The sequence below is a fragment of the Cyclopterus lumpus genome, chromosome 22 (genome assembly GCF_009769545.1).
Source record: "Cyclopterus lumpus isolate fCycLum1 chromosome 22, fCycLum1.pri, whole genome shotgun sequence".
Lineage (NCBI taxonomy): Eukaryota > Metazoa > Chordata > Actinopteri > Perciformes > Cyclopteridae > Cyclopterus > Cyclopterus lumpus.
Window position 1 is genome coordinate 10255882 of NC_046987.1, and position 72089 is coordinate 10327970.

The following is a 72089-nucleotide window of genomic DNA, read 5'->3' on the forward strand; positions in this document are numbered from 1 at the left end:
CACATCACATAAAGTCCTTCAGTAGTATGAGCATTCGCCTGCAACACATTCTCTCTCGCATGGAGACGAGTGGTTCGGCTCTGCCGGACTGGACTACAGTATTACTCACGCCCAGTGTATTGGACATGTAGCTAAACACAGGGAGAAGGGAGCACAATATCTCTCTCTCCCACCACAGATCACACCTCGTCCTGACACCCTGTTGGGTTGCTGTTAACCTTAGGAGGGTGCTGACACTTTGTTTCTTGCATAGCTATTCACATGTTTATGCTCAGGCATCCGGAGATCTCCTCACAGATGCCTGCCTGCCTCCTGGCCGGTGGGAAGGGTGTTACTCTGCACTGGCCACTGTGTCAACATGAGGTCACCAAGAAGTGTTCCACGTGTCTCCCGTACTCCTGGAGGGAGGCCGGGCAGACAACAACCTCCTGCTGGGTTAAAAATAAACCCAGTGTGAAGTGGCACCAATCCCTCTCTGCACCTGCCATTGACCTCTGTTTGGTTGAAGCTCTATAAATGCAGGCACCGCTATTTAAAGCCGAGAGGTGTCTAAAATGGTGAGAGCAGATGCTGGGCACCTTGCTCCCTGTGTGTGGGAGGACTCTGCCACAGACTTACGGGGGCCCAAAATAGAGTGGCTGACATATGGGCCTCTGATTGTTTGAACAAGGAATCGCCTGGACTTCTGCCACTCGGCATAAATCCTTTGATACTGCCACACCAAACACGCTGATCATCTTTCACCTAGCCTGAATCAGGTCATCTATTTGCATGCCAAGTGGCAATTTCCATGGGCTTAAACAATGACCAAATTTGGGGTTCAATGGGTTACATGAACAGCACCGACACACACCACTACAAGGAGAGGAGGGACACGAGTGTGCAACAGCGGTGCAGCGGTGTGTCCCACTGGTGGGACTGAGATACACAGGCATGGTCCTCTAGCAACAGCAGCATTGAAAAAGCACGTGAAAGATTGGAGTTTAAGCCTGGCTTCCCCACAGCTCCCTTTATTGCTGAGTTACTACAGAATAAGACGACTGACTAATTGTACCTGCCTATGCTGGTTTGGTTAAACATGAGACCAGCAGGTCTTCCACTCTGAGACAGATCCACAAAGAGCACACGGCTTACTGCTCTGGAGAGGTATATCCAAGGACATTTAAACTGATAAAGAGTTCACATTTAGGTAACAATTTTAGTTCATTTTTTTTCCAGAAGGAGAACAAGAGAAAATGGCCACCAAGTTCACCAGACTTTGAACTGTACACTCAGTCTTCCATTAATAAATATATACATGTCCTGGTCAAGTCCAGGAAAAAAACAATTGCGAGACTGTGAGTCTGTTAATGGTTGTTGACACCTCTGCTGTCTTCAGAACAAATTTAAGGAACTTTTTAGAAGAAACCTCTCGTGTCAAGAACTGGCAACTACTTATTCTGAAGATGCTGAGGGGCAGAAGGGTCCTTCTTCATATACAGCATGACCACTGACAATTAACACAAAAAAAATCATTACTGTACATAGTATTTCTTATATATTTTAAATTAATCTGCATTTTTATATTTATACTAATAACCAAGTTTTGAATTTGTTCTTTTTTATTTACTGTCCCAGGGTTCCAGGAGAAGGAGTGAGAGAGGTCAGTCTCTCTCCTGCCTAGCACAGTCAGTGGGGGTCTCCTCCTGAGTACCCTCAGCCTTGGTTGAAGTCACTTTCTGTATCGCTAATGCAGCCCTCTGCCGTTGCCGTGGCCAATCAGCCACCCTCCGATCAGACCTTGGCCTCCAGCATCTCCAGGAAGAGTTTGTGCATGGGCACCTTTCCCTGCACCTTGATGCTGTAAAAGTGCTGAACAGCCTTGGTGGCCGTCTGCCGCAGTAGAGGCAGGGTCATGAGCAGCTTGCCCGCCCGCCGAGGGTCCTCCTGGTGCTGGCTGCTCTCATAGTCCTGCAGGGCCTCGTGGAGAGCGTCCTGCAGCTTCTGGACCGCCTCCATGTCCTCTATGTGCATGGAGTCTGATTGGAGGAGAGCAACGATTGGAGTTAGAAGATTGATGGGCTTTTCAATTCATGTCAAAGAGGAAAAAGTTACTTTTAAGAAATGTAGTCTGCACTCTGAGACAGTGGTAATATAACAAGAGTGATAGGAAATGGGATTTAAAAAAAGAAATGTAAATCTCATGATTGATCTTTACTGCTGTCAGTAGCAGTAAGGTAGCAAACACATTATCAGTATAACTCACACCCTGACAAGATAAAGAATAGATCATAAAAAAGAAAATAACAACAGCTGCTTTATTTCATTTAATTATTTATTTAGTCTTTGGTGGACCGGGCGGGATATTCATACGGCCCTTGACCAGCGAGACTGAAAATCAATGTTATCCTCCAGTAACAATAGCATGAATAGCACCCAATCTCTTCTGAGGGAGTACACATTAAACACCTGACTGTTCCAAAGGACAGATTGTTAACGGACAAAAAAACAAGGAAAAGAAAGGGGCTCCATTAGAGAATTGGACGCCATAAACAAGCCTGAGATGAATACAACACTTCCTTTCAATTAATTTTCTCCCTTCTCCCTCCAAGGAGTTTCTGTCCATCAGAGTGGAGGAAAAACAAATACTAATGGGTTTATTTTACAGCTGGATGCTCATTAAAATATAGCGGTTAAAACCGTCTGTAAATGTTCTGTTTTATTTGTCTATATATACAGTATATATAATAAAAGTGTATCTCTCTAATGTTTAAACCAAAACTGTGACTCTCAGCTTTAGTCAGCCAGGATCTCTCCCCCTTCTGGCCAGTTTTAGAGCAGTTTAGAGTTTCAGTCTGGCTTCTCTCCGCTGTTCTTCGCTCCTGTAGCGCTCTACACTGCCACCGTTCTTTTCTAAATTATATGTACATCATGTTACAGCACTCCCCTCTCATTCTAGCCTTTTTCTGTCTCTCTCACTACCGCCTGGCTGCTCTCAGGGACAGTCTGGGGTCGCGCTGTCGCTCACTGGCTAACCGTTGTCTGGCACTTCGGTGGCGGCATGTCATTGGCTGCCTGACTCGTCTCACCTTGGCGGTGCATATTTTACCACACGGGACAATAAAAGGCAAAACAGATTTCAGACTTCGCCCCAAATTCATTGACTGGAACAACTGTATTCCCAAGACCTTGAGATATTTCTCACCCTGACGGTTTTCAAACCCACAGTGGTGAAATGAAGTAGGTCGTTTTGTAAAGTGAATGTGGGAGGGAGGTGAGAGGGGGAGGATGGAAGAACAAAAGGCAAAAAGAAAGAAAGAGTCTCCGACGAGAATGTGGTGTGACATAATTATCTCTTGTTCTTTTCACAGAAGCTGAACAAGCTGCACTTCTTTCAAATCGTAATTTCTCCTTGTTTTCATGCTCTCAAACACGTTTTAGCAATAAACCAGATTTGAACCTATTATAATTTAATGCTTTGCAGGGAGAGAGAAAAAAGAAGAAGGAGAAAATAAAAAGAGACATAGATGGGAAGGATAAGAGGGTAGGAGACAGCAGACATGCAGCTTGTAGTCCTTGGAGGAGGGGCAGACTTAAAAAAACAACTTTGAAGAAACAATTTCCTCGCAATCCATCAGTGAGCCCACGTCGATCCGATTGATAAACTGCTAATTACAAAATCAATCGCTATGAATTTTCACAGCTGTCCGACCAGGGGGGCTCCCGGGAGAGCGATCTCCCAGAGACCTTGTTCTAACATTCCGGACACCCTCCTCCCCCTCTCCTCTCCCCTCTCCCACACCCCACCTCCCTACCAAAGCTCTGTTGTCTGAAAGCAAAGGCCCACCATCAGCATTTTCATTTTTCAGCCCCGGACAAAACAAGGGAAAGCGGCCCAGTGACCCAGGCGTGCATTGATCAGAGTGGGACAGGTCCTGCCTCCTCAAAAGGAGCCTGTCAATAGCAGCGTGCCGTCTTCGCATTGAAACAAACGATAGCCATCACTCCCTGATACTCATTCCATTCGACTTAACACATTTTATTGACAGCCCCTGTGCTCCTAATGAAATGTTAAATGTATCTCCCGTGGCTGCTGTGCCCTGCAGCTACAGTTATGGGGATGGAGAAGGAGAGGGAGTGCTTGAGAAATACCACAACACGGGAGGTGTTCAATTAAAAAAGCTCACTCCTCCATCCCTCTTTCCCATACACTGCCCTTATCTTTTTTTCCATCTCTCCATCTCACGCTCCAAACTAAAGGTTACGCTGAAAAACTCCTGAAAAACTAAGAAATGTCATTTCTGAAACTGTGTCAGACAATACCTCACTGTTGTGGATATTACACTGTCTGCGTCTATTATTCAGAGGTCGAGTCAGGAAAAAGTGAAATAATCCAAGTGAGTAATACACTAGAACAATGTTATGTTTGAGTCTTGATTTCTTTCTTTAAATAATGGTACAACTTTAATGTATTCCCCTTTATATTTTGTGCATATTAATTCTTTAATTCAGTAGATATGAATGCTAAAGGATTCACTTATCATTATTCAAAAGGTACATTTATTTTAAATTTTGGATTATTGCGAAAATAATCGACTAAATATTTTTTATTTTTCACCTACTGCAATTATGCTTTACAGTATTGATTTGAGTGGGAACATTAAGATGTTTTTAAAACAAAAACTAATTTCATTTTGAAATGAAACAATATTAAGGGTCAATATTAAGCAAACACATGCCTGCTTTAGGAAAGGTTTATTCTCTGAAAGTAACTCTAAATTGTAAAAAGTATTAATAAAAAAAAAAAAAACGTATTTACATATTTTAAATGTATTACATATATGTTTATTGAGGTTATTCTAATTTTCTGATGCTCATTTAAAACTTGGGGTACCTTTCATTCAAATTCACATAAAAAAGGCTTCATTGATAAGTCATAACACGTGAATGTTATTTATGATGCGTCGGTGTGCTGAAGACTCCTCACCTGAGTTAGCGAGAGCGATGGCCTTGAGGGTGACAAACTCTTCCTTCTCCACTTTGAGCTTCTTATATTTGCGGACCAGCTGCAGGATGGAGACATAGAGGTCGAGCAGGCCCGTCAGCCGCGAGTGCTCTTCGTCCATTATGTAGTCCTCGGCGTACACCAGCTCGTCCTCGTACGGCAGCGAGCGGAACACAATGCTGAGGATGAGGATCTCCATCCAGGCGCTCTGCAGTAAACTCATCTGATCTCCAAGAGAGAGGGAGGAAAAGCCTGGAGGGACAGAGGGGGAAACCGTATGAGGACAGGAGCCTGAGTGTTTATTCATTTCTGCTTAAACATTGACATGCGTTCCTCTTCCATGATTCAGAGAGAAGTCTTCTTTCGTGAGAGTTTTAAAAAGTTACAAAAAATTGAAATTGAAATTGAAAGAACAGATGGCACTTTGACTTGAACTGTAAACGAAACTCGACTTGTCAAGCCCCGGCAGCCCGGAGAACATGCCGAGGCACATGTTAGCGAACGGTGTTTAATTTTAAATGCACAGGGGAAGGTCCTCTTTGAAGCCGGTGTCAGAGCACTTGAGTGGGCTTTACTGTAAGTGAGGACAGTAAATCGGTGCAAAGGTCTGGGATACACAAAGCCATGTGGTTACCCCTTGCATCCTGTCACACCTCTATTGGTGTGCGGGGGATTAGCACCGCAACATATTCTCATTGGAGGGGTTGAGGACATGACATGCACTGTGTCGTGGGGAGGAGGTGATGAGGGGACATATGTACACACATAGCAACACGCAGAGATACACCAACATGTGTCCACCAGGAAAACAAACACACACGCGGAGCATGGCACCCATAGGCCTACATATGCACATAAATCTATACACATGAAAGTACAGAGAGAGAGACAGAAAGAGAGAAAGAGCGCACAGGGGTCACCTGGTTCAAGCTCAGCCTGAAGACCTGCTTAAACCCAGGGCCTCATTCTCCAAGAGCAGCAGCTGAAAGAGCTGAAATTGGCTCGGGCGCATCAAACCACTGTCATTTCCCCTTCAACACCTCTACATACGCTCAGAATAGAACATTAAATAAAACAAACTGCTAGATCCACGAAAGATGAGCTGTGAGAAACTCAAACAAATTAAAAAGGGTAAAAGCAAAAAGAGAAAGGAAGAGAGAGTGAGGAACAGATAGCCATCTCATCCCTTTTCCCTTCGTACTACCCTTCAACTGTCAATAAACTGCATGAACCCCCGCCCACGCGTTCTCCTCCACCTCCCCTCCGTCTGCACAGTGTGCCTGCAGGCGGCATATTAGGCTCTTCAGCTCCACCCCCGATTAATATGATTGCTTTTACAAGTTCGCTGTTGCCACGCTAGCTGCCACTGCGTGATTAAGAGGCGATAGATTACAGTATTGACCAGGGCGCTCACCGCACCTATTCCCCACATTTTCTCTTACATATAAATGATCTTGTTGGGGTGCAGCCAACAGTCTGATGTTTATCTCCTCCTGCCAGGACACCGTGAACACACACACACACACACACACACACACATACACACACACACACACACACACACACGTGCAAGCCGAGAAGAACAAGAGACATGATGAGGAAGCGTGAGAGAAAGTAAAGAAGAATCAGGATGGAGAGAAAGAGAGAGAGAGAGACAGGCAGAGAGAAAAGAAGAGCCAGGGAGAGTAGTACCTGAGTGTTCAATTTCCCTTATCGTGGTGATGACCACTGCAGGGGTAGAGCTGGAGGATACATTAATTAACAGATTGTGATCAAAATGTGAGGGCCTTCACATTTTGAAGGGGAATCAATAGTCAGTAGAATAGAGTGCTAACAGAAAGGTGCTGGTGTCCGACTGGACTGGTCAGAGGTCTGAAGAGCCCAAATTAGACCCAACAAAGCAAACTGCCGAAAGCACTCAAAGCACTTTGCTATTATCAGTGGAGGCAATAAGCCATATTTTGTGAAGGCCTGTGCCATTACACATATCCAGACTGCATCTTAAAATCTTTTGTTGTGTTATTTCCTTGTCTGCATACGTGGCCATTAACTTGTACAGACTGTGGACTGGCCGGAGGGAAATTGTCATGCAAGCGTGGACGTGGTCTTGATTGCCGCATCAGGTTGGCATCACAATCACAGGCACGGCTTTGTCTAGCCTTTTAATGCCAAGGAGGACTGAAGCGGAACTAAAGCGCTGCTCCCAATGTGACAGCCCGTGTGAAGGCCTTGTTCAGGGTTTGTTGGAGAGGCTTTAGAGTTGTTCTGATACAGCCGACACCTCTCAACCATATGCACACATGCAGCCCAGCAGCCTACAATTACCTTTGACGCTAAAAGTCCTTGAATTTAATCCAGTGTTGTGAGATGGAGAGGTGGTGTTTTTCCTCTGCTCCATCCCCTCTCTTCAGGGCCTAAATTATCGCTCCAAATGGGATCTCGTGTCGTTGCCTCGCTTTTTTCCACTCAATTTAATCGAGTAATGAAGTGACTTCCCGACTCCGCAGGTCATGCGGCGCTCCGGCCGTCGCACTCTGAAGGTGGCCCGGTTAAGTGCCGTCAGAGTGGGTGATTTCCTCTAATGAAATATCAATATTTACATCTTCATTTCCAGCCCACTGCCTTGGCGGGGTTTGACCAAACATGACACAATATTGACCAAATCAGAGAGGCCTGTCTGCGCGCTTGAAGGGCCTTTTCCACTCCACTGCTGAGTGCACCTGCAGACTTTTGTCTTTGTGGCATGTATACAGATATAATAACAATGCCGCGCTTTTCTTTGTTCACTTTGATTCAAGCACCCTGCTCATATAGACATCATATGGCCTCAAAGGGATTTTCACTTTCAAATTGATCAAAGGTGACAATAATCCTGCATGGGCATGACTGAAATTCAGATCAATATACAAAAAGGAAAAGAAAACATATTTAGCTGACAGAGACACAACACAACAGAGCGGCACAGTGACCACTAACTGCATCAGAACGCCATCATCCATAGCTCAAAGGGTAAAAACAAGGCCACGAAAGACCAACAACAGAAGCCAAAACCGCCACCTCTTCCTTTATCTCCCCAAAAGCACTCGGCGGTGGGCAGGAGGGGGCAGCCCAAACCCGCAGACGGCTGCTTCAAACCCCTCGCAGAGATTAATCAGAGCACCGCTTCATCTGCCAGAGCACAGGAGGGTCCAAAATGAAATGCTGTAGATTTCTGTTGAGCTGGAGTTCATATTCTATTAATTTATTATTGTTTCCCTCTCCCCGAGGGCCATTAGCGCGGGTAATAAAAAGAGATGTAATTACGAGGCACGGTGGCCCCCTCCAGCTGCAGCCCCCTCGTAACTCACCCTCAATCAGACAACATAGCAGAGGGACGGAGAGGAAAGGGAGAAAAAAAAATGTCGAGAGAGAGAAATGAAGGATAAAAGAGAGGAGAAGATATGAGCCAGAGAGGAGGGAGATAAGGAAGGGAGAAAGAGAGCAGGGAAAAAGGGGACCGGAGGACGAGGGGAAGAGGAAGGGAGAGATAGAAAGAGGAAGGAGAGTCATTCTGGCCGGACAGCAGCTGATCTATCATGGCTAGCTATCAGAAGGACAAGCAGGCCCTGAAGACTTCTGCCCAGCGGCAATCTCACCTCAGCCAAGTCAAGTGCTCTCCGGGCTCCAGTTGGAGGAAAACTGCCCTTAACAGGACCCCAGAGGTTCAACACATTTTTTTTTTTTAAACCTCAAACTGAGCTGAATGATTATGCTGCCATAAGCTTATTCTATATCAAAGCTTTTTTATTATTATTTTATTTTAGGTTAAAGAAAAAAAAGAGGGCACAGTGTATGCACTTCTGATTTGTATAGATTCCTCTGATCTGGCAGAGTGACACGCTACGGTGTTAGATGTATAACCAATACAAGAATGAAGGGCAATTCTGAGCAGCTTCATGCTGCCGTGTGTGTGAGAGCAGGTTCACTAGTGTGGATCTGTGTGTGTGCAGCTAGCGACCATGATTCTCCTTGAATTTACATGACAGCGTCAGGAGGACCCAATCAATAGCAGCTTGGTAATAAATTGCTGCGCTTGACATAAATAATTTGACCTGCAGTCCAGCAGCATGTACAACACAAACAGCTCAGTTTGCTGCGAGCTTTCCCTGGACACTGATTTGATGACACCAAGGCTGTTTTTGTATTGGACAAAATCATGTCAGTACAAACTAAATTGAGTCGGTGAAAAAGAGGTTGATGACTGAAATTCATCTTTTTTTTTAGCTCCAGTGCCGACTTTTCCGGAGAGCGCTATCTGCCTCCTGTCAACGTGATAACCAGCCCATTATCCCATTGTAAGTAGCTGGGGAATGGGTGATTTGACCAGTAGCCTGTGAACGCTTTGAGGTTGAAGAACGTTAAATACAGTAATCCTCTTGTTTTAATCTGCACCCTGTGACCTCGTGACCCTAAAGGAGAAGTCTTTAGCCCTCCCAAGGGTCCCACTGCCCAATACTGACGTTACATATCTCTGTTAAGCCTCAAAGACCAGGACGAATCAGTCTTTAATCATTGCCATAATTACACATAATTTATCTCCGCTGCCATCATGCAACATTGCTTAATGAGGGATGGCGCTCTGCTGACGATCACTTAAAGGCACATCAGCATAAAAGATTTCCTACAAAGCATTTCATATATGTAAAGATGCTACCGTTTCAGATTTTACACAGATTCTACTTGGTGACAAAATGAACAGTGCACACACAAATTGTGATGCTGGATGTACCTGCTCATGTGTCACAGTAACTAAAGAAAGCCCTCCCCCACCCTGCCTGGCAGATGTCCCTTTCCTGGCCCTGCATACTCCTGACTGCCTGTCTGCCTCCAATACGCCCCCATCTCAATCTCCCTGCAGCTTTTCCGCCTTCCTCCCGCTCTCATGCCTGGGTTCAGGCCTCGGCATCCACCTGATTGCTCAATCTATCTTTATCTCCTGTGTTGAAGCCTACGTCAGAGGGTAAATTGAATATACTAAGAGCTGTCTGTTGGTGTCTATATTTAATAAAGTGCACTGATGAGGTGCTGATTTATTGCCGGGCAGTATTCACACTCTATTACAAGGAGATTACGCAGCTTGAGTGGGATCAGGCTGGCAACACAGTAAGTAGATTTCACAATTTAATGGCAAAGAGAAAACAGGAGCCCGGAGGGGGTTGGAGGAGGGTGGGCTGATGGGTGGGTGGGTGATTATGGTGGAGGGTTGAGCTGACACAAACACGACAACATACAAGAGGCGCGATCTCTTTTTAACATCGCTGCCTCCACGCTAACAACCAACCCGCCAGGCGGTTGTCTGTCAAATTCTGAGCTGATGAGCTGGAATCCAATAAAGCCCAGATGATGACTATTCCCAAAACACCAGTAATGAATAGAACAATACCAACAAGACTATTTCATTAGATTAATCTGGTCTGAATCTAATACCCCAAAATGCAATAACATGGGGAGGACGTCTATTTTTAAAATGTAGCTTTAAAAAAAAAAAAAAAAAATGAATTGAAGGCATAAACATGCTGTTTGAATATTTTACATTCTAGCGGAGGACATGCCAAAGCAAAAATATGTTTTATTGCAGCAGCAGCAGCAGCAGCAGAGTCAATGTTTGCTTGGCCCTTTAGCCTTCAGAGAATTCCCCGCTGAAAACACTCCGGCCTGGGAAGATGGGAGCGGGCTAACACCAACCAACGAGTACCTCTTGTATAAGCAGCATGCATGGCGGTTTTTACATATGAACACATGCCATTCCCACTGCGGGTGGGAAGCAATGTGGGGTGACATGAGGCCACAGGGGTCACACTGGTGTCCCACCACTCCTGTAAAAGTCAACAATGTCAAGGTGGTAAACAGGTTCTCGTGTACTGAAGCTGTCAGTATACATCCCTAAACCTCGGGGACAGAGAGAAATGATGCATTACGGGATGGAAGGGGGCCAGAGGGATGGACAGTGGACTGCTATGTGTGTCAAAGGTTGTTAGCACCTTAGGAGCAACAAGCCATCTGTCAGCATCCCCCTAACACGGCTCCTAATGACCCTACCCCCTCAGGCAACAGCCGTGAGAGACTGCTTCATGGTGCTATTTGGAGCAGTGACACTAGTGTCCAAAAGCTCCGCAGTGATTATCAATTAATTAAAGGCGGATTCAGAATGAGGGCAAGGCTGGCAAAGGCAAACCTGAGAAAAGGATCTTGACATGTGACACCAGCCTTCAATATCTACCCCGTACTAAGATAACAAGTGCACCTTATCTGATTGATTAATTGTGCTCTTATACATCTGAAATCCTAGAACAAAAACCTATAAAACCTGAAAAGCACTTCATGTATGCAAACTGACCTTTCATGGTATGCTAAATATAGCCGGGATGACAAAGCTGACATTGGACCCTGTAAGGCAAAGATATCATCTACACTAATGATAGAGCTTTGATATTCTCCGATCGCCCTCCAATTAAAACTCGATAGGGCCACTCTACTCCACATTATGCCACTTTTCATACGCGTTCTCAAATGTTAGCTGAGAATAGGGGAAATTAGAAATCAATTGGGAGAAATTAAGTGCCAATTTTCGCGACATTTAAATAGTTACATTTGGACTTTGGTCATTGGCCCATCTGTCAATGGCCTAATCAATGTGGTCTACTTCATAATGAACTGTTAATCTTTTTAATTCCATTGCCTAAGGCTGCAAAAATCTATCAGAATGCAATCAGCAGTTCCCCCCCCCCTTGTTCCTTTCTTGTCCCGGAGCGGGTGGAGGGAGAAATATGGTAGTAACGGAGCATGGTAGGCTGCCCTGGGGTACCGTTGTTGCATGAGTGTTAGTGCATGAAGTCTCGCTCAACCAGTGAACCGTCTCTGATCAGGTTCAGCCATGTACAACTCAATTATGCAGCCATTTCATGGCCAGAGGACACCCACTGTCCTAATACAAACGCCACCGAAGGGACAGGCACAGACCGAGCACTCAGCTGAAGTCTTTTTTTTCTGTCAAATCTTTCATCTAACAAGAGTGTGTGTTTTTAAGTTAAAAACAAAAGACCACATATAAAACAAAAGGGCAAGTTTGTCTGTGTGTTTTCATACAGAAGCAGATCAGAATAATCTACTTAAGGTATACCATCTCCCAGGTGCTGCACATTGTTTAGCACATCCATCCAGTTCCAGGTACTGGAACACAGTTGGAACAGTCAGGCTTACTGTATCGGGTTTTGGGTTAAATGATCATTATCGAAGGACTTGGAATGACAAGTCCTCTGAAACAATCTGCGCAGCAAATCCCATTAACATTATGCTTCTATCCACTGTACTATACGTGTTAGTATAATCTGATTAACAGAGCTTCAGCACTATGACACACAGTGTTCACATATTAACAAGATGATGCACTACTACAGGATACAAGTTAAAGCCTTTAACACTGACTATATATTAAATGATGTGCTAAGAGTGTGATTTATATTATATATTTACTTTATCGGCATCAGGTTGGTCAGTGGTCTCAGATGACCTGGGAAATATTCAATATTTTTTCAACAGTAAGAAATAAAAAAGACAGACTCCTCTCTCTCTGTTCGTACTATGTGTGTCTTACTTATTAGTAAGTGGTGCCGCCAAGCCTGCACAGTCTATACCCAGGAGGCAGCACAGGGATGTTCTCGTTTTTGGGCATGTCTGCGACACTGGTGTGATTTCTGGGTCACAACCATGAGAGTGTGTTATCAGGTCAGTTGTGATCCAGTCCTGATTAAGCTCCTTGTTAAACTCTCAGTGTGCTGACCATGCAGGCCCATGGGGAGTGATCCAAACAGTTTAGACGCATACGGGGCCGGGGCTGAGGCCATGGGCTGGGAGCATATCCATCTCTAATCTCCTTACTATCAGATCTGTACCTGATTAATACCCCTACTTCTGAGAAGTACTCTAATTCCTTTTCAGTACCAAATGCACCTGCCCGAGGTCAGTTGGAGTCCACTTCACTTCTCTGAAAATAAATGAACCTTCTTAATCTATTAATTGAAATTGAAATTAATCTTCGAATTCACCGGTGTGATCAAAAAAAGCATGCACATATGTGCATGTGTGAGAGAGGCAGACAGCATGCGTGCGTGTGTGTCAGAGCTGTAGTGGTCGCACATTTCCTGCATGCTGACAGCTCTGTGCCTGTCCAAGTTATGCTGATGAGAAGAAGAGGTTATGGAGGTGCCGCTGAGGGACACATTCATTTAGTTTGTTACCCCTCCGTGCCTACAGCAGTGTAATGTTATAGAGTTATGGGGGTCAAGCTCAAGATCAAGGAGAATCTGCCTCGGTTGCAAAAAAAGAGCGGCTAAACAATGTGTTCTCTGTCAAAATCAGAGAAAAACTCTTGAAGGAAGCAAAATCTCTGCTGACGTGAGGTGCTGTATCCTTAATTCAACAGCCTCTTATAACCTAACACCTCGTCTATCAGAATGTCTATGGGGCCAGGAAGAAACATGATTATGCCCATCAATAATTCAATGTATGTGTGCTTGTGCTTGAGTGCGTTTTGTGTGTGAACGTGTGTGTACGTGTGTCTGTGTGCGATATGATGTCTTGTTTGGTTGGCCAGGTCCCCAACTTTGTTCTAAATCTCCCTGGTGATTACAACATACATTGGCACTGGGTCTCTGTTCAATGCAGGGGTTTTAGAGGCACTCGATTGATTTTTTTTTTGCACAGCTTTGTCCATTTTGCACCGACTCCATCCTCCACACACCCGGAGGCTGTATGAGCTGCTGTCATTAAGTATCTACGTGTGTGAGTGCACATGTCTATTCATTCAGAGTGTATGTGGAAAGGAGAGAGAGGCAGAGACAAATAAAACTGGGCAAAAAATAAGGGCAAAAGGGACAAAAAGGAAGCAAAAATCATTTGCTTTATACCTGGGATGTGCTTGGCCCAGCCGATGATGACCACAAGCTCACGGTCAGCCAAGTCGCACAGCGTGGTCAGAGCCTTGATGTCACTCTCCGGCATGGTGGGGTCAGGCATGGCATAGATCTTCTCTGGCTCTGCCACCAACAGGTGAGACACTATCTTTGTGACTGAGGATGGAGGAGGAAGGAGGGGGGATGTCAAAGCAAAGCAGAGGTCAAAGGTATTTTCCCTGCAAAGCTTAGCCAGGCACAAAGATGCATCTTCCTGAAATTGTAACACACGGTAGAATGGTCTCAATATCACAGTTTCTTTCTCTGTCTCATTATGCAAACTAATGGATGGAGCTTGAATTTGTACGAGTGAAGGCACTGAAAGCTCTTATCCCTACAGAATGCATACAAGTGTGGAAAATGTATGTGTGAAAATGTGAGACACTAGTGTCCTCGAGCACTCTGTCGTTGTTTAATATCGGTCATCTGCTCAAGGACTTATCATAATTCAGCTCTGACCGGAACAATACCTGGCCTATTTTTCTGATTGAGAATCTCTCAACTGCCCAAACAGGGAAGAAGAGACAGGAGGAACATGAGGCTGGCCTAGAATTTTGCCTCAGCTCTACCAGCATGTTGGCCTTGCAGTGGAAGAGCAGAAGAGGAGGGAGACAATGGGCTAGTGACGGAGCAGTACTCACGAGGCTTTTTAGTGGGAGGGGGGAGTGTCAAGCCAAGGTACGGGTTGTTTTCCGTGTCCAACCTCCGCTTGTATTTCTGTCTGCCCCCTCGCACGCGGTCCAGACGCACCCCTGGGTTAGAAACGACAACAGGGACAAGATTAAGAGAGTGCATTTTTCCCCACAATGGGAAATCAAATACATGAAAATAGGATGTGTCAAAAAAAGGGCGATACATTAGAAAACATCCCAAATAAATCTAATATGTAGCATGATGATCAGAGACAACACCCAAACATTCTGGACTAGATCATGTGTAAAAGCAGTGTTGTAAAAGGACTGCATCGTGACATAAGTGTGTGTGTGTGTGTGCGTGTGTGAGTGTGTGAATGTGTCAGAGGCACGGCTGCCTTCCCATATGTGGTCCATGCCTGGCTGGTCTACTGTGACACAGCTGAGCCCAGAGCAGGTCTAAACATATGAATATTTAACGCAGGGTCAATGATCTCACAGACTGGCCCTCTAATTATTTAGCTTTTGAGGTGAGGCAGATTGCATACTAATTAGCTGCCAGCCACATGCCTCTTTGCGCATGTGGGTGTGAGCTCAGGTGAGCGCTCTTCGGCATCGAGAAAAAGAAACTTGACCAGCCCACAAGTAAAGACACACACACCGTACAAAACATCCGTTGTCATACTGCAGATAGATAACTAGGTATTGCTTTCCCATAAAAGACCCTTATTTCACCCCTCTTTCACTGGAGTAGCACTGAGGCCTTATCACCCCCAGCCACACCTAGGGGCCAGGTTCCACACTGATACTGTAAATGTCAAGCCGGCCTCATCATAACATAAGTTATTTATTATCTCATTATTTGATAAGAATGTTTCCATTTGGATGTCTTTTCTATTCTATTCATTTTCAACATAGTTAAAATATTTAATCTGCACTGTTCTATTTATTTGATACCACCGGGCACATATTTGGTTATTTAATGTAAGTGTATGCAAATGTCTAAATATAATATAGTATAATATATCCTGCATCCCCATATATGGACCACTGTGTCACTGCTCCTTAGAGCCTAAATATCCTTGATATCTTAATCCTGTCAAGAGGGAGAATCCCTTCAATTTACATTGTATGCATAATACCCCCCCCCCCCCCCCCCCCCCTCCCAAAAAAAAACAAATTTAATATTAAAGGGTGGATGAGAAAAGGCTCAATAAAATGCTTGCGGTGGAGGAGGAGTTAATTTGTCAGTCGCCCGCGTCCTCTAAGCGAACAGCACCCGCAGCCAGAGCACTTCCTTGATGATTTCATCACTTTATAACAGGGAGGACGGTGTCAAACCTGGGCATTGTGTGGCCACTGCAAATGAGCCTAATACAATTTGTCCATCAGCAAGTGCTCTTGGAGGGGATGAGTTTGGATGTGTCCCATGCACGGTGATTGGAGGTCGGTCAGTGAAGGGGGTGGGGGGCAGGGGAAGGAAAATCAAATGATATAAGATAGAAGGTGGCCTTCATTTAACAAAGAGGAATTCAACGGTAGATTTATGCAAAATAGCTTCTTGATTTTCACCACTTATCTTACGTGGCCGTAGCGCCCTGTCCATCCCACTCAATGCATGGAGGGGGGAGGGGGTGCCCGGTAAACTGTATTATCATGTAACTGAAAAATAGAGATTTCTTCTACTTTTATAAATTATTTGATTCCCTGGAAACACAAATCTGATTAGGATTGTCTTTCAATTTTCTGACACTGACAACCCACTAACCTAATTACCCCCAATTCCCAATAGAGCATCATCCTTCTCAGCAAGCACCAAGGAATCATCTGATGGCAACTACCACCCACACACACACACACACACACAATTACAATTTCCTTTTTATGTTTAACTTCTAAAGAACAATTTTTAGTAGTCTTCAAACACCCTCGACTTGCCTACTCGAGTGAGTATATGCGCTTTAAAAAGTTTCAGATTCAGCTGAGGTGTTCCCGTTACTACTGTAGGGTTGGAAAATTCCTCTCATTGTCAAACGTGATGTCACCGCTTTATACGGCTCCTTCCGGCTCCCCCGTTGAGCTCGGTGTCTGCCAGTTGGCTTTGCTCGCCATGTTTCTCTGTGCCGGTTGAGTCATGTGGCTGCATCAGCCAGTGTAAAGCCGGGGATGAAGGTAGATGGGTGCCTCTTTTAATTAGAACAGTCCTGGCCATAATTAACAGATGCTGACAGGAATTAAAGCCTGGCTCTAACCTGTCTCATTTTACTGTCCAACAGGGCCAGATACAGGCAGAGGGGATGATTAAGAGCAGCTAGACGGATTCATTCACTCTTGCTGTCGGGCACTATGGCCGGGACTTTATTGGGGCCTTTGTGGGGTTCATATGTCCCTCTGGTGACACCCGAAGCTTCTGACTCTGACCAGTCTGTTGTGCTCCCTCCAAAGTAAACAGAAGGAGTGTAATAAATGTGTGAAGAGAGTTGAGTACTACCTCATCCAAAGTCATCTCACTGTTTTATGGCCCGCCACACAGAGCAGTGCGGGTAGCAGTGGGCGAGCTCGGGTATCACCTCTTCAAAGCCGGGTGCAGAGGGACAGGGCTGTTGGCCAAGGCGACGGATTAGCGCAGGCCTTTGGAGTGGGGGTTAGGGCCAGCTGACCTAGGGCTCTTCTTTCTCTCCAAAAACAATAATAATCCCCTTCCTAGTACGCTCCTACAAAAGGGCCTGTCTTCATTCACTTTGTGTGGTCGGCAGTGGTCGGGGCCCTTATTTTGAGTCTCTCACCTGTTCTGGGTGTCTCTCCCTGGGGAAAGTGTCAGGATGTCTGGGATGGTTGGCAATGCCAAGGGGGGCTTAACCGGACCCTATTTTAGCTGGGAAAATCAGAAGGCCACATGGCAAGGCATGGTGAACCTTGCCTTTCAAGGAAGCCGCCCGGCGAAACTGCCGTCAGCACTATTTGAAAGGGCCCCTGTTGCCAGCTTTGCATGCTTGTACGTGTGTTGCAGCATCTTTGATCACGAGTAGTGATGAGCGAGGGTAGCGGAAAAATTGTCACGTATTGCCCTCCTCCCCTTCTGCTGACCCCAGGGGCTGCCATACTGACACCCTCGTCACCAAGTCCATTTACAGGTTAGCTACAATTCCTCTAGTGAGCTGGCATCCCTGCTCACACTGCTAATTGAAAAGACTTAAACTAGACCTTAGATTGCTCTAAATTACAGTATTGTAAAATATATATATTAATATTAATTTATTTGGTGCGTTTTGGCTCAGGCTTCTTTATTGCCTACTTCACTGCTGCTATTACTGCATCTTGGAAGCAGACTGTATTTGTCTTCCTGGTTTAGACGGCCGGCAGTACAAGTGGACATTGACATGTCTAGTATGTCAGGCACTATACATGTGAGCGTAGTGTGGTTTGAGTGTATGTTGCGTATGTGGCTGTGACGGGGCTATTGTGGGATGCGGTTGTCCTTTGCATGCCAGTCTGCGGAACAATGAGAGGTGTATTGTATATCAGCACAGACACACTTTGCTCCTATGTTCAGCAAATGTTCATGATGGTCACGCTGTCCTCTTACAATGAGACGGGATACTTTTCTATACTGTTACACAGTGAGGACAATGGAACAACAAGCTATGGTCTTTGGTCAACACTACAGATGTGTAAATACAAATATATATGTGACTGTACAGCAATAAAACATTCTTCTGCACATGTGTGGAGGGATCTATGTGTTAGTGAGCGATGGAGAAAGGAAGTAAGTGCAGAGAGCAACTGCTACTGAATGATGTCAATGTAATCTCTCAATAGTATCTTGTCTCCTCTCTTGCTCTAAGCTCTGATCCGTTTCCATTGATCAGAGGAAAAACCTGTTGCCCCTGACATTTGATTCTCTATTGATCACTTCCTCCTTTATACAGTCAGGGGAAAGTACAGCGACTCAACACAGGGTTTAGGCTCTCCTGTAATCAGACTGCTGATCTTCCAGACCATTTTCCTTCACCTCGTACCAAACGTTAAGCTATAAATGTTGTGATTGCAGCTTTTCTGCCTGCCCAGTAGAACCTGTGATTGTTTGAATTTTACTCGTGGGTAAAATAAAAAAAAGGAAATATCGAACCATAACTTTCTCAGAATACATCTAATATTGTTCTTTTTTCAGAGACAGTCGTGGATTTAAACTTCTGCTTCATTGGGGTTCAGCACTGTACTTTGTTGGAGCTGTAAAGTTATAATTAGGTGATTTTCCATTGAGACACAATGTGACCTTTCTGTAGTAATGAAAGTAAGTGGCAACCTCAGTCACATGAGCGGTGGCCATCTCCGCACTCTGGGCCCGAGCATGGCATTGAGCTGACGGCTTCATAGAGCTTACAGTGGACAGAGACCATGTGTCTCTCTTTCCATTTCGTCTTGGTGACACTTTAAAGGGCCGGGCCTTAAGGCAGAGCTTACTCAAGTCTCTGATAATCATGACAAATGTGCACATTTGAATAATAATATTTGGATTGTGACATAAATTGGTTATTTTAGAGGGATCTATTGCAATACCTGCGCAAGACACAAATCAGCCTGTGATAATAGTTGTCATGAGGTGACGACAGACGCTTTGTAAAAAAGGGTCATTCATATTCTGACAATGTGCTGAATACACAGAAGTGTGCGGCATTAGGACCATGGGCCTAGCCAAAGTCTGCATATTTGAGTTTTACATTCTTTTTACTCTGACCTGACACTGTTCATTCATTTATAGCCACGGCTACATATCTTTGTAGTCTCTTATTCTCCAAGATGATATGTTGGCATACATTTTTCATCAGTAGTAATGCGATTACTCTGTCTTTCTGGCACTTAGGCTTTATCGGGCTGCATCCAGTCCAGCGGATTATGTTACTGTGTGGAGATCCATACGGGCTATGACTCTGGCTTCAGGTGGCAACCGGATATATTATGCATCTATAAATCCCGTTCTCTGGTGAATAATGATGGGATATATACTTCTCAGAGTTAGGCAGAGGACGTAAAAGTGGAAGATTGTACAGAATTTCCTTTATCAGAGTTTCTGTCTGGCAGTATTCATACCACTGTATAAACATGAGGGACAATTGTACTTGGCACAACACAAGTGCCACACTCAGCAGCACTCGAGGAAAACGCGTTTCCTTACAGAGTTCCTGAGCTACTCCCAGTGGAGGCTTGAATAAATATAACACTGCCACTTCACCCCCAAGTCACATATCTTTCATTATTCATTTGTCTGGCCCCTTTGGAGCAACCAACAAGTGAGAAGGAGACAGAGGGAGAAAGAGAGAGGCAGGTGAGCATGCATGTGCTTGTGCAATGGGGTAAAGGAGGACGGATAGGTGCCTCCCCTGGAAGAGTAGCCATGCCTTGGGGTCTCAGGGGGTTCAGTCAGGGCGAAGGGGGGGGGGGAACCCAACAGGACAAATCTATTGGAAGCATGTTTAATTGTCACTGAATTCCCTGCTGGCGTGACTTTAGAAAATCATCCACGGGAAGAGAGCTGAGATGTTCGGAAAACATTTAGTGGATCAATATGCGGGGGTGAGCTGAGACCGTGCCCAGTGTGTGCTCAGGGACCGAGCCTGAGCCTTTCCATGCGGAATACTGTTACATTTCTATTACTCAGACGGCAGGATCAACCTATTCAGCATATTTCTGTCCTCAGCTCTACTGCACATTATTTACTGCTCTATAGGTAAGGGAGGACAGGGGGCTGGGAACTGTTGTCTTGGCCAGCCAGTTGTATACATCTCTCACTTTGGGCTGCTCGATGAAAGATACTGTGAGACTCATTGCAGAAGCATTCTGGGACTTAACGAAACAACTATCACGAGAACAAGTGTGTGATGCTGTAATGTTCCACGAGCAGCTCCCTTATCAGATTAATGGTGCCTTCTATATTTGCATGAATGTCATGTGAACCAAAATATGTACAGTAAATGTATTTGTGTGTGTAAGAATAATAAAAATGCTCTTACTCTTCTTACCTTCTTTGAGCATCCCCACTTTGAGGCATTTCATGAAGCGACACGCCTGACATGATTTGCGCCTCCGCTTTGTGATCTCACACTCATTTGTGGCAGGACAGCTGTATTCTATGTTACCTGCGGAGGAGGAGAAGAAGAAGACCAGGTTATCACAAACAAAACCAGTTGTCTAGTCCAATACATTGGAATCTAAAATGTTAGTGAAAATACTAAGTGGAATGTCACAGGTACCTAAGGGAACCTAGTGGTACATTTGGTGCAGCTACTGATGTGTATTCTCTTGTCTATAATAAATCATATTTTGCCAAACAGGCATGGGCACTTGTTAACCATATGGATTCTTATAAAATACATTTCTGTAGTGTGCAGGTGGCTCAGGTCTCCAGCGAGTAGAGAACCTTCCAGCACCGAGGGCCTCAGTGGGAGGAGAAGCTGGGGTAAGATGTAGAAAGTGGGGGTGGAAGTAAAGCTACAACAGTCCTTCAGGATCCATCAGTAGACGCCACCCAGGTCCAACACTAAATTGGCCTCATTAATTCTGTGCGTGTCCCCTCCGGGCCCCAGGTGCAGGCCATGTCCCCCTGCGCTCAGAGGGGTCTGCCACTGCCTCAATAGCAGGCTGGAGAGCCAGACCCGCTGGCCCTGACCACTTTACATAATACTTTACCCGACCCAAACCTGTTGTTACCACTGTTGCCATTGTTGACTATTTACATAGTGTACAGGCAAGAGGCCTAATGCATTATTCAACTGCAGCGTCTGATTCCAGGACAAAGCAATGAAAAAGAGTTTCATTGCCACGCAATAAAAGAGCTGGTTGCGCTCTACTCTAGCATTAGCTGTAGAAAGAGCAGGATATGTGAGGCAATGCCTCCGCTCCTGTCTGATTCCATACATTTTACTGTATTCAGGGGATTTCAATAAAGGGTTTCAATGTAATGGTTGCTTCAGCCTAGGAATTTGAATTATCCTCATTTTGAACAGGCTTTCAGCTTTAAAGCTTTTGACATTGGGGTTTTCCCTCAACTTTTCTTGTAACCCAGAGTTTATGTCCTTGTCAGACTGTCAAATAAATTGTTGAGTGATGTAAAAATATATAATTTAATCATCATGAGTACCTCAATATTTTTCCCTTATCTATTAAAATACATGTAAGTAAACATAATGTCAGCAAATGTGCTTTCTGTTGAAACTACTAAAAAAGGCATTTTATATGTTGCAGTGTGTTAACAGAAATCCACACACAAGCACTTCAGGATTGCATCCCAACATCCTGTAGCTGTCGTGATACTCCATATTTTCTGTACAGAGAAACAGAAAGCTGTGTAATATTCCACTAGCGTTCCTCCACTAGCCCTCCAACATCCTTTGACAACTTATGCAATTATGTTAACATTATTGGGCAGATCAAGAGGAGGGTCCCAAGATGTTATAAATAATTAGAAATTCCTCCTTATATCTGGGTTAGAAATCAGTATGCTAATTCTCCTCATCTCTTTGGGATTGGGGTAAATAAAGGTGTGAGGGAAAGCGGCTGATGAGCTCTGATTGTCTTTCCTCTGTCTGTTTTCTCTGTTGTCATAGCAGAAGCAGACCATAATAATCCTATCCATTTCCCATATCCTGGGAGGAGGCAATCAGTGCCACTCTGTGCTGGATTCAATTCTTGGAGGTCTTTTTGGTTTGCGTTCACATTATACACTAACCAATCAGCAATTTGCTGGGACGTAAAACACTTAATACATGAAATAAACATGGATTATGCAAATCTGAAACATCTTTACTTAGCATTTATTCACTTTGTTGAATCTATGCTATGTGGCCGGTTTGATTGCACGGCCCAACCCGGCACAGTTGACCCTGTGTGTCCCCTGAGGAATCTTTGTTTACAGGGGTATTTTTCTCTCCCGACCCTGCCTCAGGGGTGATGGGGGCACGTGCACGAACCACACCTGGTGGCTAACTAACTCTGATAGTTAGCCCTTGGAGATCACACACTCCAGAAACAAAAACAAACACACCCTCACACACTGCTGAGCTACTGTGTCCACCTGTCCTGTCAAGTCCTCTGCGTCTGATGTTCTGTCAGAGGGGGCTTCTCATAGCTCAATGCTGAGAGGGGGTGGATTACTTAATTTTTTTTCATCTCCTCATTAGGTTTATATTTAGAAAACGTTTCAGTATCAGTATACGAACAGTAAGTCCGTCTTCTAAACATGCCTAACATCGTTTCTCTGAGCTACATGACAATAAGCCTCGACCTCTCTTGGCCAGTTGTTTTTAATTGACATACATTCATATTGATAAAAGAGGAAAAATGTCCAAGACATGGTCATATTAAAAGGCAGAACCCATAGATTTGAACTTGCCACGACAAATGTAAGTAATTATAATATCCGTTAAATGTTTGGAACCTTTTTAACCACTGTGGTAAAAATCGTTATGTCAACCACTTAATTTTCTCTATATGCAAAATATACCTGTGATGTAATGGGGACTTGAAAGTAATTGTGAAATAAAAACACAATTTTAGATTTTTACATTAATGCTTTTAAATTTTTACTTTGAACAGAATATGCATTATCACTGTAAAATGATGTTATGCCTCGTGTGTCTTTCTTGTCTGTGTGTGAATGAATGATATTGTTTTTTTAACTGACTTTTACTTCTAATGTAGCATTTAAGATTGTTGTTGTATTTGTTGTTATATGGACTCATGTGTTTGAAGAAATAAAGTTGATCAATTAAAGTCTTCTCAACAGTAAAGAAAGTGTCACAATTAACTAGTGATTTAATTGGGAATTTGTAGTTACATTAGATTAAAACATTGACTCAAAAGGGCGAACCTGTTAAATTATTTACAATAACCTTGTCATTCAGAGATGATGACTGGAAAGCTTGTAGAGTAATCGAATGGCCAGTTTCACTTTCAGAAATGAAGCATACTGGCGGGAACCCCTTTAACCCGAGGGCCATGCCGGGGTTTATCCGTCTTCAGAGAGGTTATGGTATGGTTACCAATAACATTACAGAGTGAAGGGAGAAGAAAAAGATTTCCCTCCTTCTTCTCTTGATAAGTATCTGTCTCAATCTATTTTATGGCTTTTCAGGACCCATGCCAGGGCACAGAGGGGAAAGTCAGGTCTTGTAAGTAAATTACAGTAAAATGGCAGGTATTTCTCATCAAAATCTAAACTGACTTTTACAGGCTTACTGTCAAGGTCTATTACTTCATATAAAAGGGGGCCACCGAGTTCAGTTGGTTTTCGAGCAATTTTACACATCGGTTCAAAATGGAAGGAAAACACGGTTCAATAAGAGATTTATGTTTTTGATTGGTGGGGCACGTGTGGTGCAGGAATGGCGGGATGATTAGGGAGCAATGAGAACAGGGGTATTTCTGGGATGGATGGAGATCCAGGTTGACATTAATTTGGGCCTGGCCTTGAGTAATGTAACTATCTCCATGTAAGAGTTCAAGGGGCTTTTCACTGGATGAATCGGTGACAGATGATGGATTTTCCATCATCTTTTGTTGAAAAGGTAAGGGTATGAGGCTGGAGCGGGAAATAAAACAAAGATAGTGAGTTCCTCAGTGCCTAAATTATCACAAAATGTCAAAACTAAACTAAATTGTAAGGTTATATATTATTATAGCCCCCCCCCCCCACCCCAAAACAACAAAATTCCTGTCAAAAATTAACTGCTGTATCATGAGAAATTACACACAAGGTGAGCACAAGGTGATAAAGAAAGTGTCATGTACATGGTTAACATTAACTTGTGTTATTTGCCCTAAGTGCTTTAGAACAATGTGATAAAAGGCTGGAAAAGACAGCTCCTTTGTTTTCCTCTCATTAGAGAGGGCCGTCTCACACTCCACCCTTGACTGCCTCGTTATTCCTTTAATTAATCAGTTCTCATCAACGGCACCCTCTCATTCTTTCAAGGGCTCTCCATTTTCCTCCAGCTATCCTGCATGTGTTTCTTTTATCATTTTGGCAGGCTTTCACCTCCCCCAAAAAGTCCTTGCATCCTCCTGCTTTTTCTGCCTGGGACCCCTGTCTGATTATTATGCCATTAAGCCTCTCCTCCTCTCCTCTGAAAGAGCAGCAGGGTCCCTCTCCAATCTAAAGAAGTCCTGGTTTTTTTCCCCCTCCTTTCCCTGAAATTACCCGGCGACGCGTGCCTGAGTTTCTAATTGGCATGCCCGTCCCTGGAGACGGCCCCCTCCCTTTTTCCTAATGAAAAGCCTCGGCCTTAATTACACTTTCCAAACGCTGATTGTTATTGACAAAACTCCTGTGGCTCGGACAAACGACGGCAGATTAGCTCCATTACAGGCAGCCCTCCAAGAAGAGAAAGAGAGGGATTTCAAATCGACAATGCAAAGTGAGGGGGGGAAAAAAAAGAGGAGCTTTCAATTTTTTTCCATGTACCTTCTTCTTAATTGTTTGGGCCATTGCTCCACTTAAGACGTCTCTTTCTTCCCCGATGCCTTTTTTCTGTTCCATTGTGTTGCCGTCAGTGTACTTTTAGTGAGGGGACAAAAGCCCTGTTATGTTATTTGAGAAAAAATGTTCATCTATTGTCAATAGACAGAATTGCTGATGGCAGCATGGGTAAACAGGAGGATTTGGCCTAATGCTTTTGTTTGCCTGCAAAAGGTACATAGACTGTCTAAAGCTGATAGGGCTGTAAGGTCCAAAATCAACACCTAACAACCAGACAGACGGACAGATCTTCATATAGCAATGGATAAAACAAATGTTAGACTCATTTAGTTTGAAAATCCACTCTTAATCACCTCATTTCACTAGAGTCCAACCTTTTGGCTCCTTTCACCTTTTCCATCTCGTTTGTCTACTGTATTTGTTGCAGTACTAAGCCGGCAGAGCTTCGACTTGGGCAGTTGTTTCCAGGTTCAACAATATCTTCGTCTTCCTGATTAATCTGGAGCAGAGCGCACAGTTTCACAGTGGGGGGCCTTTCATTGCCTCTCTAATGAGAAGCTGTGATACATCATGCCTTGCAGATAGCCAATGGCACCCTAGTCCCCAGGCACACATACACGCACACAAAACAGGACAGGAATAATAAAGCATGTTCTCTGAGGCCCCCAAGGCATCTGGGCAAACAGCCCCGTGCACTCCACCAAATCTGACCTCTGAGTGATGATGTCATGTCCACCATACACCACCAACCATGACACACAACGTAATTATACCTACACTTCCGTCCCATGTCAAAATATTCTTCTGGTTTCTTTTTTTCTTTTATATTTAGTAAATAAGTTTGGAACGTTATCCGAGAGTGAGTATTGTACACTAATAGAATCCAAAACAATTTTTTTTACGGAGGTTGTTGGTCTCAGGTGGTAGAGAAAACATATTTTACACTCCAGTGGTTTTTTAACATAGTAAATTGCTTGGTCTGAGTATTTGAGGCCCAAACTGTCTTGTATGAAGGGTGTTTTTATGTCTAGAAATGCAGCGACAAGGAATGAAATACTTGTATTGAGTGTTTGTAAGGGGGGGAGGTGGGATGAGAAAATACCTTGTATTGTCCTTTTAAAAAAGGCTTTGCAGGCCTCACAAGAGGCCACCCCATAGTGATACCCCGAGGCTATATCTCCACAGACCAGGCACAGCCTCTTGGGGAGGGAGTTCAACATGTATTCGCACTTTATGGACGAGTCCTCCATGATGGTGCTGGAGCAGTCATCGTAGCGCTTGCGGCAGGTGCCGGCCCCGAGCCCGCTGGGGGTGAACATAGGTGGAGAGTCCAGGCCGTTGGAGTGGCTGTTCATAGTGCTGACATAGCCACCACTGGCGTCTGAGTTGCCGCTGGGGCTGTGGTGGCTGACCGTGTCGATGACCGAGGAGGGACTGGATGGCTCCGTCTTGATGTAGGACCCACAACTTGAGGGTAGGTGCCGGTCATCAGCGGCCATTCTATTCAGCAGCCTGAGGGATGGGGTGAGAGACGGAGGGGGAGAGTAGACAGGAAAGGGAGGAGGAGAAGAGGAAGAGGATTAGCAGAGGTCTTCTGAGAGTCCAAATTAATCTTATCAACTAGTGGAATGACATAAATGTCTAAACAGCAAACACTTGATTGAAATTAAGTACAAAATGTAATGATTTTGTTGCTTTTCATGGAAATTACAACGCAAATGCTCTTTTCCTTTAAGTAGACATTATGGTAAAGTTTTTAGAGTTAATGAATTATACAGCATATATTGAACAATACATTCCCAGTAAATCAACACCTAGTATCGTTTTCACACTTTAATCATGCTTTAATAATGCTTTTTATAGAAAAAGATGTGTTTTTGAATGTAAACTTGCAATTTCTTCATGCAGGAAAAGACGGGTGATAACACATTAGGTAGGTTTCATGCGTTCAAACAGTCGTAATCTACTGTATCTACTGTAAATTCCCATTTAAATGTATCTACTATCCTACTATGGTCAGGTGATGTTCAAGTCTTTCCAATGTTCTGTTCTCTATACCACTACGTGTCCTAACCTTCCCTGTAAACCAGTGAACTAGAGGGAGGATCCTAAGTGCTTCATTAGCCACACACCACCGTAGCTGAACAAACGCTTTGGTGTACAACTACAACACGCACGTCCACACACAGTCGCACCCATGCCCAAAACAATACAAACACACAGACAGAAAGAAAAGAAAAGTGAAAGAGAGTAAGAGGGAGGGATAGAAAGAGAGCACTCAAATAACTTAACACGCAAGTGTGCACACGCATGCACACACACACACACACACACACACACACACACACACACACACACACACACACACACACACACACAAACGGCATATCAAGTCTGGGGCATCTCCATAGTTTAGAGAGTAGAGTGGACCTTGGCTTGTCTCCTTGAGTCAGCAGTCAACCAAAAGGAAACATGATGGCAAGATATTGACTTTTTCACTGTCTGCCTAATAACTGTATTTTGGAGTACATGCAATATGATGCTGTAACGTGTGCAGACTAAAGTGCAGCCTTTTGGCTGTGGCCACAAAATGCACTCTGAAGCCTTCCTCACCCATATAAATCTATTTCAGTCTTGCTCTATAACCTTTTAATTTGAAATTGCATTGGAAGAACAATGGGAGAAAAAACTTAGCCCGGACATGTTCAAACTGAAGGGGTGGACTGGTAGAGGAGATGGATAACTCATTGTATTGGGGATGCTGTGTAGACATAGTGACCCCTTAGGGTCAAGGCTAGTTCACACACTTACATACACACACACACCCCTTTGCATTTGGTACCACGGCAGGGGTGAAAGGTCACCTGCACTTGCCTGCATTAACAAAATTGAGCCTTGCATGGCTTATGCAAATTCAGACACAGGGGCTCCTATTGAGTGGCAGCTCGACAGCCCGAAGTTGTGCCTTAGCACATTAGTTCCATTAGCATATTGCCAACTAATGGTAATGTTTACATATTTGACATGTCAGTTTACCATCAGCACGGGGAGAGAGGGATGTTCACTCCCGGGCTCTATCTGCCTGATTGGACGATAGCTGTCTGTCTCAGAGTGCTTGAGAGGAAGCAGGAAACAAGAGGCCTCCACTGTGTCCCCTTCGGTCGGCCGGACTGCCTCTTGCTCTCTGAGACTGATTTAATTGTGAGGGTGGGTGACGGAGGGGTTCAGGCCCAGGGGTCAGAGGGTCAACCTTATTTTCTCACCCTGGCTTCCTGGGCCTGTGGAGATGGGGGTCAGCGTGTCAAATTAAATCTCATTCCCAGGTTTCCCTCCCTACTGTCATGTATATTCATCGGAGCTCCAGGTGCCTACCACTTCTGGAAATTCACAAAAAGGTTAACTGCTAAAATAAATAATAAAAAAATGCCCCCTGTTAAAACCGTTGACCTTGTGGAATAAGTCCTTTGCCTGTGCACTCCTGGAATTCTTACTGCAATATAAAGCCATCACTATATAAAACTGATACACAATACCATTGTGCTTGAGAACATGCTTTCCAATTTAGAGTTTTTCTTTCAGCTACTCTCAATTAAAACAATGAACAAATACATGTACTACTACTGGTGGCATTGGAGGGCAGTTATTCAGACTTGCTGTTTTAAAAAATGATCCACTTTGTACTCTTAAATATCCTTGCAGACAGAAATTGAAAAACTGAATCCATTTCATGGCTTTCTAAAATAGAACTTGCCGCTCTTGATAATGAATGCAGATTGCATCCCCATAAATTAATGCACTTTGTGTTCATCTGCTTTATGTTCTCTGTTTCAGATGGATATGTGCACCTGTGCGATAGGGCACCTGCACTTGGCTTATTAAAGGCTATATATTAAAACGCAGGAGCACAAGATGGCTCCATTTAGCTTTTATTTCACAAATTCAGAGTAAGCTTAACCCAGGTTCAAAGGCCATCTTCAGGGTGACACTTAGCATAATTGCATAAGTGTCTTAACTGTTTCCCCTCCAGCTCAATGTGGTCATTTATAATAAATATGCTGGCTAGAATCCCCTTAACTCATTCTGCTATGACACATTATACCACTGCAATGCTTATGTTTTTAACAAGCCTGCATATATTGATTAATGATACTGAGGGAATACTAACCACTTGAACCTGGCGTATTAATCAAATAGCCTAAAATATTTCTATAAATATTCGTAATCTCTAATGGGACAGGTCCAATTTAAATCTATAAATACCATTGTATGGGAAAATGAATTATGAGCATTAAATAGTTTGACAGCAGCAATAGTTGTAATAAATAATTAAATATGTGGGGCAGGTGCTAATTAGCTTGTGTGCTACACAGACAGAGCAGACAGGAAAGGGACTAACTGAGACTTGATGCTGTAAAATCTATAGTTCTGTCTTACTTCCTTCCTCAACGTAAGAGCATTTTAAATTCTGCTGCCTGGCTGCCCAAAGGAGCAGTGCTCGTCCAAGATACAGTATCTCTTCCTCTCTCTTTTTCTCTCTCTGTTCCTCCTCCTTTTGTTCCCTTTGTACTGATCAAAATTCATGCTGAGTAGTGGGTTATGGGCCCGCAAACGCACACTGCGCAGTTTGGTTTTAATCTGATTCCACCTGGCCCTCCTAACAGCATTTCAGATCCCTAATATCATTCCACTGGTGCTGCTGTGACCAGGATTAGCTGGCCTAATGATCTGGCAGCTCGTCTCACACTCTCTGTTCCTCGACTTCCGAGAGGAAAAGCGAGGAGCGCTTGTTTCCGCGCGTCTCAACACTTTCCTCGCCTGCAAGCAAAAACTCTGAACGTTGGATGACACTGTCGCCAGAACGCAGAACATTCCGGATCTAAATGAGCCAATTTGTAAGTGTTCCTGCTGAGAGGTTCCTGCTCACTTCAGGAGGATACTGACACCCTCCACTGTTCTCTGGGTGACTACAGCTCTTTCCTCTTTTTCATGTGTAAATCACACAGTACAAACCCGTGCTTGAGGCTCAACTCAAACAGTGAGTTTATTCCCAACGTCCTTTTCACTCTCAAGGCCACGAGAACCCAAAAACACAATTTTATAACATTCGCTAACCTCATCCCGGGGTGTCACATCCTTGCTACCTGATCAAACTGGGTAAGTGGAGGAGAAGGGGTGGGTGATGGAGGCGGGGGTTGACATCTGCAGGCAGCGTGATGGTGATATCAGATGCCCCGGTAGGGGCAGATCTGTCTGGAGGGCCCCAAGCGATGTGGCCTGATAAGCCACTGGCCCCAGAGTCGGCGTTGGTAGGACGAACTCAATTAGCTTCTGACAGACCTCCTCTCAGTCGGGCTCAGCCTCCCCACCACAGCAAGAACCCACTGGCAGCTGCCACGCTGACCTCTCCTCCAGGGGCCACCGCCACCTTTTACCGCTCCAACACACAGCCTGGGATTCGTTTTTTGGGAGAGCGGACAACCACGTGGAAATTCTGCACTGGCCGACTAAAGTCACAGAAATACGTGCGGTAGTGTGTATGTCACCAAGGGTGCTCGGTGTGTGTTCTCGCAGGGCAAAATGGAAAGGAAAAAAGGACTGTGGCTCAGGTAGGGGTTTGGGTGGCCCTTGGGAGAAAGGAAGGGAATGGAGATTCCAAAACACATTGGGTTGAAATATGAAGGACGCCTCTCTGCCTAACTGGTTACAGGTTAATGACCATCAGGGGAATAAGGGGTGGAAAGACTCTCGGGGGTGATGTGCATGTGTGTCTGTATGGGCTTATGTGCTCTTTGGTCTCAGGGTGTGTTTGTGTTGCAGACAGAATATGAAAGATAGAAATGTTGGGGGGGGTTTGATGGCTGTGGTTTGGTTGGAGGAAAGCCCGACACTCCATAGGGACCTATTCTAATCTATGAGGGAGAGGCCCCTAATTTTGGAGTTTCTCATTCATTAGTCCTGCTCTGGCAGAGAGAGAGGAGGGAGTGGAGGGGGTGGACCTGAAGGGAGGGGAGGGGTCTCTTTATTAACGGATATGCCAGACACTCAGGAGAGGCTGACAGAGATTTATGATGTGCAGATCTATGGAGGCAAACAAAAGGGAAATCGAGGAGACCGAAAAACAGGAAAAGAGAAAGTAAGCGATACGTGAGGGGAAGAGAGAGAAGAGATAGAGAGAGAGCTGTGTTTATGGTACCAATGGAGAATGAGGGCCCCGGATCAATAGTCCGTAGGCTGGGGGCTCGTGCAGGGTTACCACTGGGGGGACCATGGTGCTCTGTGGCCTGGGCAATTAAGTTTTTCAGTCTCCAGCAGAGGATTATATTTAGCTGCTCCACAGCGATGTCACTATAGTCTTTATAAAGCTATGAGCTCACTCCACTACGACAACATGAGCCCCATGCTCCAGCGGCACCACAAGATAGCGCTGGCCAAGAAGCAGATCACATCTATTGATCCCCCCTCTCGCTCCTTCCTGTTCGAGAGATGCTGCTGGCAGGAAAGAGAGGGCCTCTTGCGATACAGGCGCTGCTGTTTGTCTGACGTAAACTGTCTGGGCCGCACTGGGCAGATCTAGTTCTTATAAGGGGCTGAGTTCAGGATGTTGAGAGAAGCAAATGGCTCGTGACAGAGCTACTGTCAGTGGGGGATGTGAGGGAGTTGTCAGTTGTCTAAAATGCCCACTGTGGAGAGCAAAGAGTTAACCGTCCTCTATGCAGACCCAGTGGGGAAGCTCCCAGCAGAATTGAACAGCTCATCCTACTGTATGTAAAAAAGAAGTTCAGTGATAAGTCTAGTATGCCGTGCAGTACATTTGGGATCAAATTTTTAATTCTGCTTTTTCATTAGAAAAGATTAGTTTCCATTACATCCATTATGAGACATGGCCATGGTATAATTTAACAACATAAATGTACAATGGCTCGTGATATCTACAGAAAGCAATTATAGTCCACTACTGGCAAAAAGAATCATCCTTAAAAACTGTTTCTAATTAGCGTTTTGTATATTAAAAGACTCCTTCAAAGCCGGTGTGGGTAATGACCTTAGACAAAACCTGGCATTGTGTGATATGTTACTGATACACTGACGACAATATCAAAATACACTCCCTTGCAATACTGAGGCATACAGTTGGTGGATTCTTCCTGTTTTAACTAAAAACTGACAGTCCTTTGTCACTTTACGTCTGTTTAACATTTGAATGATGGAACTTATACTAAAAAGACACAGTGCTGTTGTTTGGCTACAAGACTAATACTACAGTATATGTTTGGTTGTTGCCTTTTTGAAAATTAAAGTCATTGTTTTATCACAGAATCTCCTGCATCATGAAGCCATTATCAACATATCATTAGCGCCTCATAAAAAAAATGAATCCTCAGTTACCTTGGCCACTCATAAACAGTTTGATTTTCCTAGAATTTATATTTGTAATATGGTAAAGTAATGAATTAATAAAGTCAGTTGAAAGAGATTTAATAAGCGCAGAATGTCAACACTTGTTAAAAAAGTAAAAAGAAAAAACAGGATTTGGTAATATGCTCCTGAATAACCTGTCCAGGCTGATGTAGGAATATATGTTAAACATTCAGTTTCATGCTACAAAAGCTTTTTAAGGCTAGGTTTTGTTTAACTGCCATAAATTATGTGGAAAGCCAGCAGATATCAACCACGGCACACCTCTCACGCACTCTCAGTAGGGTTCCTTATGTAAAATAAAGAGAGCGGATTATAAAATAAGAATGAGGGAAACTTGAGCAAAAGATCCAAGACAATTTTATCAGAGGGGCGAAGGATATTGCAGATTGTGTTGCATGTTTTTTGCAGTGAGTGTGTACGTGTGTCACAAACAGAAAGACATATTATTATAAAGGTTTAAGGCTATTTAACACTGTCCAGTGTAAATCAGAGGTTTAGACACAGTGACGTGCGTACAGGAGGACGGAGGCATAGAGCCATGCATGAAATTACTTCATTAATCTTCTTCTGATAGGCCGTCCTTGTTTAGGGGAGTACTCTACCTGCTTAAAACAAAGAGCCCATCCTGCCTGCATTATAAATTGTCCTCTTAATAATAATAAGAGACAAATACAAACATATTTACACACATGCATACACATACAAATATACATGGCAAAATTAACAGGCCAAAATTAGCAGGTTTATCAGGCGTCCAGGATCATTTAAACACAATAAAATGTGTACATTTTTGTACAGGTTCACAGTCGGTGCGTCATGACGGCACATAGGTAACATTAAAATAACATACATAATATTGCTTGCTTTCTCTGATTTAAATTGTAGCACACAATTCAAACAGTTCCAAAATGAATTGATGATGCTGAAAACACTATTGCTATGACTGTCTGCCACAGCAGCGGACATAGTCATAGCAATAGCCTCTGGCTTTTTACAGGCTCATCTCTACCAGCTGCCACACATTCCCCATAAATAGTGCTGGTAATAAAAAGACGGGTGGGCCTGAAGAACTGATTTATACGGTAGTGTCCACCACCACACCATTCAGGAATAATTAAACGTTGGGGATATTTCCCTGAATTAATGTGTCTCCTTCAGGGGGCAATCTAAACATACATTTCAGTGTTCACCACGTCTGGTGTCACCGGAGGAACTGGGAGGGAGCGACAATCCAAGTGGCAGGTTCAACAACCAGACACTCAATTTGACCATTCGATTGCACTCAGCGCTGTGGGGGTGGTCTCATAAGGAGGCATTTATTGTGAATGTGTATTGTGACCAATAGGAAAACACACAAATCAGCACATGAATAATAATAATTTGAAGGCAGGCGAGCAAGCAGGAACCACACGAGAGCGTGCTCGCGCACACACACACACACACACACACACACACACACACACACACACACACACACACACACACACACACACTTCTACACTAACAAATCTGTCAGTTATCAGTTGAAATGATTCTGTTGTGAAGTTGTAAACAAGAGGTTTTATGAGACATGAGACAAACAAAGTTGTAATGGAGTCAGAACCTGGCCCGATAAACAGATTGAAATTGAGCTGGAAGCACTATTAGTTTTAACAAATAATACAAATAATGTCTGTCTTTCAAAAAAGAAAAAAAAGACGATATAAAGTAAGAATACATGTGGCTTATTGTTAAATCACATATGTATCAATTATGTTTAGTTTCAAAGACCATTCAGTTCTGATTTCTAGTAACAGGATTGTACAGCAGAGTTTTCTGGCATCATTTAATGTTTGAGAAAATTCAAACAAAAGGGTTTTTCATATTTCTGTTATACGACCAATGCATATTTGACACGGGTGAAGAGAATCAAATACGTCAATATAAATTCCTGTTCAGCACAGAGAAACTAGGCCTACAGTGGCTGGCTTTTTGCACACTGCCATGTTAATGACTGGTTATTGGTCACATCCACTTCCCTTGGGCAAATCAGGGATGAGTGATAGTAGTACTGTCTCTCACTCTCCCGAAGACACACCCGTACCACAGCTACTATATGTGTGCACACTGCGTCAGTTATTTTAATTGAACAGTTTTGTACAGTTGATGATGCCATGCTGCACAATTCTCCTTCAAAACTACGGACCGTGTGTGTTCAAATATGAGCGTGGAACATTTACTAGCAGTTGTCTAAAGAGTGATGAGAAAAAGATGTGCTCGGTCTAAAAGCTGTAATGGGTGCTTTTCTGGCCATGTAGAGGAGACTTGGTGAAGCTGTCAGTGGGAATCAGAGCGGCTACTGTGACGGACGGTTTCAATATTGATTTCATAAATAAACAAAGCTAACCATCGATCCTAATGTTATTTTGCATTTCAATTACTGCTCCGAAACATAACCTTCAAACAACTGGACGTTCAATACCAATAGCCTTCACTGATAAACACCCATATAGTTACCCACCTTACATCACATTTTCTTACCTAGTGTGAATTAGTGGACCTACACGTTTTCCCTCCATTACTTTAGGACAGAGTGGTTGAAAAGCCGCAGCATTGTAGTGAGCATTCATATCTATCATACGAATGGAATTGGAAGAAACAAGCAGACTTGGCAAACACAGGAAACCTCGCTAAGGTGTTTTCTTGTCACTAATTTTCCACTCTACAGTTTTCCGTATATTTCTTGACTTCAGAGTTCTAGATGGTGTGCGTGTGTGGGGGTATGTGTGTGTGCCTGTGTGTGTGTGTGTGTGTGTGTGTGTGTGTGTGTGTGTGTGTGTAAATGTAGAGGGCCCCTTCAATGTTGGAGCAACAGGAAGAAGTGCTGACGCACCGTGTCAGTGATAGCACTCTGCTGCCACAAGGGCATGAGAGCCCACGTAGGCTAGCATTATCCTTCTAGACTAATGGACCTAGTTATTTTTAAACAGATTCTCACACTGCGGTGGAGGTGTCCAAGGTTACAATGGATGAGAAATCAGGAGGGAGGCGTGTGGTGACGGCTGGTGGTTTCTGTGCGGGTGGATGTTGTGAAATAGCCAAAGAGGCCTGGTAGCTAATCACTGCGAGGGCCAAACATCGTACGAGGACTCAAGAGACAGCATGTTATAACAACAGTATCATCCAAAATTTACCAATAATATATTACAAATAAAATTGCATACTTTCTTGAAAACTTTCTGTTAGAAAAAGTTCATTTGCAATATGACAATTTTTACACTGACTTTTGTGCACAATATTAAATAGAACGGGTTGTAATAATCCAGAACAGAACAAGTCTGGATATTGCATGCTTATTTTCTTAATGAATGACCCACGAAATAGAGCACCCAAAGGTGGTGTAACACTACTTCAAATAAATAAGTGAGTTTGATCTAGCGGCTCCTTTACAGACAGTCTAAGCACTGACAAGTATGAACTCAAATGCATCTGAAGCTACAGAACAGTGAAAATCCAGTGTCAATATACCCTGCATCCCCATTTGGCCTGGAGAGGGACAACATGCTCCACAGTCCCCAACCCCCCCCCCCCACACTCAGCCTGAGCTGAGTGACATATTTACAGTGAAAGTAATGATACTAGATACCAGAAATGAGAGGGCTCCAGCGTGGCCAGTGGACTCAGGAATCTCTCTAATGAATTGGACAACAAAGCCCTGTTGGTACAAGGAAGAAGTATTTAGAATTGGATGACAGACTGAATTTTAAAACATCAGGGTTTACTTTAAAAAGGCACACATCCCAACACCCCCTAAAAGCTCTGGGAGATGAGGAGGGTGGGATGGGGACAGGTGGGCTGTGGGGCTGGACACTGAAGCTACAGAGGCCACCAGCTCCTGGCTCATAGCGCGGTGGCCATTCTCGGCCAGAAGCCTCTTCTGGTAATGTATTCTGAAACCAAATTACCGTAAGCTGATCCCATCTGGATAGTGTCTGTGCACGGCTGCTTTGGTTACCCACCACTGCCTCTAGCCTGCGATAGCATCTCCATGAAGACAGCAAAAATCTGATTAACCCAATAACAATGAAACACTTGGTCAAAGAGCAAAGAGCTTTTAACTTAAGATACACTAATGCAATTCCCTCGCCTTGTTTTCTGAAACCTAATAAGAATCAAGCAGACGGACTGCTAGAGATGGGTGTTTGCAGGCTCTAATGCAGCAAGCTGGGAATGAAGTCAAATGAATTGAAATCTAATTCATCATTGTGTGCTAACTTGCTGCTTCTCTAAAAAAAATACATTAAAAAGCTCTTATTTCATGAAGGGGAAATTGGATAGCCTAGTTAGTTTATAGCAGTGGCTCTGCCAGGGCTTAAGGAAAGCGAGGGTGTTGATGGAACATTTAGAAGCAGAAAGATGTCACATCTCAATTCAATTTTAGCGAGCACAGAGGAACTCAAACTGACAGTCCTCGGCATTGGTTGACTTCTGAGTGGCGTGAACTGCCACTGCAATACAAGATCAACAATAAGCCTGTCAGACTCGTACAGTAAGCGGCTCGTCGCTCTGCCTCAGCCAAGAGATATTCAGACTGGAAGAAGTCAAGTAAAAGTAGATAACAGGTGGAGTGTAACGGGCTACATACCAGCGGCGGTGTGAGAAACACATTTTGAGAGAGTACATAAAGAATTAAACTTTCAGTACAACCGGTGTTGTCAGAAAACTTACGCTCACACTTCTAAATATCGTCATTGTGCAAAGAGACAAGAGGTGCATGTCTCTCTTTTCTGAAGGCAAAACTCTGTTTCCATCCGATTCCCAGGCAGTGCCGATGCCCTCGGGTAGATCTATAGAGAGAATACCACAGTGATTCCACAACAGTGCTGTGCTAATTACATGGAGCACATACGTCTCACTAATCCTCTGAACCGAGCATCACAGCCACATCCAGCCCACAGTGAGGGGCTGCAAATCCCGCTGTACAATTAGCAGAGGAGAGCCACTGCTGAACCAGAATGAATAGCACACTCAGGCCAATGATGGACAGATCCCACAAATAACTAACTGTTGGTAGGAAGTCATGTAATCAGGAAAATGCTAATTTACTGTCGTCATTTCTACATAAATTACTGTGACAGATTGTTTAGTTTAGGAGTAAGAAAAAAGATTGATTGCATCCACATTTGATCTACATTTGATCTACTATTTCTAAACACACCAGAGTTATTCATAAATCAAACACCTGTTTACAACTCAGCTTTGAAGGAGCAAATGCTCTTTTCACTGTTATTTTAAATGTTACGTGTATCCATATTAATCAAATAGTATGATCATGGGACACAGAAATGCAACTGCTTTCTTGTGTGGAGTGCCATTAAATATTAATCAGTATTTCTTTTATCATATACACATTCAGTGTACACCATCACTAAAAAACTAATAATATGTCAATATGCAACTGTAATGCTTTGATTAACTAACAATAAACAATAAACATTAACTGCAATATATTGCTGAAACATAATTTTCATGTATAAGTTCAGGAACAAATTATTTAGCATTTGATAAATTAAGTATAACATTTGAAAGTAGAAGTAAAATCCAAAATACATTTAGGAATTGTGTCAGATTACCTGAAAGGAGAACAAGTCAAACATAGTCAACTAAAACTGAAAAAATTTTAAACAAATGATTTTCAACATAAAAATAAAAATTGTAGCATAAATTAGAAATGTGTTGGGATGTGCGTTTGTAGGGGAAATAATTTGAAAAGGAAATATCTCCTCAGATTTAAGAATAATCAAATATCAAAATTATAAATATACATAAATGTGGGGGTTGTATAAATATCTGCTTAAAATAAATAATACAAATTAAAGTAGTTTGTCTGAAGAATACTTGCAGGGAATACTACAATGAAAAATATAAATACAATTGAACATAGAATACTGGCCACCCTGTTACTGCTGTTTGTGTAGTTGTGTATTAATGTGAATTAGAGAAATAAGTGAGCTTTTATAATCCATTACAGGATCAACAAAAGGAGATTATTGAATGTCTCTTTAAAATAGGAATATCTTCTCTAGAATTACTTCATTAATTTTCAGTGATTAAAGCCCAAAGTAATAAAATATCTGTGGGTCAAGTAAGGCAATACACACAAACATCCAGCTTACTAACTTTACACTATATTATAACCTGTTATAACCGTATTTTCACTGCGTGTAGAATACTTCTTTAAAAATGTAAGGAATCAAAAACTAAACTAAAGTCCTCAATTCTCATTAAATAATGTTCAGAACATGAGAAGCTTAGTTACAAGATGATACACATTTTAACTGGAATGTTCTGGATATTTTACAAGAGACTCAAATTGAAATTGTCTAAATGTGAAAATGACTTATCAGGCAACTGTGATTGGTCTTTTCACAAATCACTACTTTTGCATCTATACTAATTCATCAATATTCTTTTCACATTTTATATAATTTAATAAAGATTGATATAAATAATTATCTACACATTAATATATATAACAATCCTTTACACAAGCTCAAAGTTTTAGTCTGTCGATTAACAGGGATATGTTGAATTAAATACATTAAGATGATCATAAAAAAAAACTAAAATATATTTTTCACAACTAAAGATTCTAAGTATATTTTGTATTGAATTAAAACTATGGATATTTTGTCAAAGTTAAAGTGTGGTAGGTGCCAAAAGCTTGGACTGTCCCAGCAGCCAGGAGTAGGGAGCAGCTCGCCTCGAGTGCCGCTGGCCGGGACCGACTCGCCAGCTCACTGAGGTTACAGGGTCCTTCATTTGTCTTTTCTGACGACAAATATTACACTGTGTAATTTATCCTCTCCAATTTCACGGCTGCACGTTAATCTCATCTCCTTCAAAAATATATTCTCCCTGTGCGGCCGAATCTAAGAACAAAGCCATCAGCAAACAACCTCCTAACCCAACTGGACAGGTACCCCAAATTCTTTAGGAAACGAATACACAGTTTGCAGAGGGGCACGCTAAATCAATCAGCCATGCTCTGAATGGAATTTAAAAAGACGCCAGTCTTTCTCTCCACACGATGTGCTCACACAATAAATCTACACACGTATGCGCACACAAACACAGTTGCACCTGCCCTGTTGCTCTATACTGTCAAGTCCTCCATGATTTAAGAGCCCTTAAAACAACGAACAAGAGAAAGTGCATCTTTTAGAGTGTGAGTAGGTGTGAGAGGGGAGATGAACAGAGAAGCCAGGAAAAGTACATGACTGCTAAAAAAGAAAAAGTTCAGTGCCTAGACGAGTGGGGTTCGGGAAACAAAACTAGAGCAGGCACAGTAAAAAAAATACAAAAGCAGGTAAGGCAAAAAAAGAAAAAAAAGGAAAAGAACGAAAGAATGACAGAAGAAATACAACTGCATCACAACAGAGGGGTTAAAAGTTAAAGTGACAGAAGGAAAGAAAGAAACAAGGTGCACCTACTGGTTATGATAGCTGAGAGGGTCTGGAAGACAAAGTTCTGAAATGTCCATCAGTCCAGTTTTAGCATTCCAGGAATGAGAGGAAGAGGAAAGAGAAAACAACTGAGACCCGCTTCTTCCTCAACTGATGGCAGAGAGACAACGCTGCCGAAAGCCCCCTCCAGCACGCTCCCCCCAGCCTGCACAGGTATGTTGGACTTGTGTGTGTGCGTGAGCATGTGTGTTTGTGTGTTTATGTATATATGTGTGGGAGAGAGAGTGTGTCTGAGTGTATGTAAGTGAAAGTGTGTGTGGATGTCAGAGAGAGAGAGAGAGAGAGGGAGAGTGAAGGGGGGAGGGACAGATAGACGGAGGAGGTAAAGGGGGGTGAGACAGAGAAAGAAGCGCAGGCAGCAGCGGGATGAGCGCTAAGATGGAGAGAGCATGAGAGCGCGAGCGAAGGGAATGACTCTTTCCGTGGTCGGGATAGGGCTCTTTAAGACTCAAGGGCTTGATGAATATGGAACAGCTGCTGTTGGCTGGCTCCGAGGGGCAGGACTTAAAGCGACAGAGGGGCCGGCGCAGCACTGGGGAGGAGGGATCCAAACGCTCACTCACATACTCCGCTATATGCACAGCTACAACACACACACACACACACAAGCTCACACTCACATAGACAAAACAACCTATCATATGAACAACAGAGATGCGACCAGGAAAACAGTCAGCACACAAAGTTTCCATCTCAATTAAATAAAAAGAGTTGTGAAATTCTCGATGTTTAGAACTGAAATATAAATCAATAGAAGTAAAGAGACTAGGTCTTGGTGCGTGCAGCAAACATTTATGGTATATTTAAAAAAAAAAAAGAACTTGGTTTCTTTCTTTCTGCATTGACTTTAATTTTGTCATTCATATTTGATGAATTTGCAAAGAAAAACATTTTATCTCAGCTTCTTATCTAAATGCTTACATAAATATGCATTTGAATGCTCTCTAAAACCACAGCAAAGCTACTTCCCACGACGACACCAGAGAACTTTACCAAGCAGCTGCCATTTCAGAATTTGACGATGACAATATAAAAACGTACAGTAATCGACTATATGCATTTTTAAGATATCAAAATGTAGCCTGTACAGTTAGATAACACATAACAAAGTCAAATCTGACACCAGCCCAAGCCACACTATAGAAGCTCCAGCAAGCAGTCGAGTGCATCTGCAGCACTTTACTTTCAAAAAGCAATAGCTTTCAAACCACTAAGGACAGTAAATGTATTTATTGAGCTGTGTCACTAGCTCCATTTGCGGGTGTTACATGTGAGGTACCATTGTGAACCTTTCACCACCTGTGAGAGATGATCTCGAGCCATAACTCATATTCTGGAAGCCCATCAGCTCCTAAAGCAGCGGAAAATCCAGCTCTGTCTTCTCTAACCCCAGCTTTAGAAGAGCCTGTGTTTCACTGTTGATCAAGCTCAGGAAGAATGCCGAGAATGCAGATACCGTTTCAGTCAGTGAGGGTCTCCATGTTACTGTATTCCAACCTTATAAGAACAGAGCTTACCATGGCATCTTATTGGAGAAATGAGCAGTCCGACAATGGCCGACACTTAGCTGAGTCAAGCAGAAAGAAGCAGCAGCTTGTCCACTTCTCAAAAGCTCACAAGGTGCCTGACAGCAGTCTTCAGCTTCTTCAGTAGAAATAAAAGTGAGTGAGGAGGAGTCCAGATCTAGCAGCAGATTTGTGCAAAAAGATGTGTAAGGTCGCTCTGCTGCTCTCCGGTTTTCTCTGCTGAACAGGAACAGCATAACCCTTACAGAGGAATCCAGTTCCATTCATCGGCTCACGTTTCTATAATCAATGCAAAAACATCACGCAATCCCTATTGATCATCACAGGCCTATTGATGTGCAGCAAGAGTGCCTCCACAGTGGCACAGATCACATAGCATCTGCTCTCTTTTTGTAACTAAAACAAATGACTAAATAAATGAAAATCCAATTAAGATTGATGCCAAGTCAAACACCTGTCAGTTTAATTCCTTAAAGATGAATACAATTGCTATCAAACACAGTTCTCACACTTCAAGAAGACACTGCAGGACATAAGGTACCAAGAAAAATAAAACATATCTCTACATCGCACAGGGAACAAAGTATACTATATAGTATACTTCCTTATTCATATGAGTTATAATAATTCCGCTATTTATTCAAGTTGTGGCATTCTCTCATTTGGGATGTAAAAAAAATCTTCATCTTCAAAACATCAGTAATTTTGACTGCACAAATCACAGCATCATTCTAGAGTACAAATAGCTGATTTAAATGGGCCGACTTAGTTACTACTCAACAGAGAATCAAGGGGTGTTCCTTTCTCAAGACAGACTGCAATATTATCCTAGTATCTAGCCTGTGTACTGTCTTTCATGTTGATAAACGTCTTCACTTGATAAATGACATTTCTGCATATTTTCCCTTGGCCTCCCAAGGCTTTCAACTGACACTGCACAGACTTTTGTCATGCAGTGTGAGCTATGAAAGCCCTGCTGCTGCTATCGTTCCTTCTTATCGGCTCTGTTATGAATAAAAAAATCTCGGTAGGTGACAGTTGATTTGACAGGAAGGGATCTGATAGAAATAAAGAATAGAGCTGCACTTGGCTAACACTCAATCACACATGGCACGACAAAGTTAGTGGAGTGTGACAATCGTGAGCAGGGCCGAGTTGATTATCTAACATGATATTTTTTTGTTTTGTTTTAATGATTGAGATTTTTGTTTTCTAAATAGCATCAGACATATCTGCATTTGTTCACTCTGTACAGCTCATGTTTGTTTACATGTCCTGTATGTACAGTATGGGTGGAGCAATTAGAAAACAGTGTAGTAGAGCTTACTTTACAGGAGGTCAAACTACAGTCACGTTATGCAGTGCAGTCTCCTCAAGTGAATTAGTGTCCTAAAATGATATCGCCTTCATTTTGTTTTCATACCCCTACAGCAGAGCTTAGATGTTATCAGTGCTGAAGGTAAAAGTGCACGTCTGCTGAACTTTATAGAGCAAATTAAAGCCTCTTGGTGGTGTGATAATGTTGCTTTTATCAATTTTCAAACTGACATGTCAATTTGATACAAAGTCTTGTGACATAAACAAAGCATAAAGGCACCTCAACAACCTAGCATCCTTAAAACTGCACGTTTGCAAAGAATTAGCAAATACATCTGCAGTATTAGTGGTTTGCATTCAACAACTCTACATCAGAATTTCTCTGGGAATAAACAGACAACCAGGCCTTGTAAAGTAGTCATATTTAACCTGTTCATGCATAGAGCAATGGTCTAATCGATAACATAATTCAGTCACCACTCCCAGAGGAAACGGTACAGTGCAGCCGCGCGCACATTCCTGCCTCAATTAGAGCTCAACCGCGTGCACATTTGTATAATTTACAGTAGCTACAGGTGTGTCGAAGCTCCTTTTAAAACAGCGCGCACGCGTCGAGAGAAAGAAGAAGAAAGAACTACACAAAAGTGTGAGAAGCAAACACAATGTAGCTCGACTGTGTAACAGGAAGGTACAGTGAGGCTGGTCGTCGTAGACTGTACCTTACTCGGACAAGTCATGTCACGTCCCCCGTCTGAGCACAGCGCACTGGCGTCTCCGGGTCGTGGTGCCGGTGCTGGTGATGTGGCTCTGCGTGTCTGAGAGGCGCCGCTCCACTGTCACACACCGCAGCCACACGAGCAACTCCTCCTCCGGCGCGCGCCGCGTGGCTAAACCAAACACCTCCACCGGCGGCGGGACCCGGGTGAGCGGGGTCAAATGGGATTCAGGGAACGAGGAAATGGAACCGTTTCGGCCTGTTCGTCTCGTGACTAACTCACACTTTTGTTTGGGGGGGGGGGGGGGCGGTGTTCACGCTGCTTGAAAAAAAATACTGCATACTATATATCCTGTTGATTATTATTTTGTATTTCACTGCTTTGTGAATTATTATTGGCACGCCAACCGGTGAGGAAATGTCAGGCAGCCGTACGTACCTCTAGTTTTCTAATAACTTTCATGTCGGCCCTCTGCTCGTCCCCCCAGAAGTGCAGTGGATACATGTTCACCTGAGAAAGCGGCAGCGGGCAGCAGATGTGAAAAGGTTGAACACCACTGCAGTCGATTGGTTTCCACTAATGATGAATATATAACAGGATAATAGCGCTGTCGCTCGCGTCTGTTGCAGAGATCACACACTGGCTGTATCACATAACCCAGGCGTTCACAAACTCTATTTGATTTATGCTTCTCAATGTAGTTTGCTCTGTATTTTTCTGAAGACAAGGTGAGATCATGTTAAGGCCACCATGTGAAAGTAGGCTAAACTGTATTCAATGCATGTGTTGTACATCATGGTAACTACTAGTCCCCATGGTAACCCCTCTGCATGGCCCCTGGTGGTTCCAGGGCCCTATTTTGGGATCCACTGTCAACTCCATACCCGAAACATCAATATGTATGAACAATTGTAAAATACATTTCAAAGCAGTACACCTAACCCTACAGCTTATGAAGCCATTTTCCTTTTGTACATGTGATAAAACGATTTGAAATTGTTCATATAATTTCTGTTTCATCCTGTCTTATGAAAGGATTTCCTCCACCCATTTTACATTCTTCATCATTGACTGACTGCCTCAGCTGTGGCCCAGAGCATGAAGCCAGCTGACAGCAGTCACCAACTCTATCATCTCCACTAGAGGGAGGGCTATCTCAAAACAAGGCCACCAAGGAGCTGCAGCAGAGGTATCTTTATTTATTTATTTTTCCCCGGGTGATAGTGTAATTCATAAACTGAATGAATGACAGCCAGGACAGTGCCAACAACCTGGCGCACAATGGAGACTCGACTGCATTTACTTCTGAGCACAAAAAAACTATCCATTACAAACGTGTAATTATTGTCCTTAATAGATTAATTCATGCTGAAAGATAGAAATGGGTTCCAGGCTATTGATGTAATCATTTCACTGAGGAAATTAAGTGACATTAAAAGAATGATATTGTCACTGTGAAAGTATCATTGATTCTTTTCGAATGCAATTAACTGTATTTGAAAATGGGACCTGCACATTGAGCTGCGCAAGGAGCACTGAGGATCACTTCATTTGTGAGAGATATAAAGACCAAATTATCCCATCAAAGAGAAAATCTATAAATGTAATGGCACAGCGCTTCAGCACTAAGGAATGACAACAGCGGTCCTGTTCAGTTCCCTGTGTTAGGTGCATTAACTACCAGTGAGCGGCTCTCAACAACCCACAGAAAGATTCTCCAGGTGGTGAAGGAGAATATCGCTAAATGTATGAATTCACAATCGCTCGCAACTTTTTTTTATTGGCTAACATAAACAATCCTCGCTTAAAAATAGGAGCTGTGAGATGAAGGGCTCTGATATGTAATGCCATTGCTAATGAATGGAAAAGTGGTTTTATGGAGTTGTTGAATCTTCATTTCAGTTCCGACACTTAAAGAGCGAATATTCCTTCGTGGTCTCTCCTTCCTGCTGTAGTACTTTGACGATGAACTGTAATGCATTGGAATGGCCCTTTTAAAATAAGATAGAATGAGAGCTCCCAGACAGATTACCATTTTTTGCTTATTGCTTTTAGATTTAGAATCAATCGGGGGTTCCCATGCATCTTACATTTTTGTAATACCAGTTTTGCGCGTGTCGTTTTGTTGACTTTCCTTCGTTCTTCGGTTCGTTTTGATGGATTACAACAAAAGCATGCTTGTGCGCCGGTTACTGGTCCACACAACCCCCTAACCCAATTATAGTGTTGGTAATCCAGTGAAACGAAATTCAGTGAAGAGGCGGAGAGGCAGGCAGAGAAAGAAAAAACAGGAAATATATCAGACACAACTACTGATATGATGTCCTAACATCAGATGAATCTGGCATCAATCTCCAGCCACGGTCAAAAATGCATTATTCAAACCCAAACATTTTTCTTTGAGCGATTAAAACTAAATCAGAGGGTCCAAAGCCTCTCTCCCTGCACCTGCTGTCAGCCACTCTCCATCCCACCCTTCGCCTAAATTTCATTTAGGAGATATCTTTCTCCCTTTCCATCTCTCTCATGCGCTCTACATCGCTGTCCCTTCTCCCTTCTTGAATTCAGTGCCCTAAGATTTACTTGCTTAACAAATATGGACAGGGGGCCTAAGTGGTTTTTGAAATCTTCGAATGGACTTTGGAGTGCCTGGGCTGTGCTGGGTGACAACAGTCTCTCTGTCTCTCTCTCTCTCCCACTAACCCATATGTGTGTGTGTGTGTGTGTGTGTGTGTGTGTGTGTGTGTGTGTCTGTTTATGTTTATGTCTGCATGTGTGTGTGTGCTTCCCCATGCTCTCCCAGACTCCCTGGCTGGGAGATGGCAGCGCTGGGTGGAGCGGCAGTCTGGAAATGAGATAAGGATGTCTGATTCATAGGATCTGACAGGAAATCTATACTCTGCAATGTTTATAATCCAGCCATTACTACACAGCCAAATGAAAGAACAATAATCCAATCATTTACTCCATATTTACCTGAAGCAGATTCTCGGCTTTAAAGGTAAAGTGCATTGCGTGGTGACGGAGGCTGTAAAGCGGCCGATATGGATGAGGGTGCGGAGGGTGTTGGGGGCAGTTTCTTGCTTAGAAAGAGGAGGACTTCGAGGAGGGCGAAGATGGACTGTCCTCGGGGGAGATATGTGTCTACAGAAGACGCGACGGTTCACCTGTGTGCACTCGGCAGGGTCAAGGGTCACTCATTACTCATCATTAACAGCCCATTGATTCGAGTACCTTAAAAAAAAGTGAGTATAGAGTTTTTTACAAACGTGAGTTTAAAGGTTACCGAGATGAGCTCCAATGAGAAAGAAAAGAATCCTCAACACACATGTACTGTATTAGCAAAAGGCTTCTACTATTACAAAGCTCACAGGAGAGGTGTAATTTGGCTCTCTCACTGATCCTGTGTCATCTACAACAGAGAAGTCCATAGAGGTAATGTCTCACCATAAGCATAGAGGAATTCTCTGGTGGGGGTTTACTTGTCATAGAGTCTTTCATGGACAGTATGAGCTGCTCTTCATTGTGTACGAGGGGGGAGGTTTATCTTATTTGGAAAAGTGAAGGGGGCCTGCCCTTATCTGTCAATAAACAGTAATTAGATTTTGTGGCCGATATAGCGTCGATTGGTTTCTAATCTAGCTGTCGCCCTAGACGTGTGTAATTAAAATCCTGATTGATAAAGGGGCCCGCCCACGCCACCACTTTACCAGACCCTACCCCCGACCCCTTCAAAACACAAACGAGAGAGATATGAAAGAAGGCCTGGGGAGAAAACTGCACTACTTATTGATTAGCTATATCTGCCTTCCTATCAATGCCCTTTTCCCACAATAGAGGGGCTAGTACAAAGGTTCCCTACGTAAAACTTCATAGCTAATCTTCATCCCGCAGATTTGTATCTTCCCCGGAAAAAATAACACCAAAACAAACCAACATTTTACATGTGCTGGCGACAAAAAACAACAGCAAAAAAACATTTGCATGTGTTTGTGTGAAATTCCCTTATCAAGATATTAAAACATGCTTATCACTAAGGAGAGACAGCTTACTACAATTGTAATGTAATAAAGGAAAAACACCCTTTGGGCAATACCAATATGAAAAAGGAATGCATTTCATCAAGTTCACTAATGGGCCTGTGAACACAAAAATAAGCTCCAGACAATCACACGCACGCACACACACACACACACACACACACACGCACACACGCACACACGCACACACACAGACAGGTGAATGTCAAATGTGTATCACGCATTAAACAAATAAGGTAGTACCTTCAAGTCAGAAGACTCCCACAGAGAGTAGCCAGGCTGAAAGATGTTCAAAAACAGCACCTCCAGACTTCCACGTCATCAGGGTCCATGCAGACAGACGAGCCAGGGAGAAAGGCTACGTGCTGTCTTAAGGAAAAAAGGGACAGTGAAGAAAGTGAAATAGTGAGAGAGGAGAGCTGGACAGAGAGAACACATCAGGTGAAGAGGCGTCCATCCAAGTGAGCGTGCACGTTTAGCTGCTCCAGCCAGCAAACATCTCACCATGACCCAAACCTAAGACCGGCAGATAGTCAGTCTTTTAAAGTGACTTTTTGCCTGCTTGTCCGCATGATTTCTTAAGCTGTGTAAACTGGGAGAGTGCAGGCCTGTGACCTTTCCTGTCTGACACTGGTCACCTGCTGTCACGTGTGACCCACGGCAGTGAATGATGGCTGCATACTCTGCTTCACCTCCCTCTGTGACACATATGCACTGGCAAATGCGCACTCTGTACCCACTGTGGAGTGAATAAACCGCCTCTCACTCAACAGCACACCAATGCTCCTAACACATCAAGAACATAATAAATCACAAATTAGAAGTGGATGTATTTCGAGGCGGTGGACTTTCTAGAAAGCACTGGTCCAGTGCTTAATTTGATTCTTAATGGAAGGCAAAATTTCCAAAGGAAAACTTTCATTGGCCACAAAATGACTTTCCTTAGTTTTCACTTTCTTGCACTGTGAGATAGATTGAGTTTGATAAGTGCTGTCGGTGCAGTGCCAGCCCATGCATGGGGTACCTCATTTAACCCATTTCTGTAATTTCTTCACTAAACAGGGGTTATTAAATAGTTACCTAAATAAATGGAGCATCCACTGAAAGAAAGTTTGCTTTTTAACTTCTTAACCAAACATCTGGTGCTTTACTTATCTTATAAACATCTCTCTTATAGAATAAGGATTCAAGTCTTGACTATATTTGTCATTTCATACAATCTACAGTAGGTTGGTTTTCTGAGTTATTAGGATTTGTTCAAACTTTTGATGTCTATATTTCAACATATATTTCTGTGTTGCAAAATACATTTTTTTTTGTTTTATGTGAGTCCACCTTCCATCACGAAAATAAAATTCTGAAGCATTTCAAAATAAAAGTCATTCTTCTATGTGCACAGTGAGCTGTGTGGTGCTTGTAGCGAGCATGTAGGTGTCGTGTTCAGGGCTTTATATGTGTCACATTATTGCCCATCCTTTCCTCTCCTCTCCTCTCCTCTCCTTTCCTTTTCATCCAAGTAATATGTTATAATAATACAGGTAGTGACCAATTACTGCAACACCTGGACAGTACTGATCTAAAATGCAGGAGCCCTGCAATTAAATATAATATATTTAGTGAACCACAGAAACATTCAGTTTTGCAAAGAGTGTGTCAGTGATGTGTTGATGCAGCTCTTTTATGTTGTAATTCATTGAACATTTTTTAAGAAAATACCTTTTTGTATTGAGTGGACACCTAAATGCAAGCCAATACAACAACATGTTAAGGTATTGCTGCATTGGATTGCATTTTATTAATTTAAATGTAATCCATACCTCTCTGACTCTCAGAGCTGATTAGACATTATAAATTAATATATTTTAAACTAAAGGGTTGGATTACATGCTATTTTCTGGGAATTACTCTTACTGTGCTCCCTGTATGCTATCTCTAATAAAGTATAAACCTTTAGGCCAACATTTAAGAACATAATCATCATTCATTCATAACTAATTTCAAGTACATGTTTACCCTTGAAAAAGTTAGAAAGAAAGCTCCTGGATATAAAAAACCTTGTCTTGCGTGAATAAATGTGATTGGAGATCAGATTCTCCTTTAGATTCTTCTTAAGAATGTCTTCTCTCCTGATAATAAGGCCAGTTGCCCCTGTGGTGCCACAACAGTGGTGTGACCTTGTCACCAGGGTGCCATGTGTCACAGTGGGGGGGCCCAGAGGTAGAGGGTGGGGTGAACAGATCATCTCCCTGCATGGTACCCGTGCCCTACCCTCCCTTCCCCACCACAGGCCCAGCACCAGAGAGGCCGGTGCAGGGAGAGGAGCAGCTCCAGGCTCTGGAGAACATGACTCCAATTAAGCTGTGGACGCCTGGCTCACGCTCCACTGCCTCAGCCCAGTTGTCGTACGCAGGAAGTAACACAGTAAACCCAGGGAAGTGACTCTGTCAGCATAGTCAAGATAGTCACTGAGACAGTTAGCTTCTGCTTTTCAAACAATTAGCACTAGATAAGGACTCACTGGGATGCACCACAAAACCACAACATGGTTTAGAATCATACATTTTTGCTAAAATTGTATGAATATAAAAATTAAACCAATAACCACAAGAAAGACCAACGACAAAGAAAGCTTGTTTCCTGTTTTGAGATCCCCATAGAAAATAATGCAGAGAGTTAAGCACACAGTAATGGATGAGAGCGATTGAGAGGCCTCGTTTTCCCCTGTGATTAAAAATGTATGTTGCCACACGCAGCCTTTGGTGTGGAACTCTCCTGGAAAAAGAGCTGGTTAATATTCAGGCCCATGTCTGGCTAATGTCTTAAAGTGATAAATAGGAGGGGGTTGCTGCCGTTTGATTGTTCTTCACAGGCAGTCTGGGAGCAGCAGCACAGGGGGATTTAAGGTGGAGGAATCCTCTCAAAGCTCCTCATTCATTCACTCTCAGACGCCCCATCATTAATTGGGCCTGTCGACATGACTCCTCTGTACCCAGGGCCACTGGCAGCTACCATGGTGGATGAGCTTTTTAAGACAGTTCAAAAGAGTCCTTGCCTCATGAAAGGCATTCAAATTACATGAAATTGCATTCATGTCAAGCCTTGCAGGCATTTTCATACAGTACACTGGCGTAATGTCTTGTTTTGTGCTCTGCATATCTGTGTGACTATATAATCACTCTCCTGGGAGCAAATCTCACTATAAAGAGTATTGCTTTAAAAACTATTAACACACAATGTTTCATTTTCCAAATGACTCTAGTAAATACAGCACTGTATGACGTCGAGGAAATAAGATTCAGTTTACTGTAATGTAAACATATCAATCTTTTCTAATTAAAATGAGTCGCATTGTAGGAACTGACATTATGGAAGATAATATTCCCATAACGAACACATTTTTGTTTTCTGCAAAACAAAACAAAATATTCCTGATGAAAACCAAAAAAATTCACAGGGAGTCAATATTAATATCACTGCATATAAAGACTGAATGTACAGTAGTTTAGAGCTGCTTGGAAGGAAGCTTTGTAAATTGGTTGAAGCATTAAATGTAGACTAGATGTACCTGGATAATCTGGAGAAGAGGCTTCAGATCAAGTATATGAGAGGCTGTTTCACACAGGCGTTTAACTGAAATGCCTAATAGAACATCCAAATAGGTAGCTGGTAGTGTGTAGCAGCAGTGATCCCATTGGCACAGAATCCACTTGTCTTATATCTCCCTGCTCTGCGTAAGTATAGCTATGCAGGACAAGGTGAGTCCAGCCTTCACAACTTGTGATTTCTACTTATGTTGCAGGGTGATAGCAGAAGGTGGCCAGATTTGGTTCATGATGTCAACCATGTGAGACTTTAGTATTTATAACCATTAGAGGCTGTATATATGTCATGAAGTACAGCGGGCTCTTTTTCAGGGTGGGCATTGGCCTACTTCACTTCTACCCTCGTCTGGCGGTTTCTACATGCTAGGACGCCTTCTTTAGGAGTAACACTTGAATTCGTACTTTAAGGGAATCCGAGCTGATGTTGGGGAGCTTCATTAGTTTTTACACTTTTTTAAAAAGAAAAAGCGGTATTCAAGGGCACTGATTCTCAAGCCACACTGGCTAACTGGACCTGGCCTTGTACAATAAAGCCATCAAATGTTTAACAGAGATCGCAGCACAGGCCTGGAATGGATCGTTTATCAAAGAGGATTGTTTTTAGTTCAGGTCTCCAATGATCGGTCAAACTAACTCTTGCGTTGTCATCCTCCAATATGTGCTCCTGAATGTATTCGCAGTCTCACTTTTTCTCACTCTTTCAATATTTCACTATCTATTGCAATCACACTCATTCAGTATCCTCCCATTATGTCCCCCCCTCCTCTCCCTGTCGTGGAAGTGGTTTCTGTTATGGCAGTGGGGAAGGCTACCCGCAGCGGGAGAGATCCTAATTAACAGCCTATTCATTTGTGTGGAGCGGAGGGCTCCTGCTTTCTGAGCACTTGTTTTATGGTGGCGCTAGGGAGCCCTGTCCAGGAGTTGGAGGGGGATAATTGCCTTTGCCGCAGGCTGCAGTAATCTGGTCGGCCTAATTCATTATTTAATAAGTTAGCTTCTCCTCGGGGGTGTGCTAGCTGCGCTGCGCCTCAAACCTTGGTGGTGCACCTCGTTATTGTGGCGCTCTTTTACACTGCCGCCCGCACGGGGTTAATAACTGTTATTAGCCTCTCTCCTCAGCCTGCAATTTCTTGTTTAACTGGGGCGATTCAAACGAAACCTTTGCGAGCGTCTAATAATCAACCTCTCTGGAACCAGGGGTAATCCCGATGAAGGGGTCCATATAGAGGAGCGGGGTAATGGAGGCAATTGCCTGAGTGCCTTTCCCTCCGCTCCTTTCATTATGGCTCCTGATGTTGTTTTTGTTGTTGATGCTTCTGTTGTTTTTACTCAATTCCTCCAAAATCATTTGAGGGGAGCAATGTTTTACTTGAGCAAAGGAAATGGATTAGATTTATACATACAAATAAGATGATCATTAGGTTGCGTAACTAATGGCTTCGTTTAGGCCATAATCTTCCATCTCTCTAATAGGCCATGCAGTCAGTGGGATGTGTGCATGTCTCTGTGTAGAGGCAGGTTTAATGACTCGAGTGCAGTCAGACATTTTGCGCAATGGCTGAATAAAAAAACATGTTGTTTCAACAGGAAGGGAATAAAGAAAGGGCTTTATGGAATAGGACAGATTTGAAAAATCCAATATTGGAGATGGTGACGGCTAGATGTTTGAAGGAACCTGTAGTTAAAATCAAATGACGAATTCAGCACAAAGTGGTTCAATGGTTAGTAATGCGCCTATTGAATGCATTATTTCACTCTGTGACGTAAAAATATATTCTCATTCCCTTTTGAGAGAAAATACAAGGTAGACAAGACAATCCTATTATGTGTCTTTTGATATCCCTTTGTAATTTGCCAATGACAAAGTCTGTCACTTTGGCTAAGGAAGACAAAACATTCGGACTGTCCTTAACAGTGAAGTTATACACAGAGGAATTCCAAATGTTCTGGCTGGTGGAGGCCATTTGCACTTCAAAAACTGCATATTTAGCTATTTGAACAAATGCATGTATGCTTTCACCACTAACTGTATCTTAATAACATCCATCTTGAGTGTTTAGTGTCCTCTGTACACTCAGCAGAGCGCGGGCCTCAGTCCATATGCTCTGTGTGGCTTATGTTCCATCCTGTAGACTGGCTTGTTTAGCTGTCATCATGCTGTGACCTGCCAGCCACTGTGAAATGAGCTCCTGGATATTAAAGAGGCTATCGCTTCATCTGTACTTAACCATAGTGGAGTGACACATCACATGGCCCTGGGCCCTGTAAAGGAGAGGAGCAATAACATCTAGGGTGAGACATGTTGAATAGAGGAAGGCCATGTTCTGTGGTCAGTCATAAGACTGAAAGAACAACATGTCCTCCATGCTTTCTCACCAACCCAACATCAAGCTTTTAAATCACCTGACGTATTGCGCAATGTTTATCCAAGAATGTGACTGCAAATGGCCCTGCATGATCATTTCACACTTTTATCTGCATCTTAAAGTTAAACCTTCTCTTAGCCACGGCCCCTTCTGCACACAGTAGTCGCGGTTGTGCTTCATAAAGTATGCACATGATCGTAAATGACCTGGTTCACTATTAACTATTACCTACTTAATGTCCTTCCTGGCTTGCCACATGCGGAGCTTTGGCCTCTGGGGCTGCCTGGGGCTCGTTCAGGGCCATGGCTTTTCAAAGCCCACACTGCCATCTGCTAGACCAGCGGCCCTGCTCCCCTTCCGAGGCTGGTGTGGCTGCAGCTGGGACAGCAGAGGCCTACGACTGTCCCACACCCAGGTGTTTACCACAACTTCATGCATATGGATTCACGGATCGCTATAGATGAATGCCCTGCTATGTGGACAGTATTGCGAAAAACAATTTGTGCACAGGGAGGAGTTTTTTTATTGATTTTGTTCCTCTTATGGATATATCTAATTTCGACACTCTTCTGCGTGAGGCAGTATTGATCAATGATATCAGCTGAAATTTTTTGAAGAATTGCAGGAGTGGCATACAGCCCAGCAGCCCTGCCCAGCTTAAAGCCACTCAACTTACCATGACTGGCTTCTAATGAGTGGTCCCTTCTCTCATCACACAATCCTGGGTCCCCCCTCCTGCATTCATCAATTCTCATTAGGGAAAATCATCATGTGGAATACCAACTTTTAGCCAATATTCATCACTGTCAGCCCTCATCCATAGCAGCACAATGACAGACGCAGGATCTGGGAGTGCCTAAGTAGCACTGACTTAGCTCTTTTATTCCCTAATCTCACCCTCAGTGCTTGTGGAGCCCAAGCAAGTCTCTGCAGTGCACACTCCCTGACAGCAATTACTTTATGCAAAAAGAGTGGAGGAGTTCAGTGAGTGGCGTGAGTGAGAATAAGCCTCCACAGAAAGAACGCTGGCTGTTAGCAGGCTGCAGCATTCCAATAGGACCAGCTAACTTCCCTTGGGCACTAAAGGGCAGCGAGGAGGGAGGAGAGATAGTGGACAGCTTTGTTGCAGTACGACAGGGATCTTGTTGTGACATCGTCCATCTAGGCATCATTCATGAACTGCTTCTGTTAAATTATTACATAATTACATAGATCTATTGTTTTTGTACTCGTACTGAACGACCATCCTCCGAAAAACAGTTAAAACGTAGCACCGTGAGCACATTTTATACTTGACTGGGACAAACAGCTAACCTGGCTTTATCCAAAGATCACGAAACATAGAAACCAAGGTTCAAGATTCAAGATATTTTATTGTCATATGCACAGTTAACAGACATAAATCTTACTTTGCTAGGTCCTTCTTCCACACATAATTACAATAACTTAAACTTAAGGTACAAATTAAAATTAAAAATAGAAATACTATAAAAGGAGGTAAATGCTAATAGCATAACAAATATATATATAAAATAAGGCACAGCAATGTGAGAACAGTATTGCACAATCAGTTTCATGCCACCCCAAAAAATGGCACATTACTTTTACCGGCCCAGAAATAGTATACCACATAACCCTCCGTACAACTGTAACTTTTTATATAATGTGTATAAGCTTTAGAGTTGCTGGTTGGTGAATTTGTGTGACCTCTGGACAGGACCAGGCGTGTCCGTTTTCCAGTCTTTATGTTGAACTCAGCTAAATGGATGCTGGCTCTAGCTGCATGTTTACTGTGCAGACAAGAGAGCGGTATTGATCTTTGCTCCTTTAACTCTTGGCAATAAAGCAAATATGAAAATATCAAACTATTCCTTTAAATCAAGCCTGCTTTTTTCTTTCCACCCATCAGGTCCGTCTATTCTTCAGCGGCTTATCTACGTCACCGGCAGATTGCCTTCGCCAGCAATGTGTTCCCCCTCCTGTAAAAATAGCTTGTGCGTGTCATTCTCATAACGGCAACAGGATCAATACATTCATTCCCATTTTAGCTGCTCTGCCCCTTTGCCCACCCACGCCCAGGAATAGGACAGCTTGCAAAAGCCAGCCGCCATGTCAGCTAATCACAGCCCTATTGCTTCAGTCATTCGTGCCCCATCGATGGCCCACAACGGCTGCCTGCCCAGCTCAGCTAGAGATTTTACCCAGAGGTCAGTGGGCTGGCCAGCCTGTCTCAGTCCAAATTCCCCTCCTGCCAGGTGGATCAGAGGGAAGACTGTGGTTTGCTTCACCGCTGAGAAAATGAGATCACACTGCCACAATAGGAGGGCTGCCTTTGGAAGACCTTCATTCCAGGCTACAAGATAATAGTGGAACACCATTTGCATCAACCAAGGGGACATTTTAATAAATCAGATAAATGATCTTAATGTTTGGCACTAACAGGTGTTAACTGACTCTAAATGATTGTCATTTACAGAGCTAAAGAAGGCCTGTGTTTTGTTATGAAAATCTAAATGATACAGTTACGCATTTCAGAGCCAATGTTGGGTTTATTCTTGACCGTTGTGCCTCGCAACATTGCATCATTTTACCGTTTGTGACAGTTGCATCAGTAATTAATGCAACGTCTGTCTACCCTTCACAACTTTTCCCTTAAAGAAAATGCCACATCTGTATAGATATATATACAAACTTGAATATGCATATACATGTACACATATGCACACACTAGTGGATGAACATAGGATGGCCTGAGGCGGTGTCTCAGTGGTTGAGCCATGAGTCACTTACCTCAGGGCTGCCAGCAAAATCATAAACAAACAGCATTCCTCCTCTCCAGGGAAGCATTCAAGAAAACGTATTCAATATAAAGTGTTCACAATAATAAAACAGTTCTTAACGTTGATATTGTTTACAGTGAACTGTAGTGTACATCAATACATAACATGCAGTTAAGTTCAATGAATGCAATTAATGTACAGATAACAAAAACAGGCAATGCTGAAGCTGTTTACCTCTGTTTCCAATGTTTATGCGCAGGTAATCTAATCTTGTAGCTGGAGATTCAAATAAGCATATTGAACTATTCCTTTATGATTTGAACTGATCTGATATCCCTGTGGCGTCTTATTGAGATGAGTTAGGGAACATCTTGGGATTGTAGTTGCAAGCGCACAAAGGGAGGTTTCCAATACAATCATAACAGCTGTGACCACGTCCAGTAATTGTGGTACACCACGTGCACACAAATACAGATTGGCACACACACACACACACACACACACACACATACATATCATTGGACACATCCCGGAAAAATCTGTGTTACATTCGCATACACACTTGGACCTCACCCAAGCCCTTCATCTCTCAGCAATATAAAGCACCTGAACTTTTTCTCGGTGTGATAGATGGATGGCAGAATATCCCTGAGGGACTGGTGATTAAACAGGAAGTAGAGAGAGTCACTGAGCCGACCAGGAGCTGGCTGACCCCTCCTTCTCGGCCGCTCAATGATCTGCTACTACAAAGACGAGAGGAGAGGAGAGAAAGAATGAAAGGGAGCCATAGATTATCAATAATGTCAATGCGGCATTGTGTTACACGTGCCCTCTGACCTAAGCAGGGTTCCTAACTCTGATATCTTTATTGGGACAGGACTATTGGAGGAGGCAGTCATCATTTATCTGTATTTGACAATTAGATGTGTGCTTATCAGGGTTTTCTTTTCATTCAACAATGTTCTGATTAGAGTGATTGAGAATTATTACTAGCTTACCACTGAACCATATCACATAATAATCATCTAATATTTTCCACATGAGGTAATCTATATATTTGTTTCCACACAAAGGGATTCATAAATAGCAAAAAAGAGAAATATGCAGGTTTTTGTTTTCACATACATACCTATTTATGACAATGTCTCATTTATATTAAATTGTAACATTAGTATGCAAATTATTCAAAAATGATCTTGCATTCACTTTATCAAAGCATTATCTCTTCATACCTAATTAGAATTCTAGTCACAGTCAATGAAAAGCTTGTTTTAACATATGCCGTCTCACCACTGCTTCTATACAGGATAATGCCGCTGAGCTGAAATCTGCTTCAGACCTGCTACTTTAATTCATCTCCAGCATTCCATGTTTAATTTTTAGCCTTGGCTGCCCACAGAGACTTTAACCCTTTCTACTGTCTCATTTTAATCGGATGCTTTTTTGTTAAATGTTTAACTTAAACGGGGAGCCTCATAAATATTCCAAATCACTCGTCCTGTGTTTGATGAGGAAATGAGCCTCGTACCCGCCGTGATTCCCCAGGCAGGCAGGAAGGGGGAAAAAAGCCCTACAACTTAACTCTTGGAACTAGACCTGTGCGCCGCTCTGACAGCCTACATTAGCAGGCTGCAAATTGTTTTAACAATGTGAGGGCCGCCTTTGTGTCGAGATAATGATGATATCTCTTTTCTGTGGCGCTACATGCTACTGAGGTAATCATAAAGGTCTCTGCTGTCATCACTGCCTGAAAGCACCTTTCATGGTTTTAAAGAGACAACAGCTTGTGCTGAATATGAATTGAACTGCTCCATGATAGACTTTACATGTAGCATGATGATCCCCGGGTGATGTCGTAGCATGTTCTCAGGCTGGCTTTGATATCTGTTGGAGGGAATTTTGTCATGATCATTTTCCTAGCACTGGTGACAGTTGTGCACACAGACATAGTTACTATTGTAGCTCCCTAGCAAAGGTCAAGCAGAGCTGACCTTTGAGTTAGTTGGATAGGCCACGCCTGTTTCAGAGTTTCTCTCTGTCTCTCCCTCCCGTGGCTCTGTGGTCATTAATCTTCCACACAGGTGCTGAGGACTCCGGACCCTCTGCTCCACTTCCTCCATTAGCACCATGACAGCTCCACTGTAAGGTTCATATAACCAACCGCATATCCATCCCTCTTCTACCACACCACTTCATCTGCTCGGGGAACTAAAATTCACTGCGTCCCCTTCACTCCTTAAGAAGTTCAATTACACTTGTTTCAGTACAGCTATATCATGCAGTCACAGCGTAAAGAATTTCAGTTTTAAAGAAAATTGTCACGTTATTGGCTTTGCAAATTCGGCATAGTTGGATCACTGTTTTGCCATTTTGAATGAGGGTAATGCGAGGGCCTTTTTTATATAGATTGGTAAAGAGTTACACAGGGGGGGGGGGGGGAGGTTGTTGAGGACCTTTTAGGTTGAGTGGAAACTTGAACTTTATCTTGTGTTTAATTGGGAGCCAGTGGAGGCCATGGAGGACTCGGTTGATGTGATCACTTTACTGGTAGGCGAGCAGCAGAGTTCTGTACCCACTGGAGTTTATTCAGGACTTTGTTTATGCATATTTTGCTTTCTCTTGTGAACCACAGTGTGATTGAGGGTCTGGCATTGCGTGTTTTTTTCATTTTTTTTACATTTGTGAACTGTAAAACAGTAAGTAAAATATAATCCACAGTCCTTCTGATGTACTGCCATGTTGTCAAAGTCTTGGTAGGAAAATAATTGAAGGCTTTTATGACATTTTTTATTTTGTGACACCAAGATGAACTTTATTCATCACACATACCTTCAACTCATACATCATTCATAAATGTAGAACATCACTGATCAGATATCCTTGCACAGGTCAAAATAATGATGTCACATGTCAAAGGTCAATACACAAATTGTCTTAATTGTCACTTCAAAATATTCATCAAAATCTCCCTCTGACGACAGTGAACATACAGTCCTGTGCGTCATGATAATGTGACAAGACCATGATCAGATTGCATAACCCGAGCACAACATGGCAACTCTTTTGAGAGGCTCTGTGTCGGATACTGAGTTCTGAATCTCTGCCATGTTCCAATGGAGCTGCCTAGAGTCTCAGTTTCGCAGCAGAGGAAGCCCCTGCACACAACAGCTGGACTGGTTGGCACACAAACACACACATATATGTGGACATTTACACATTCTCACATCACACACAGACATACCCTTACAGCAACACACGCATGCAGTTGTTTAACATTATGCAGCATCTCCATACGCCCAGGCCCAAGGCAAAGGAAAACACAAATGTCAGTCAGGATGGGGAAAGGTTACAGGGAAGCCAAGAGCTCGATACTGTTAATTTGCTCCCCGGGGCACAAGGAGTCAAGAAGCAGAGTGATTTGGCTCATGAGATATATCCAAAATACCAGCAGCCTGCAGCCATATACGATAAAGAAATTTGGCATTTGGCCGCACGGTGGTGTGGTGGCTAGAATTGTCACCTCACAGTAAGAGGGGAAAGGGTTCGATTCCCGGGCTAGACGGGGCCCTCTGTGTGGAGTTTGCTGCATGTTCTCCCACGTCCTCCGGGTTCTCCAGTTCCCTCTCACAGTTCAAAGACCAGCAGCTGAGGTTAATTGATGACTCGTCGGTGTGGATGTGAGTTTGAATGGTTGTCTGTCTCTGTATGTCAGCCCACCCTGTCCAGGTTGTACCCTGCCTTCGCCCATTGTCAGCTGGGATTGGCTTTTATTATATCTGACACGTTCACTTGACCAGGATCTATTTTTCTATTCTTCTCTGTGGTAGATTTTGTCCGTGTACAGGTTTTGGTATCTGACTTAATCTTGCATGACACAGCTCTGGGTTTGTTTTGTTCAGTTCAGTTAACTTTACTTCATCTTTATTTCCCCACAAGAGGAAACTATTTTTGCAGCAAGGTAACATAAAAAAACATGAAACATAAACACAGTGCGTATGCAAAATAAAGGGTGTATGGTGCTGAATCTCTAAAACAAATAATAAAGAAAAATAAAATGCTAAACCACACAGGGCAGCAACAGGCTGGTTTATAATGTATCAGAAGGAAAAGCACTTATAGCACATGGGTAAATGAAAACCTTTTGCTCCAAATTTTGGGAAACCTGTATTTCTGACCCAATGGGAGGGATTTCTTTGTATTTCTTCAGAAGCGGATGGTATGGATTTGACACGATGCATTTAGCTTTCCGTGCGTCCGCTGTAAATGTCGGGCAGAGAAGGCTCACCAATGATTTTACTGATATATATTTATAGTGTAGCTTATCTACAAAATAAAGTTTTGATATCATTTTGCACAAATGATTGTCCCACATACTGTTAAATACACACATACAATATTCAGACAAAGTAGTACACAAAAGTTGAAAGGATATATTATAAAACGGTCATATGAAAACCTCGGCATTCCATGGCGAGTGTCCTTTTGAGGGTGGATGTGGTGCAAACGTGGTATGTGTATATTCCTGGTGGTCCCATCCAGACGGTGTGTCTGACTTTCAACATGTCTCTCCTCCCCATCTCACTGAGGTCACCTCGTTGGTATCGCAAGCGCAGCAGTCACATTGTGCTTCAATGCAGACAGATTGCTTATAATAACCGTTAGAGACCTTTCATTTTTCCCTGTCAGCGGTTTGCAGGATAATTTTGGCACCCTTTAAGGATTCAACTCCCTTAATAAGAGGATAAAAATAAACAAGCTAGTTGTTGAAGCACTATATTGGGATGGCATAATCCCATTTACAAGTATGAACGCACTCTGGCCAATAAAATCAAACCCCAGCAACATTGTTATATGTGGCAATTTTCACCATTTCTAAAAGAAGAAATGACTGAGTGCTAGGCTTTTAGACTGCCATGATTTACTAAATGGATGAAATGTTACTTTTCAAATTTCATTATTAAAGACCTACAGCAAAAAGCGCTCAGTCAATTCATGTGCCATAACAAATCTTAGGTACATTTATTATCTGTACATCTATTGACCACTTTGGCAACAGATTCCATTATAAGTGTATTTTAATTTAAAGTATAGCTGTTTAAAAACAAGTTTAAAATTATGCACGTGTTGATTATATTGATTACTGCAGTGTGGTGCAGACGTGCCGGAGCTTTTACTGTTAGTCCTGTCCATCCGTTGGGTCACAACTGATCTGACAACAGCCTGACAACCACATCACATACCTTTACAGTCTGCTGGTACACTTCATTTTTTTCTGTTCTTTTATTTTTCATTAAAAGTACAATGGAAATATGGGTTGACTATGAAACGTAGACACTCAAAGACATTAAGCAGAGCTCAGAGATTAGGTAAATTAATCAAGTGATGAAAGTGTGATAAGAGAATGGTACAAAAAGGTGATGTATGAAAACAGAATACAAAGTATTGTAGGGTGAGATAGAAAGAGTCGGGCAAATTAATCAACAGAGGCTGAAGGACAGAGGTTGAAGGAGTAAACTAATGTAGGTTCTGCCTTGAGTGAGATGGACATTTAAAAACATAGCCAGAGATCAATACACACAAGGCTATCTCTGTTGATAAGATCCATCCATTACTGTCTTCAAAGTTCAACACATTTAATTCTGCTTTCTGATTAAAACAACTCATTGCTCAATCAAACATATCGCCATCATTTTATTAGCGTTATCAACAGAATATATACGTATCCTACAGTGTGTGTCAATAATTTGTGAAGATAATACTGGGGTTCAATGAGGAGCACCCACACTGGCAAAAAATAAAATGGAAATGAGTGACATTAATTCCAGGCCTCTATTTATCCCATTTCCTATACTCGCTTTATGTATCTAATATTTCTAATTTACCACCGTCCAGGAAAAGTGACACAAGAAGCCATAAATTCCCTTCTAATTCCAAATAATTCCGATTACATGGACGAGTAGTTTTCAATCAGAAAGATAATCTGGATGATAGATGGTGGGATAATTGGCTGTCTCTGCCACGTAAATATTGTGTCGTTCTATTAATCTTGCCGAATGAAGTGTCAAGCTGTCACTCATTCGTCAAACTGAATTAGGAAATATAACGAATAAATAAATGCATGCGGGTGGCAGTGGCTGTGTGTGTTTTTGTGTACATGGGTGTGTGTGTGAGAGAAAGAGAAAGAGAGATAAGATAAGATGAGGTGAGAGCAGGCAGCTGCAGTGGGCCTGAGTCAAAATACGAGACTGGAATGAGAGACTGAGAGATGAGTGCGCTGGTCGTCTTGTGCTTTAGTGTGAAAAGTAAGTTAAAGTCAGAGAGAGAGACAAAAAGAGAGTAAAACAGAAATGTGATAGAGGAAGGACCGTATATATACTCTCAGTTCTACCTCCCCTTCAGCGAGTATAAAATCATCTGGAGTATTACACATCTTAAAACGTTACTGTCTAACAATACACTGCACTTAATCTTGCCAAAGGCATTTTTATCAGGATGGATACCCTCAGAATTACATTGTCTTTTCAGTCCCTGGGTCCATATCTGTCACATGTCAAAGGCAGCTGCAGTCGCTGAATATTTTACCTAACTATCAGGTGAATAGCTGAGATTGTTCTTAGCCTCAGAGGAAGAAAGGCCATTTGTTCAAATGCACTCACAAGGATACTTTCGATTTATTCTGGTAATGTGTAATAAATGTTGTCGTGATAACTGCAAGCAGACTGTAACAAAAAAAAACTATTTGGAATTTGATACATTTTATAATTAATATGTAGGAGATCAGTCAAGAGGTGATAAATATCTTATCTACTCTTTAACCTGTAGGACAGGGAGATAAAAAAAATCAAGCAGTGACATCCTCTTAATTTAATTTATAAAGATCATAATTAACGACCTACAGGCTGCAAGAGACCCCATTTCAGACTGGAGACAGAAAGGGCCTCAGCCATAAGAATAAAGATGAAGTTTTCATTGAATTCTGAATTAAATCTCAAATATCAGTAATTTCACAGAAAAGGTCAGCTCTAATGGAGTTCCTCCCTGCTTTTTAATATCTCATATTTCTCTTGAAGGAGCCTACCTGGTGTGACGTGGACCGCTAATTGTGGCCGGTTAATTAATGAAACCATCAGGTGTTTGCAAAGGCAAACAAAGAGCCGGGCTCTCCTAAATCATCTGTGCCCTTCGACATGGTTATTATCCAGCAGCAGGTGAACCCTAGCCTTGACGCATGACAGATTAGATCTTCTCAGAGGCTGGGCCGTCCATTTATCTGCCTGATAAACTCAGAGCCTCTCTCCATTTTCAATCATCAGAAAGGAAATGAGATTAACAATCTAATGATGCCAGCACCATCCACACACACGCACGCACACACAAAACAATACTCATAAGTAAATGTCCATTTATCGTATCGTGATGTATGATCAAATTATTATTTATGATGTATCAGAAAACAGCGACCTCTTTTTATTTGATGCGAGGATCCCATTCTCTCAGTTTCAATCCTGCCTGCTCTGCTGTGTCCCTGTTAAATCATACAGTGCGTCGTGAGTTCACACTGTTCCACAGAGGTCCGGGCCTGTCGTTTCACAGCTCCCATACCTCAGACCTAAATTTACAGTGCAGAGCATGTGGGCCCCGCTGTACTCCCCTTGTGGGTTGGCCCCTCCCCTGCTGTCCCTGACACGCATAGCAAGCATCCTGGCCCTCGTAAAGCTGACATCTTCACTAAACTATGCTAACAAGGCCGTAGTGATTTGTATATGCACAGCCCGCTGGCACGTGGTGTTGGGGGTTGGGGCGACGCAGAAGAAAGCGGGGGTGGGAGGGAGTACCACTCGTGTGGTGAGGGCAGCTAATCAAAGCACCACCACATGCAAAGGTTCCACCACAAAGCCAAACATATATGTGCACTAACAAAACCACATATCTGAGGGGTCACGTGGTGTAAGGTGACAGAGGAGGCAAACCCAGGGTCCAGTGAGCAGGCCGGGGAACATTTCAGCTCTGTGATTCCTCGTAGCGCGAGGATTTATAGACTTCAGGCTGAACGGTTGGTGCAGGTGTAGAGTACAGACAACTGCTCGGCTCTGCCGATGCAATATATCAGTGAGCAACAAACATCAGCCCGGGTGTCAACACGAACAACTCTTATTATTTAAGGCTGTGTTTTTTTTAAAGTGATGAGCTTGAATGGCCAGGGTGGGGCAATCAAGTTTGTTGTTTGCATTATTAATGAGAAGTGACAGCTTGATAAATTGAAATCATTTGTTTTATTCCCCTCATATTGATCAGATTAACTACAAGCAAACAACTGATATATTGTGAAATAGTGTCTCTCTGTCTGTATATATATATATATATATATATATATATATTGTACAAATTAACTTTACATTGTTTTTATTTCTGTTTGTCTGTGTCTATTAATACCTGTCGTAGGAAACTGTCCACTGCTCACCCGCTGGTGATTGAAGGGTGATTTTACTGCCCGACAGGTGAGGCTTGGCCTATTTGAGGGCATTGATGAGAGCAGCAGCCCAGTCGTGACCCAGCCACTGCTAATTTGAGAGACTGCAGTTAAAATTATATTACACTTCATTAAAACACACTTCTTTTTTTATCAGTGTAGGAATGATATTCGGGAGGTGCTTGGTTAATAAGATCCTCAACTTTGAAGTGGTCTGTGTAGTGCGTTAGTGGCAAATCTCAGTTGTGCAAACAATTCTGGAAGGCTTTAGGTCATTTTTTTTAATACTGTCTATATTTTAGAACAGAACCAATGAGTTGCTTTACAGCCACGATAGAGGCTCTGAGGATGGCAATGTCAATCTGTTGGGTTGGTCGGTTCACCTCAAGCTTATTTGCGAATGTTAGCATGTCAAGGTGAACCCGTTAAAATGACTTTATACACATCAGGATGTTAACATTGTCACTGTGCCTCAGAGCCACCAGCATGGCTGTAGTGGAGGAGTGTAATGGAAGAAGTACTCGATATTTTGCTTCAGTAAAAAGTAGCATCACAGTGGATAAAAGTCTTACTAGTAAAAATACAAAAGTATGAGCTTTAATATATACTTAAAATACCAAAAGTAAAAGTACTCATGCAGACAATCAATTAATTAATTATTTGTATTATATCACTGGGTAATAAGTAATAAGTAATGCATTAATGTGTAAGCATCTCTAATGTTGGAGCTAATTACGATTACATTATATAATGCTGGGTCTAATCAATTAAGATACTGTATATCAAAATGACCCGGTGATCGAGGTCCAGTAGCGCATTAATTGTGCTGTTAGTATACAATTGTAAAGTATGTTAATTTATTTGTTATTAATGGAAGGACAGTATGACTATTATAAATAGTACATACTGTAAACAATGTAGTAAAAAACTCGATAGGAACTTTCTTTTCACAGTCCCTCCGATGGACCACCATGTAATCACAGCAGCTGCTACCACATTATTTACAGTCTTGGAAGGAAAAGAATGGGCGGCCTCTCTGAAAGACGTAGTGCAGATTCATGGATTGACACCAAGATTAACTTTGTTCGTCCAACACACATACTATCAACTCACAGATCATTCATAAATAGAACATCACTTATCAGATATCCTTGTACAGGTCAAAAGAGTCATTGTCCACATAATGTCCAAGGTCAGTACAATGCAAAATATGTTGCCTTAATTGTGATTTTTGTCAAATATTCCTGCAACGTTTGCTGTAAATATCTAAGGGACCATCAATTGTTTTACATAAGATTAACTTAGCTTAAGATGATCTATGTCACCATGTTCTTTTCAGGATAATCGCTCTCTGATTGTAAACATCTCTTTCTCTGTCTCTCTAGCTGTCTCTGTGCCCGGGGTCAGCCGGTAGAGAGTCAGTCGAAGTGAATGAGCGAGCGCCTGATCTCCTGCGAGCGATGCTGTCAGCGTGGCCCTGAGTGGGCTGTATGGAGCTTCTGTCAGAGGGTGTCATATATCCACGGCCCACACTGTGGCCCTCTGTCCTGCTCGTGGCTGGATCTCAATGGGCCCTTTGATGGGCCACCCGAGGCCTTTCATCGTGCACCTTTCCACAGAGCATGGGGCCCAGTGGGGTTTGCGTCGCACAACACCTGGCAGGTATGCAGAACCACGTGCCCGAGACAAAACAAAAGCCACTCTGTCAAACGTTTATTGGAAATTAATTTCCTCTCCCCCATCTTTTTATGCATTCATAAAACACAGGATGGAAAAGAACAGGATGATGTGGGGCTCAAATATGTGCAGTCACAGGAGATATGAGTATGGGCAATGGGTCATTAAGAAAATCATCAGACTTACTGGTCTTATGATGAAATGAATGGTAAATAAAGATCTGACCAAACTCAGGGTCTGCTAATTTTTCAGCTATTACAAAATTGTACTTGTGTCTTTGATAAGATCGTGTGCCATGCGATCATTAAATGTCAGTGCAGGAGGACCAACAGTGTAACAGTGAATGCTATATAAAAATAAAAATTCAGAAGTTCTTATGCGGAAACACAGACATCTATATCCATTTCAAACCACATAAAACTAAGAGTGTACTGTGAACTGGACAGTTGCGTCCATCTCAGGTGTTATCTTACTTGGACCTCTCCAGTTCATACACCTGTTCCTGAAGGTTCCTCTGCCTGTACTGTCCCGTACGACTCAGCCCCCGATACAGTAGGCCCAACCCCCGGATCATCCTCTTCCTCTCTTATCTGCAGTTCAAAGCCCGTTGACTGAATTATCTCCGGACGGTAAGAGAGAAAGGAAACAACTGTCGGCAGTCCTCAGTCAGCCGGCGAGAAACTCTCCTCCGACAACTGGTCTTTACTGCCTAATCCCAAGGTGGAGGGATGGGAGCAGAGGGAGAAAGCGCAGTGTAAGGACACATCAGCGTCTGCACACGGAGCTCTCAGCAGACAAACGGGTTCAGTGTTTCCTCTCGGAGAGAGCCGTGTCATGAGATAGTGGATGTTCGGAGCAGGAGCGGAAGCCGAGGTCTCAGGTTTGAGTGGCCACAGAGAGTGTTTGACTGAGGTGTTGAGAGGCCAGCTGTGGTGGCCAAACCCACACGAGTACGGAGGGTAGATACAACTGCTCCACTGATGGGAAGAAAGAACAAGCCCTACTGGATGAGCGGAGCCTTGAACTTGGAAAACCTGTGGTCGCTGGTCATAGGCAATGTCTGTGTGTTTGGGGTACGGTGCTATATCAGTCATATTGTTTCCATAATCACAGTTACTCAAGAGACTCATTGTTTTTCAAAATATCTAGTGCTATACGTCCAGAAACAGTAAAATAGCACTCCATTGAGCTTGATTGATTTGTTGTCTTTGATGACAATTATTCTCCTGGTAGCTATATTTCAGCTTGTTACGTTTCAAGATTTCAAAATAGGTATGTTTGGCGTCTATTTTACTCGATATAAAACTCCTGATCGCAAAGAGACACTAGTGGCTGGAGAGAAGACAGGTGAGGTGATTCAAACACAACATTTTCGTTACCTGCATTATCGTTTTCATTTTCAGCTCCACTGTTCCTTCACGTTGTAACTTATTATCAGCGGTTGGCCCGAAGCATATTCATATGCAAACCCAACACATTTAAACTGACAACATCAACATGACGAGTCAGCATAAACGTTTCACCGCCGTATGGCTCGACCCTTAACTACAGTATGGCCTGTTAGATACAGTTGATTTAAAGAAGCCCAAGTCCTCCACATCCACATAGATCTCCCCCCTGGCCCCCTCGTCTGTCTTGGCTCTCTGGCACACAAGGTCATCCCCTAGCCAGTCACGACACTCCAATTAAGGCGACTGATGGACGCAGCTAATTGGTAGGATTTATAACCTCCTTTTATTATGCTTTATGAGGAAGGCAAGTGGAGGGCATTACCATTTATAGGCCCCAGGCTCCATGCTGGATCACTGTCATCCACTACTGTCCAGCCGGACTACTGAATACCGCAGCAGCCTGAGTAGCTCGAGCTGGGACGTCTAAGTGTCTCCTTGTCCGATCTTGTTTCAGCTTTTGATGTAATTTGAGGGTAAAACTAAATACCGAACAAACTCAAAGTCAAATATGGAGGAAAACTGGAAACTGCTTGTAATACAGAGTGAGAAAGGTGGACGGAGTTAAAGGTATGGTAAAGCTTGGAGGGAGGCTCCACGGGGCAGGAAGGCAGGAGAAGGCAGGCAGGGCTCTCATAATGAGTGTGTGGTTATTGATTGTATTGTCAGGCTGGCTGACCAGGGTCCTGTGTGCTGTGGGCCCCAGTCCATCTGTGGACAATGCAGTCAGTTACAGCTCACTGCTCCATCTAATAAAGAGCAGGCAGATTGATGTCACCAGTATGGTTGAACTCTACCTAACACTCACCAGCACCATTCGACACACACACACACGTGTGTACAGTGGGGCAGTCAGGAAGCAGGGACATTTTTCAATTTTCTTTTCTTTTCAGAGAAATATATTAAAAATAGTAGGTAATATGATTATGAGCTGTAACTAGTTATATTGTCATTATCAATTAGTGCGTAAACAGTTTGATGATCAAATTATCGTTTTGTTTAATGTCAGAAAAAGGTAAAAACGGCCTAACTCTAATGGTTGTATTTTGTCTCATGTTAGTTCCTTTAACACAATACAAAGCGGGCAGAAAACAAACATGAACATCTGAAATAGAATGTTTTTCCTTTTTTAAATGAAATGGCTATTAGATTACGTAACGTGTGTTCCTTTGATTGACGAATCACTTCATGAACTAGTAGTTAATATATTATAACACTGAATAATACTTTTTAAAAGTTTTGTGCTAGCATCCTTTTTCAGCAGGACGAGGAATCACTTAATGATTACATGCATCTCCACATTTTGCATTACGCACCTTGATTGTGAGATATTGCAGTAAAGTGCTGATAAATTCATATAAATAACAATACTAGCTGTGCAGTATGTTCACACACTGAGAAACACATTACTTGCACTTTCACTTTGTGCAAACAGGAAAGAGCAGTTTTCCAAGAGCTCTGTACACCTCGTGGGAAAACAATGCCGCTCTGAAAACACACTACTTTTTGCACCTGCTAATGTATCAGCAATACACATCAGTAATCATTTCACATGACAGTAGTTGGCATTCTTAGCTAACTGACTGACAGCTTATCAGGTCAGGGCCCTTATATAAATGATGAAACAATTGCAGGCCTAATGAAGACGCTGTGTTCTGCTGGTTAAAGTTGCCTCCTTTAGGAGGAAGTCAGCACCTCCATCGAACATTTGGCTGCACCCGAGCCCCACAGCCTCAGCAGCAGCACGAGCGATTACTCCTGCGCAGCCAGCCAAAACACAAAAATCAATAAACAATCTCAACGTTTCTGAGAGCCTTTCGTCAGACTTAATAAATGTCTCAATCCACTGTTATGACTTCATTTTGCTTTAACGTCTTCTTCATGTGCATCTTTTACTGATCAATTAGAGAATGGAGTGTCCTTTCTGTCACGACACATGCCCCCAATTCACTGCTGCACACACGCACACACACACACACACACACACACACACACACACACACACACATCCCAAACACAGACACAAGCACAAGGTGAACTGCTATTTTAATCTTTGAAATGAGATACCTTTTGAAAGCACTCACTTAAATGACTCATTAGAGGCCATGACATCCACTCTTTTCAGGTTATTCTACGTCCCATGTTCTTGTGTTTGGTTATTTTATCTTGACTCAATTTAAAGGTGTGGTGGATGGGTAAAGCTTGGTAAAGGCACAAATATGTAGTCTAAGTTTGCACCATTTCCAGGCTGTCAGTGGCGATGACGACCATTGCATCTTTCTCTTCAGGCTGCTCCTGCTGTCACAGGCCCTAATCCTGTGCTGCAGGGATGACAGGTGAGTGGTGCCAGAGCCCCTGGTCTGTGACTGGAAGCTCCGGGAGAATTTCACATGCACCCCTCTGTGTCTCCCATCGATTCTGCCACTTCCCATTATTGTCAATCAGCGCGGCACAGTCTCCACGGGAGGAGCGGTACAGCAGGCGATTGCCAGGGCAGCGGGGTTTGGAGAGCAGCACGCTGCATGCCTGCTAGCCACTTCACCAGCACGGTGGCCACCAGGGGCCCTTCTCAAGAGGATGCCTGGGCAGGATGCCACAACTAAAACTGAAACCTTTTGACGTATCAACACATAATGCACATGGTTAAGAAGCACAGAGGGGTGAAACCTCTGGAGTAGCTTTGTGTTGACAAAAGGAGCAGCTGAGGCCCATGTGCTGCAAACAGTTTCACAGGGCTGTCAGCAGGAAAGCAATGCTGCTCTCTCAGACATGACCGCCTTGTTAGAAAAACGACATAATAACAATGACAGGAATAATGGAACAGAAGTGAAGCACTTTTCTGGAGGTTATGGAAGGTTTGGGAGGTGGTTGCTCCATAAGTGAGCTTCCAGTGTGACCCCCGTCCCCTGGTGGCTCCTGACCCTGAGTGGGGTGCCGGCGTGCTGCCGTGCAGGCGTTCGGGTCAGGCAAGCCAACTATGTGGTGGCTATATGCCCTGGAGATTGATGGGAGTTGTGCCCTCCCTCCCTGCGCTGTAAAAGATTATCCGCTCACCCGCTGGAAACAAAGCTGTGATGGAAATTCGTCTCGCATCATCAGCAACAAAATATCTACACGGTGAAGCGGGAGTCTCTCATTTTTCATGGGCTATATATTAAATAAAAAAAAGGCATTAGAGAAAAAGGGAAGGGGGTGGTCTGAGTGATAGCACTAGTTAGTATTTTTTTTTTTTTTAAATGGGCCACTTGAATCAGGGAGATTATACGGTTTTTATTGGCTGTCAGGAAACACAACTTTCTGCGTACTTCACCCGCTGAAGCTCGTAATGCTCTGATTAGAATGCCAGCAGAAATGAAAAGGGATGGTGCTGGTGTAAAGACACGGGAAGAGAAGCAGGACAAGTACAGATGCCCTGGAATCTGCTCCCCCTCAAATACACAAGAGGACCAACACTCACACACCAATAAAGCACACAGTGTGAATGAACACAAGAAGCTTCAGACAGAATTTATACACAGAGTTTCACAGTCAGATCTGGTGTCAGAGACTGAGCCATGGCTCCTCTGAACTGGATACATGGGACACATCAAATAGAGTGTTATCTCTCGCTAAGTGAATATTGCATTCAGCTGATATGTGATATTTGAATTTCCCATTAGGGTGGAATGTGTGTCGGCGTGAAACAGCTCAGTGATGCTTGGTCATTTCAGAACAGGCAGTGAATGGAAACCTTGCTTCACAGTTGCAGCGTGTTCATGGTGGTGATAAGGATGAAGTGATGGAGGGGGACTCCTGAGGGGGTGACTGGTAAGAAAACTGACTGCTGTTACTCGCAGGGTCACCTACACAGGAGCTCACAAGTCAGTTTGAAGACTAACTATCATTTACCCAAACTCAACCTGATCACTGTGATCTTCTCCAGCAGATGGAAATCGGCCATTATATTGGCTTGAAACACTCCAGTCTGTTCACGGCTGTCAATTTGTCCAGACACTGCTTTTTTCCCATCGTGGTGAGTGACTTAGAGAGGGTAACGTCAAACTCCCAAACATGACAGAGCTGGCTCTTTCTGACTTGAGGAAGCCATTGATTTTTCCTCCATTTCACCATCAATCTGGTGGAGAAGAGGTGGCTGTGGGTGCT

At 43.0% G+C, this 72089-nt stretch overlaps 1 protein-coding gene across 7 annotated transcripts; it reads right to left on the bottom strand.

The window, feature by feature from the left end:
- Window positions 1-1773: 1773 nt before the first annotated feature.
- On the bottom strand, window positions 1774-40021 carry esrrb (estrogen-related receptor beta). Of its 7 annotated transcripts, none has more exons than XM_034563488.1 (8): window positions 39972-40021; window positions 36125-36193; window positions 26183-26592; window positions 20627-20743; window positions 14616-14726; window positions 13930-14091; window positions 4967-5236; window positions 1774-2018 (listed from the first exon to the last, which is right to left on the bottom strand). In XM_034563488.1, the coding sequence occupies exons 1-8, from the start codon at window positions 40019-40021 to the stop codon at window positions 1774-1776; spliced, it is 1434 nt and encodes a 477-aa protein (XP_034419379.1). The 7 variants fall into 7 exon arrangements, with proteins under 7 accessions (XP_034419379.1, XP_034419378.1, XP_034419384.1 ...); XM_034563487.1 differs by having other exon boundaries at window positions 14544-14726; XM_034563493.1 differs by lacking the exons at window positions 36125-36193; window positions 39972-40021 and having other exon boundaries at window positions 14595-14726; window positions 26183-26585.
- Between the last annotated feature and the right edge of the window lie 32068 nt (window positions 40022-72089).

Coding starts and splice junctions, on each gene's coding strand:
- esrrb (XM_034563487.1), bottom strand. CDS start 40,021: ATGGACATTTCAGAACTTTGTCTTCCAGACCCTCTCAGCTATCATAAC. Junction 26,593..36,124: donor CTGGAGCCCTCTCATTTCTG/GTATCTAGTATC, acceptor CCCATCCCTCAG/GCTGCTGAATAGAATGGCCG. Junction 14,092..14,543: donor ACTGCAAGGCCAACATGCTG/GTAGAGCTGAGG, acceptor CTCCATCCTCAG/TCACAAAGATAGTGTCTCAC.